The following is a 71,120-nucleotide window of genomic DNA, read 5'->3' as shown; positions in this document are numbered from 1 at the left end:
ATGATGACCCTGTTCTAAGTAGAGACCAGTGGAGACCTGGGGGATATACTAGGACCCAGGCAGCAGCTTTCTCAGGCTGTCCAGCTGGAGCACAAGCCTGCTAGGGCTGCTACCATGAAGCACCACACATACACTGTGGCTGAAGTGATGGGGTTTTATTTCTTTGAATTGCTGGGAGCTGAGATCAAGGTTACAGCCACGTTGGGTTCTTTGAGGCATCTTTATTTGCTCACGGCCATCTTCTTGAATGTCCGCCCCCTCATGCACGCGTGCCCCTAGTCTTTTCCTGGGCCTAGTTTCCTTATAAGCACCTCAGTGGATTGGATTAGCCCTCTTCAGGAGCCAAACTTTAACGTAAGCGTCTTGTTAAAAATCTGTGTCTCCAAATTCAGCCACATCCTGAATTATGGCTAGTGTGGACTTTACATATGAGTTTCAGGTTTACGGTCATTTGTGACTAGTTGCAGTTCACACGACTGCGTGTAGATGTGTGCCCACATGTAAGATCTGTTGGTAAGGATGGATTATATGTTTTTATTCTTAGAAAATGGGCTCCTAAGTAATAAGGATGAGTTGGATAAGAATCCAAGTAGTAAAGCAAGACTTAGAAAGCAAGGAAGGGCCGGAGAGATGGGCCGCTCCTCAGCTAAAGTGCTTGTCGCCAAGCCTGACAACTTGAGTTTGGTCCACAGGGTGGAAGGAGAGAACCGAGTCCTGAAATTTCTTTTCGGACCTCCACAGGTGCCCTATGACATGCACCTCCGTCCACATAAAAAGAAAAATTAAATCGAGAGCGTAGCCCCTCCCACCAGTATATCAGTTCAAGAGAACGATTTTTAGAGAACATCTCACACCTCTCTCAGCTGTGATTGGCGTCTTGCTCAATAGGCTTCTACCCATATCTAATTAACATGGGGAACGTCACAGGGTATTGACTGGGATGCGCTGTTGGCCAGACTATTAATATCAACTGTGTCTGAGGCACGCTCTGAGTAACTTGTCTCTTCTACAACGGTATCTGCCAGGCTCTCACTTTCTGAGGACATGTTTCTTTCACAATGAAGGGAAAAGCCACACAGATTGTTAGGGTCTGGAAAGGATCCTTCCCCTTCTCCCCTTCGTTTTGGACCTGATGAAGTCTGGTTGGGGAGACCCACACTTTGCTCCTGGGCAGGAAAGAGAGACTTAGAGTGCCGCAAACTGAAGGTGGGGTGGATGGGCATCCAGACAGGAAGCCAAGCCCATGACAGAAACCTCTATCAAAGGAACTAGTCCAGCTCTCAAGCTTGAGATGGAATGGGACTTCGTGTGGCCACAGACAAGTGCACAAGGTGTCATGCTTTGTCATGGCAGTCCTAGCCCAACCAGGGGGAGGGTTCCACTCTACTGTCAAATTGTACTGACTTCAACCCACCATGGTCAGCTTGGATCCCACTGTCAAGGCTGCCTGAAGTTTTCCAGTGAATCCACGGGAGACAGGTGGGTGAACAGAGAAGGATGTATTCTAATACAAGGAGTTAGCATGTGTGGCTATGGAAGCTGAGAAATTCTGTTATGTGTAGCTGACAAGATAGGGACTTAGAAGAGTCCGAGCTGGGGGTTGGGGATTTAGCTCAGTGGTAGAGCGCTTGCCTAGCTAGACCCTGGGTTGGTCCCCAGCTCTGAAAAAAAAAAAAAAAAAAAAAAAAAAAAAAAAAAAAAAGAAAAAAAGAAAAAAATAGAAGAGTCCGAGCTGGAGGCCAAGACCAAAGGCAGAAAACAGCGTGAGCGAGATCTCTCTTACGAAGTCCTTGTATCCTGCCTGGCTTTAACTGCATGGAAGGGAGGCCCAGGTTTATTTGACACACCCAAGCCCAGTCTAGTTGACACATAAAATTACCATCACAGTGGAGATTAGAAGGGTCAGAAGAGGAAAAAAAGTCCTGAATTCTTTCTTCTTTGTGTAAGAAATTCTTTCTTCTTTGCATCTCCTGATCGTTGGACCAGCTCTCAGAAATTCTTGGGGCGCCGTAGACAGTCCCCACGGTTTTTTCAAAGGGGAGACTGGCTTGGCTTTGACAGTAGAAAGAGCCTTGCCAGTTAGCTGCTCAGGAGGAAGCAGGGAGTCCTAGCTGGGGTTAGGCAGCCATTTTGGCTCAAACCCCAGCAGCCAGAAGATGAAAGGAAGGAGGCCAGCGGTGCCTGCTGGGAGGTGCTGGGCACAGGTGCCTCCCTGCTATTGACACCACAGTTGGATGCTGCTGGGAGGCTTCCTGGGGCCTGCACTCAGAATAGGGCTGAGGGAAGAGTGAACAGGCAAGTCCAGGCCTCAGAAACCGCCCCACCACCTGGCCTGAGGGAAGGACAGTCTGTCAGCAGCAGTTTCCAGACTTCCTCAGCCACTAGCTCAGAAACAGTTTCCAGACCTCCCCAGCAAGGTTACACCCTAGTAATAGAATGGCAGTAGAGATGGAAGGAACAGATTAGCATAGAGGTCACCTACCTCAGAATTCCCTAATGTGCTTTAAATCAGGCCTGCAAGCCTGATTGGTTGTCTCTCTGGTAATGGGAGACCCCAGCACGCTGCACTTCTGCAGAATAAAACACTCTTTGAGTTTACATACTGTTTGAGTCCAGGATATCATTCTTCAGTGAATCGTGAACCCTTACACTACCAACTAATCTACACCCTCAGCCCCAAAAGTTCTATCAGATTTATTATAAACACTCATTTACTCAGATGCCTGCAAGTAATGATAACTTTATTCTTATTTTGTGTTTAAGTGAAATGTCTGCATGTGTATATGTGCACCATTTGTGTGTAGTTTCCCCAGAAGCCATAAAAGGACGTCAGGACGTCTGGGACTGGAGTAACAGGCCATTGTGAGCCACCCTGTGGGTGCTGAGAACTGAGTCTGGGTCGTCTAGAAGAGCAGCCAGTGCTCTTGGTGCACTCCCCCACCTCATGGTGTAAACTCTTCCTCTAAGGTAGTCAGCATCATACATGCTGTGTGCAAGCATTTCTTGCATTTCTTGGTGAAAAAAAGAGGTAAGAAGGAGGATGTGTTTATTGTAGACTGGAGGGCGATCATAGAAAGGGGAAGAGATAGAGCCGTCTGAGAGAGTCTGAAGTGGACATGACCACCAGACAGAGCTGGGCCATGAGAGGGGAGGTCAGCGGGGAGAAGGGACAGCCAGGAGACCAAGACGACAAAAAGGTAGAAGGAATCACACAGCCGAAATGGCTGATTATATAGGTAAGAGCAGCTTGGGGAAGGGCAGCCCTGACCCTGGGCTGGAGAGTTCAGGGTAGGGACTGAGTGACACTGGGAAAATCTGGTGGCCATGTCTGGTTTGATGTGTTAGTAGGCATCTCAGCCTTTGTCCCAGCTTCGAGACCTAACACTTCTTTCTGTCCAGGTTGTGAAGGGCTGCCAGGGGTGTGCGGGTGTACAAACAAGTGGAGGTTGTGAGGAATTACAGCAAACAAAACAGGTGTGGGAAACATGGAGCTGGATAAACTTACCCAGATCCCTAAAAAGGAAAAGAAAAAAGATAAATTTTTTTTTTAGCATCTATCCTCTGAGAACATAATGCCAACTTACATGAAGAGTTTATGAGAGTTATTAATTTTTAAATACTTAAGAAAAGTCAGCCCTCAGGAGGTCTCATCGATTGCTTATTAAAAATGCGCCCCCGGGGATTTCTGTGCAAAACAACACATTTGGCTTGTGTTATAGCTCCTTCCTTCCTCAAAATTGATATCAAAATAGCGACTTTATAAAAAAGGAAGTGGATAAGTCCGTTTCTCTTACAGATGCAGATGTAAAAACGTTTAAAACGTCAGCAAATAAGAAACCAAGATGACTTTAAAACAATTCATGCATTTAAGTTAGACTTATCTTAGGTATTTGGAAAGTCTAATACTTGAAAACTGTAAATGCACTTACCAGAGTAGGGGTCTAAAATAGGAAAAAGCCCCATTATCTCAATAGCAATGAGCTGTATCTTTGATGGATTTGAACAACGTTACACTAACGTGTTTAATATTAAGGCACAAAGAAAATTACCTTGCCAATAAAACCAAACAAAAATCTGATAGGATACCCTCCCCCCCATACAGACAGCACCCCTCTTCAGACGGATGGTGGGCAGCTGCTCTAAGGTTGGTCCAAAGTGGTCTCAGGATCTCATGGTCATTGGCCACACGGTTTGTAGAAAGCTTATAAGGGTGGTGGGCTTTGTAACAGGAAGGAAAGGGTTAGCTGATAAAGGAGTGGCACCCAGAACTTGGTCCTGACCACAGCTCTAGTTTGACCTATTGTATTAGTGTTCTATTGCTGTGAAGAGACACCATGATCAAGGCGACTCCTATTTAAAAAGAAAAAAGTAAAGGATTTAACCGGGGGCTTACCTCGAGTTTCAGAGAGTCCGTTCGTTTTCTTCATAACGGGAACAGGGCAGCACACAGGCAAGCATGGGCCAGGAGAAGTAGCTGAGAGCTACATCCTGGTCTGCAGAAAGAGAGAGAGAGAGAGAGAGAGAGAGAGAGAGAGAGAGAGAGAGAGAGAGAGAGAGAGAGAGAGAGAGAAAGAGAGAGACAGGCCTAGCGAAACAATTCCTTCAGCAAGGCTGTGGCTCCTTTAGTTCACCAGCTGGAGACTTAGCATGAAAATGTACAACCCAGTGGGGGCCATTGTCATTCAAACCGCCATGTTTCCCATAGGTAGCCCAAGCTGAGCCACTCAAAGTCACACACCAGAAGGTGTTAGGGCTGGGATTCAATCTAGGTCTTCTGGTTGGGAGACATGAAGAGAGCTGCACCCCGCTGCTAGGAGTCTGACCCCACAGAGGGGAGAGGGAGAGAGAGCCCACCAGGCTCTCAGCTGGGGCACTGACTGGGGAGGAGGCAAGTGTTTGGAGCGTCCCTCAGTTTCCCCTTGGGATGCTTGTCACTCATTCATCACAGCAGGATGAAGTCCGATTGGATTCCCCCATCACCCAACCCCAGGTCTGCATCTCTGCTGCCGAGGGGGAGGAGAGGTCTCTCATTGTTTGATTCCCATGGTCTCTCTAGTAGGCTAAGATAATACATGCTCATCTGAGCCGTAGTTGCACCCCACATCCTGTTGAGAGTCATGTCTGCCTCACCTGGGGTCGGACAATGCAGAGGTAGGGGCTCTGCAATCCATGGGATACTCAGCTCTCTCAGTAGACCTGAGAGATCTACCAGGCACAGTGAGATAGGAGTAAACACCAAGGCTCATTGCAAGGGGTTCTGGGTAAAGAAGGGTGCTTTTCCTTAGTGTTTCATGGACCTTGTCAGTTCCAAGGCGGAGAGAGCTTGGGGTGCTGAAAACCCGATGTGCTGGGACCCCGAAGTGCTGGGATGTTTCTTGCCTTCTCTTTCATTCTTGACCTCATCCCTTCGGTCCTAAAGATGGCATTGTCTGTCCCTGTTATGAGCAGGTCTCTAGCAGCCTTCTTGACTCTTGCGGTCGGTCCCCAAAGTGATCAGGCAGGACGCAGCAATCGGTCAAACTTCCAAGAGCTTAAGTACGGCAAGCAGAGAAGCAAGGACACACCCTGTAGAAATAGAGTAGACCATACCAAGGCATGGGGTCTTGTACCACTCTTGTCCCCTCCCCTATGCCATCTCCAGAGTGGGCCATTAAAGGACCAGGCTTTCCTCAGAAGCCCATTGTACTTAAATTCTAATCTAAGTAGCTGCGTAAGATGCAAAAACAAAATATAAGGGTTTAAGTACCCCTAAAGCTGAATAGTATACTAGGAAAAATCGGGTGGTAACATTGTGGGCGTGCTCCCGTGCTGAGGAAGTCCTAAAGTTGGTTTGATCTGACCTAGCTAGAGTTGACTACACCATCTATGGTTCGGATGAGACAGGCTGACTCCATGACAGGCTTCAAATTGGCAGTTCAGGAGATTAAGCCTAAAAACCCAGCTTCAGGCAGCTGGTCAGAAACTGCCCCTTGACCTGGCCTGAAGCAAGGACAGTGAGCCAGCAATTTCCAGCTAACCCCAGCCCCAGTAATGGAATGTCCTTAGAGACAGAGTAAGACAAAGCCCATCTACCCCGGGATTCCTTAGCAACTGTTTCTAGCCACCACTCCTCCCTCCCTGGTAATGGTTCTGGACTGCCTATAGATAGACTAAGGCAAAGCCCATCCACCTCGGAATTCCCCTAATGTGCTTTAAATCAGGCCTGTGAGCTCTCTTGGTTGTCTTTTCTATTCTGGTAATGGGAGAGCCCAGCATGCTGGGCTTCTGCAGAATAAAACACTCTGCGTTTACATACTGTTTGAGTCCGGGTATCATTCTTCTGCGAATCATGGACCCTTACAGTTCTTTACATCCGATTTTCGGGGTCCTGAGCTGGCTCATGGAGAGTCAGCCACTAACTGGCTGACTTTATATACATTTCTTATCTTTATATACATTTTTTATTACTTACTACTATTCTTATCTGTGTGTGTGTAATGTGTATGTGTGTGGGGTTGCGTGAATCACAGCATCATGTGGAGGTCAGAGGGTGACTCACTTTTGGAGTTGGTTCTCTCCTTGCAGTACTACATGGGTTCCAGGGATTGAGTCCAGGTTACATCTTGCACAGCCTGAAGTGTCTTTACCCACTCAGCCACTTTGATGGCCCCTATCTTTATAGTCAAAGTCAACCACCATTGTTACCTTCATATCCTGCTTGAGGGCCCAGCTGAGGTAACCATTGCCATCTATTGCGTTTATGTCCTATTTTGAAGGGGCCTGTTGGTCAGTCCCCTGTGGAGCTGACCTCTTGTCTAACATCCTTACGGGGTGGCATCCCTCTCCTCTGCCCCCCAGGACTTGCCTTCATGCCTGCCCGCTGCCCTGCCCCCAGCATGCCCTGCACCTGCCTTTGTTCCCAGCTTTGCTTCTCTTCTAGAATCTTCTGTAATGTTACCCTGTTTGACCTCGAGCTTCACTAATGCCTTCTTAGCTGAGCCCTGCTGGGAAAAAGTCACCCTTTCTAGAGATTGCCCTGTAGAACAGCTTCAAGGGTCATCCAGTGCCACTTAGCAGCCACTTGGCTTGCTTCTCTGAGTCCTCTTCAGGGATAGCAAACCTTTACCACTGTCCTCAAACCCTTTACCTCTCTATCACCCTCTTATCAAGTCACATGGGGACAGTAGCTGCTCCTCTGGGACGCTCCAACACCCTGAAATCACAGATACTGAACTCTGTGTGCTGTGTGTTTTTCCCCTTTATATACCTATGAAGAAGTTTAATGTATAAATCAACTACAGTACAGTCTTAACGATTAATAATTAACTAAACGCCTATAATAATCTATTGTAATAAAAGGTCATAATTTGGGACCATTATTAAGTAAAATGGAAACTATTTGAACCTAAGTCCTGTGATACCATGCTGACCTTGTAGCCAAGATGGCTACTGAGTGTCTGTGGGTAGGAAGCACACACAGCCTGGATATGTTGGACAAAGGAATGGCTGTGTCTTGGGTGGGACAGAGTAGGCTGGGACAAGGTCTCATATGCTACTCAGGACAGTGCACAATTTAAAATTTATGAGTTGTATATATCTGGGCTTTTTCATTTAAGAGTTTCAGACACGAGTAACCACTGGTGACCGAAACCAGGGAAGGTGAACCCACTGATAGGAGTCCACCATCACCATCCACGTATTCCCTGACTCCTCTGTAGTTTACTTGAGTCAGACTCTGCATCCCTGGTGCCTGACCGAGCGCCCGCTCTCTTCCACCATTCAACGTTCTTGTGGAGGGATTCAGATCAGGTCATAGTGGATCAATAGGGCATATGGCCAACCAGGGGTGAGTGGCTGCTCAGAGAGATGCTGGAGCATGTGTTCTGGTGAACCAGTGGTATTCCAGCACAGCCCCCAGGACCCATGTGCTGCCTGGCTGCCACCAAAATAGAACCCAGCAGCCACCGTCCGCATTTCAAAACCCATTCCGAAAGATGAAAGGCAAAATCTGAGGCCATTTGGTCCTTTACAGTCAGGTTTCCATGGTGACCATGGCCAAGGCCTAGGCGAGGGCAGCCTGTCTCTCAGAGCCAGGTCTAATCTGCCCCAAACCTCACATGTGAGACACACTCTCCATGTTCCCTCCCATCATCAGGGGGACGGAGGGCTGCACATCCCTTCCCACCCCAGCCCCTTGTATCAGCGGAGCCAGGCTTTTCTGTAGAGGGGAGAGGTTGGACAAAGTGCAGAGGAGTCTCAGTGAGGCAGGCCTGTCCCATCGCACTGAGACCCCAACTACTTGTGAAGTCCCTCAAGCATCAAGGACAGGTGTTCCCAGCTCTTTCCTCTGGGAGAAGTCTCTGAGAGTTCGGTTGAAATGCTTTTGATGTTCCTCTGCGATAGAACACTGCTTTGTAGCCAGGAACAGGCTTCGCCCAGTGTCCTCATCTGAACTGGGGTTCACCCCATATGAGGCAATTGTTCTAAACAGAATACATGTTTGTATCTCCAACCCGCCTTCCCACAACATAGCCCATCCTTATGGCTCTTCTCTCCCTTCCCTCCTCTCTCCTCCCATTTTCTCCTCAGCACCCTCTCCAGCTCTCTCGCTTGTACCCACCTGGTGGTCGATTCCAGGCCAGACCCTGCCCTCTCACCTCCTCTGGTCTCTGGGCATCTCTCTCCTTTCTCTTGGGCCTTTGGATGAATAAAAGCCATTCTTATAAAGACCCAGCTAAGACAAAAGAGGCCCAGGCTAGTACATGGAGCAGGCTTTCGTTATGGAGCAGGCTGTCTGGGTGCCCGCTGAGCCCCACATCAGTTTTGCAGTGCAGGGCTTTTGCCCCAGGACTTTCTCATAACTTCCTGCCACAGGTGCCTGTCGTCTCCCAGCTGGGAGCCCTTAAGTCTAGAGGCATGCCCATGATGAACACCTTTCAACAGCTACCTCAGACACACACACACACACACACACACACACACACACACACACACACACACACACACACACACACACACACACACACACACACGCGAACTGGGAAGATCGGTCAAGCTGTTACAGCCGCTAGCTCAGGGATAATAGATTGAATCTCACACTCAAAAGGTCATGTATGCTGTTTGGTGCTCTCTGTTTGGGAAGTACTTGAGGGAAGGAAGGAGTCACTGCCCCATCAGGAAAGTTTGTAGGTAATTAGGAGGCTACCGTAGGAAGCCATCTTGCTTGCAAGCTCCTGGAGAGGTGAAAGGCCCTGGGGTCCTCTGGGCCAGGGGCAATGAGTGTTTAGCCTGTTCACCTTATTCTGCTGGCGCTTGCGCTCTGTGACCTGTGACAGATAACATCCCTGTACCACGGTTGTCCAGATGACTGAGGGAGCGCTTAGTACAGAGTGGGTCTGAGGACCAGCAGTTAAGTTTATTCTCCAGGAGAGAAGAGAGCAGAGCAGAGAGAGCTAGGGAGACTTCAGGCATTCAGTAGTTCGTCTGCTTTGTTCCCTCTGCTCAACTTGCTATTCCCAGGAGGCCCAGCTGCTGAAAACTTTCCTTCTCTGTACTATTACTTTACAGACAAAAACTGGAGACACGGGGACACTAAGTCACTTGGCCAACATCACACAGCTTGACCGGCAGGGCTGGGATTCAGGTAGACGAGGTCTGACTCTGGGATTGACATCGTCCGTTAGCACAGCAGGATTCACCTGCACAGGCTGAGCAATCCTGTTCCAAATGTGAAGATGTTGGGAGATTTCAGAGGTTTTTGGATTTGGGGATATTTGTACATATATAATGAGATGAATTAGGACTCAAGTGTAACCATAGAAGCAATGTCTGTCTCGTGTATACCTTACACACACACACACACACACACACACACACACACACACACACACGCATGGAATTTCCACCTGTGGTGTCATGATGTTGTTCAAAATGTTTTAGACTTTGAAGTATCTGGAAATTTTGGATTAGTGGTATTCACCCCTAAAAACAAACGGAAGGGCCAGGTTCAGAGTCTTTTTTTTTTTGGTTCTTTTTTTTCGGAGCTGGGGACCGAACCCAGGACCTTGTGCTTCCTAGGCAAGTGCTCTACCACTGAGCTAAATCCCCAACCCCCAGAGTCTTTTTTTCTCTGTGCCCTCCTCCTGTATCTCTCTCCTGGAGGTGCAGCCTGGGGCCTCAGCCTCAGCTCTCCTGCCCTGTGTATTTTCAGTAGCGGCCCCAGCTGTCCTCTTTCAGGAAGTTCTCCTGAAGCTTTGCAGCGTCCACACAGCAGCAGCTCAGTGTCTTCACTCCCACACCTGCCTCCCGCTTTCTTCACCCACCCCTCAAAGGCTTTCTGGAGCATTCTGGCCTGCTATCCCACCCCACATCCCTGGATGGATTTTCTGTTTGTGTTTCGTGGTTCAGCATTTTATCAGGAAGCCCTGATCCTTGGAGCCCACCCTGCTGTCGCCATGCTCAGGCTGAGGGCCTCACCCCCGCCTTACAGAGAGCTCTGCTTACTTTGGACTCTGTCCAGGTCGGTCTTGTTTGGGGTACGCTGTTTGTTTTGACTCTTGACCAAAGCGGTTTCTTTCTGCTTTTATGGCTTGCTTAATTTCCTCTTTTATATGCCGGCTGTCAAAACAATGAGTTAGTTTGTTCGTAGCCTCGGTGGATCCCAGGGAGCCGTTTTAGTCATCACTGACTCCCGAATTTAATACATTTGACCTGTTTATATCTCTCATTACCCTTAGGAAGCTCATGTTGTCACACCATCAGTTAGTGGGGGGCTCTTTGCCCCAGCTCCTGACGTCTTAGGATCTGACTGACCCTAGTCGTCTCTTGTTGCTTCCTCAGAGTCTGGTGCGACTCCATGTTTCCAGGGTCGTCTCTTCTCCTCCAGTGGGTGTGAGAGGGTCTGGCAGAAGTACTGAAGAGCTGCCCCCTGCCTGCATCTCTGGCAGGGAGGAGTGGGTAAATGGGAGGGAAATGTTGGCGTATTCCTCAAGCATGAACTCAGTTCCTTTGGATTAAGCTGTGTTGGGGGTAACTTTAATTTTTTAAGTCCTATTTTTAATGATGGTTCTTAACCTCCCTTTTAGCCCACCCCCCACCAGAGGTAGTGGAAAGAATGGATATGGGGGAAGTGGACCTGTTTAGATAGGTTCTTTGGAGCAACTCCCATCTGTGTTGTCTGGTGATCAGCAGTTCAGTTCACAGGTTAGCAGGCAATGGCAGCTCAATCCACTCGCAAACACCTCACAGATACACCAGCAGTCCAGTCTGGTATCGTCAGGTTAGCAACAGTGGTGACACAACCTAGGGGAGACAGTCAGGCCTCAATCTTGGCTCGAGTCAACAGGAGGGACCAACAGGAGCACCAGGAGAAGTTCTCAGCTGTGTCCCTCTCATCAGAGTGAAGATCAGCAAAGACTCGAGACCCGCAAGCATTGCACAGCTAGCTGTACCAGCAAGCCAAGCTGTGACTCTGTCACTCCATCAAGTCCTATTAATGACCTCCACTCTTGCTTTAGCAGAACACCCTCTCTCCTGTGGCTGCTTTAGTGAAACATTCCTTCATGAGTCTGCCTTAGTCTTTCACCCATGTCCACCTCAGGAAAACACTCCTTCACGTGTTTGCCCCAGCAAAACACCATCCAACACAACTGAGTCTCCAAAGAACCCTTATGTTTCCTTGGGCATAGCAGTGGAACACTATAGGGGTTTCTAAGAAAGCAAACCCTAATTTGTAAGTGTGTCTAAAAGCTAATATTTGGACTGGGCGTGGTGGCAGACAGCTTTAATACCAGTAGCCAGGAGGCAGAGGCAGGCAGAACTCTTGAGTTTGAAGCCAGTTTGGTATACATAGCAGGTTTCAGACCAGTTAAAGACACACAACAAAATGCTATCTCAACAGCAACAAAATCCTCAAGACCAAACAAAACTCAAGAAACCATTCCAAAAACAAAAACAAACAAACAAAATCCCCCAATGCTTACTGGTATTCTGTTGTCGGTAAGTCACAGGACCAACCTAAAAGAACAGGAAATAGGCATGAATACCAAAAGCTATGGTTCCATAAGCTGTCAGTTTAACCACATATGCAGCACTTCAGAACCCAGCGAGGGAGGAACAGGCCTTCCTGGCATAGCTCCCTAGTCTTTAAGCCCCAGAGGCAGGGCCAGTGGGTTAGGGGAAGGGGGAGCTGGCCAACAGTGAAACATCTGCTTTGTAGGGTAGTGAGTTTCCCATCATGCTGAGTCTTCAAAGACTACCTCTTCGCAGGCATGGTGGCAATCCCAGCACTCAGGGAGTTGAGGCAGGAGGATTGTGAGTTCAAGATCACCTTGGGCTGTTCCATAGCAAGACTCTGTTTCAAGGAATAAAATGAAATATGAAGAGACCATCTGACTCCTTGAAAGGACTCTCTTTTTACTTGTTTTAAGGACCACCTCTTGGGGGTGCAGAGGATTCTTGCTTGCAAAGGGAGCTGGGCTAAATAATGGATAAGCTTCCTTTCTAAATCTATTTAAAGACTCCCTGGCAGGCCAAACATCTTTGCCTCACAGAGAGCAAATTCACATGTTAGGCCACTTGCCAAGGGCTGGGCATAGGACTGTAGTCTTCCAGGTGGGAAATATTCAGAGAGGAGGATGTAGGACTTTAGTTAGCCTCCTTGGGTTGAGAGCCAGCTCTGTGCTTTTATTGATAGACAACTGCCTGAAGGTGAGAAGGTGGGACTTCCTGTCTTGTAGAAAAAGCAATCAGGAAGGCCTCTTTGGCCTTGAATAGAAATGTCCAAACTTGGGGGGGAAAAAAAAACAACCAACCAACAAACAAAAGACAAAACAGGTAGGCCTCACTGGGTCTCTCAATAGCCCATCCCTAGATAGGAGACAGAGGTAAGGCTAACCTCCCACCTCCTACCCAAGGGATCTGGTCCATTAGAGCTCCACTCTGTGTTCTTGAGATGACGTGAATTTTTGATAACATGAGCTTTGATGACATGAGTTTTGATGGCACGAGTTTTGATGACACAAGTTTTTGTGTATGCCATTGTTTTAAGAGAGGATTCTAGGGCTAAATGTCAATGACTTTGAACCTACCTAGAGATTCCACCTGGAAGAATACTGCCAGTCCCCATACCTACTGCTGCACACAAGGACCCCGGAGTGAGAGACTCAGCTCCATGTGCCTTTGGTATTTGGTGATGGCAGCTGAGGTAAGTAGGGGCAGGTAGAGCAGGTCCCTAGTCACCTCAGCACATGCACAGTCTGCACTTTGGTTTGGTGTTGTGTTGGGAAGTGTAGCGCTTCTGCCCAGGGTGGCACTGGTCTACCTGAGGTAGTAAGAGGCTGGGGCATGGCTGGGGTAGAAGTTAGTGTATGTGAAGCCCTGGGTTCCATCCAGGTAAAGGTGGCAAGAGGCCTGTAGACCAATGCTGGGCGGCCCTTCATTAGGAGTGAAGGTACCAGTCCTCTGGGAGATCTGACTGAAGAATCTGTAGCTTCACGCCACACCAGCAGACTGGTCCCTCTGCTCTAGAGCCCTACTGGTCCTTCGGTACTTGACAGTGGGATTCAGGAAGAACTCTGCCCCATCTCAGGTTCAAGCAATCATTCCTAGAAGACAACAGAACCAGACTTTTCCACCTGGAGATGAAACAGAAGAAAGGGCAGTGGTCAGGGCTGATGCCAGTCCATGGGAGTAGCATCTCCCAGTGAGAAACCACAAGCTAAGGTCCACACCTGTCTTCTGTAGCCCTACTATGTTCCACAATACCCCGCAACAGTTCTCATTAACATAGATTTAGCCTCGGGAAATGGCACAGATTGTCCTAAGGCTGGTTTTATAAGTCCAGTGCCTGATTGTGGCCATCTGGGACTCTCTTAGGTTCTTCCTGACTCAATCCAGCTCATATTCAGACAGTTGGACCACCAGGATTCTTGCCCTCACTGCTTTGACCAGAGGTTTTGCCCAGTGAAGTAACCAGCTCCTCCGAGAGTCCCTGCTTCACAAGGTCACAGCTTCTCTTTGAGGGTAGCTATCTGATTGACAGGCCAAGCCAGGACAAACTTCTTGAGATGGACTCAAATGAGTACATTTGGGACCTCAGCGATACCGCCTTTGCCACACTGTACAAGTTACAGACGCCTGACCAGCTCAGAGCAGGGTGACACAGGATGTGAATGTTAGGGTGTGGGAGTCCTGAGGCATCCAGGCATATATTTTCCCTATCTGTTATGAAGAATCCAGGCATGGATGCCCTAAGCCCTTCCCTCACTGGCTATCTGTGACCTTTTGTTCCCCTTCTGATCCATTGTCCCTATAGTGACCTAAGACACAGTTCTTCATCTTCCTTTTTTTTTTTTTCCCCCGGAGCTGAGGAACTGTCCCCAGGGCCTTGCACTTGCTAGGCAAGCGCTCTACCACTGAGCTAAATCCCCAACCCCCAGTTCTTCCTCTTACTTCACCATAGTTTCCTCCTAGCTGTGGGTCAAGGTTGCAGTAACTGGAGTAGGGATTGAATCGCCCAAAGGGGGCAGTGTGTTAGCACCATCAGGGCCTTATCCTGAGGAAGTGACAAAGACAGCCATCATTAGTTGATCAAATAATGGTGTGTTTGGGTGTTGGAAAGGCCACTCTAATCACTCTGTTTAGAACATCTAGATGCATCTAGACACATCCCACAGGAGAGCATCTCTTGTAGGGTCTTAGGATCATCACTCTACCTCCTGGCACCTCAGAGGGTGACTGGCCAGACAAATTACCTGCACATTATGATGCTATTTTGCAGATATTTGATACTAAGAGCATTGTTCTCCTCTTTAAACGGTTAGTAAAGGTGGTTATGGTAGTAGGCCCATTAGCTGAGCATTTTCTAGGGGCCAGTACAGTGTTTGGCTTCTATGAAGCTCTCCAGTTGGATACTAAATCTCTGAAAGTCTAAGCTTGGGCCCAAGATTATAACGCTGGTGGGTGGCAGAGGTGGGTCCTGCCTGGAATGCCAGCATCAAGCCTGGGTTTTGATCTGTCCTTCTGCAGACAGAATCCATTCTGTCCTCAGTGTTAGGTCTCATGTGCCCTCTGCAAGTTCAGGACATAGTCACGGTTGGGATTAGTCATGGCTAGGGTTCCCAAGAATGTCCCAATTGTCCTGAGAGGTGTTAAGGGTTCTGGGAACAGGGCAGAAAGGGCTGCCTGCCCCTTAGAATTCTGGCTCCCTTTGCTGTATAGCAGCACCCCCTCCCCCACCTTGCCAAGCCTCGGAGGTACTGACATACGTGCCGGGTGGTAAAGAGAGAAACAAATCAACCTACGCCAGGAACTAGATGCTGAGAGAGACCAGTCTGTGGTGCCTGCCAGAATAACAGAGCTTCGTGTCCCCATGTGTCATCACAGGAAGCAGGGGACCACGCAACCCGTGCCAGAGCAGCTGGGGCCAATGTGCTGCCTCGTGAGGCAGGAGAAGGCTGGGGCGCTGTGCCGGGCAGCTCAAAGCTGCTGGTCAGGGATGCTGGCTAGGGGCTGAGGGACCAGGCCTCCCAGAGGGCTGCAGGGACAGACCTGACTGTAGCTCACTAATGCACTGGTCTCTGCTGAGCCATCCTTGGTGCCTCGTGGGTGCCGCCCAGCACCTGTTGTCTCAGCTGTTTTTGTTGTTGTTGTTTTGTTTGTCTTATTCTTTGTGTCTCAGTCAGGGTCTCAGATATCCCAGGCAGGCCTTGAACGTTCTACGTCAGAGAAGATAGTCTTGAACTCCTGATCCTCTTCCCTCAACCTCCCAAGTGCTGGGGTTATGGGTATGTGCTACTGTGCTGGGTTTTTGTGGTACTGGGGTCAAATCCTAGGCTTTATGCGTGCTAAGCAACACCAAGTGAACTATGGCCTCAGCTCTTCCTTGCTTGTTTTGTAGGATATTGTTTGTGCCACTGTTGTCTGATTGTGCATGATTCGCTGTCTACTGGATTTAGAATCTTCCCCAGTGCCCATGTGCCAAAGGCTTGGTCCCTACCTTGGCACTATGGGGCAGTAGTGGCACCTTTAAGAGGAAGACGCTTGTAGGAGTTGTTAGGCTATCGGTGGTTATGTTGTCAAAGAGGACTGTGGGACTCTATCCTCTCTGTTCTCTTAAACCAATGTGCCCCACCACATCCTCCCACCATGAGGTGAAATCTAAGGGCCAATAGATCATGGACCGGACCCTCTGAAACCATGGGCCAAAATAATTCTGTTTACAAACGTAGTACCTCAGATGTTTAGTTACAGTGAAAGAAAACTGACCAATACACCGCTCTTGTTGTATGGAAAAGATGATCTCCAAGGTCAAAGGTAAGCACTTCCTATCTTTATTGTCACTTCCTACTGCCCATCCTGCCTCCATTTCCCCAGCTGTCCTCAGTTTGGAGAGTCAGTTCTGGGATTCCCACTTCTGAGAAGACATCAGTGAATTGTGGGGTGTCAGGGTGTGGTTAGCACTTGGACGATTGCTTGGGATGTACCAGCTTCTGCCAGCCATGGATTGTAGAGTTAGGACTATGGAAGCCAGGCTTAATCTTAACAATGCTCAGATGAGAGGGAGAGGTATGGTTGGCGTCTCTGTCTCTGTGAAGTGTCCTTGTTCCATCTGTACTTGGTGCTTTGGTGAGGTGGGGTGGGGGTGGGGAGCCTGACCTTCAGTTTCCAGGGTATACTCATCATCTGTGTTTCCTAGCAACCCCTTTCCACAATGCCCCCTCTGGTCAGGTCACCGAAGCCTGCAGCCCACTTCTGTTACTGTCAAAAATGGGCCCCACATCACAGGGGATTTCCAGACCAGTTCAGAGACTGACATCTTCCAGAAAGTCCTGCTCTATCTGTGCACACGTGGTAGGGAAGAGATCTTGGAAGTGCATAGAGAGAAATTGGTTATGCAAGATCTACAAGATGGACATCCTCACCAGTGATGGAGTTAGAATTCTGCAGGCTTCATGTCCATCTCAAAGACTGCTTCCTCGGAAGGTACTGGGATCTTGATCCTCAGACTTTAGGGCATAGGAGAAGGATGGCAGATGGTTACATGGTCAGGGCAGGGCTAGATGAACTGTTTTCTCCTGCTGCCAACCAAATTGACTTATTGTTCAGGTTTTTGGTGGTAATTACAGAGACCCTCAGACTTAATCACCACCAGGTCTAATCAAGAGACTTGGTCTTAAGGATGCTTGAGGATTGATTACAGCTTAATAGATTTATTAGGAGCTAAGTGGGCCACCGAGTAATTGGCTGAGTGAGGCTGGCTTGTTATAGAAAAGGAGCAGAAGCTAAAAGCTGGAGAGAAAATGGGTCAGGGTGTGGCAAGGAGAGACTCCAAGGAGAGTGGGAAAGAGGGCTGGGGCAGGCAGAGAGAAATGAGCCAGGGGAGCTGTGTGGGCCTAAGGAAAAAGCCTCAGGGTAATCCAGCAACTCTCAGGAGCTAAATAGGGTAAGCTGCTTCATGATCCTCTCACCATGCCTTCTCTCAGACATGATAGATAGCAGTTGTCTTTTCTTAAACTGTAAGTCAAAACATGACCTTTGTCCCAAAGTTGCTTTTTGTCAGGCATTTGATGACAGCAAACAGAAAAGAAAGCAATGTGCACTCAAACACAGCAGCTCCGGTCTGTCTGTTGATTCTGTCCAATTAGCATCTGGGAGCCGTCTCTCCCATTCTCTGTGCTTATAGGTCAGGAAGAGTCCTTCCCATCTAACCTCAGTCCTTGTGAGCATGTGACCTGATTCTCTCCAGCCGTCCTCCTAACTTGACTAAGAGGTCTGCCCAGCTGACATAGTCACACTGTTGGTTTTAAAGCCTGGGTCCTCCTTCTTCCATTAAGAGGAGGGCTACTCTGTATTTAAGTCTGCTAGATTGTTGCTTGAGTGTGCAACATAGTGGTGCAGAAGGATACTGTGTAACTTTCGGAGAAGTGAGGGTTGTACTTCTTTTGGTTCCGCAGTCTCTAGCCTCAGGACAACTCCTCTCAGCAAGTTCTCTCTTAGAAACTGGCAGCCATATTTTATTGTAAAAGGTCCAGGTCACGTGGACAATGGAGGTGGCAATAAGGACCACTCCTGGGCATCCAGCTTTCAAGCTCTCTCACTGAGGCCAGTGACCTGAGAATATTTTTAGAAGTGGGTCTTGTGGTCCCCACAGTTCCAGCCACCAGCCATTTGTGTTTTCCAGCTGTAGGTCTGCACACAACGGAAGGGAGAAAAGCTGCCTCTCTTATGTTCTCACCGTAGAGTATGATCATTCAAAAAAAAAAAAAAAAAAAAAAACCAAAAAACCCTGACCATGTCCAGCTGATCAATTGGAGGTTCACTTGTTATATCGTAGGGATAAATAGAACACTTCTGATGCCCTGTGCCCACTTAAAATGTCAGCGATTCCCAGACAGCAGAATAAAGTCCCAATTCCTCTGCCCTCCAGCACGAGCCAGCTTCCTGCCCACCTTAGCAGCTCCAGGCCCAGCTCTACTGTAGGTCTGGATTCTCCCTGCTATCATAGGCTTCTGTGTGTGGGCAACCACAATGGCTCTGCCTGGGTGTGACAAAGACAGCCAAAGGAAACTGGGGAAATAGAAATTGATTTCCTTCTCTGGGTTCATTTTCCTCAGAAACTAATAAAGATAGAGGGACCCCAAAAGAGGTCCAGAAATTCTGGAAAGGGGTGTTCATTGGATGGAGGTTTGTTTCTGGATCTTTATATGAAATGGCATTTATACACATTGGTTTTGGATTGGGATCACTGACTTCACATCATCGTGGATGACGTTGTGCTTTAGAGAAATGTGGAATGCTTTGTACAGTTAAGGGGAGCATCAAATGGGGTTAAGAGTTTGGGACGCTGACCAACAGAGGATGCTGTGAAAAATGTTTAAAATAAAACACGCCTACAAGTAGTTTCCTTTGATCATAAAATCTTGACCTGTGTCACTTTCTGGGAGAAGCCTTAGTGACTGATGGCTCCTCTACAGTTGGCTGTGTAGGAAGGTACGAGTCACAGCATGTCCGCCATATTTGTCACTGGCTCTGTGGTACTATCATTGTAATGACTACAATACTGTGGCTTACTTTGTAGACTTAAAATATTTATCTACTTAGAAGTGTGGTCTTGCTCAGGCTGGTCTTGAACTTGCTAGGAAGAGAGCCTCCTACCTCCACCTCTCGAGGGCTGGGACTGCAGCCGCGAAGCACCATGTTCAGCTAGAGGAGGTTACTTTCATTGGTTCACTTTTTCTTCAAGGAGTAGATGAAGGGTCTTTTTGCGAAGACCGAATTAGGCAGTTGGCTTGGACTCTTGCCAAGCCTAGTCCCTTATTCCCACTGGTGCATCGTCAACACCAGGGGGCGCTGTGGGCTCACCGCATCTTCACCAGGTATTTCTAACCGGCCCAGATGTCCCAGAGCACTGGTCAGGGCATGGTTCCCACTACACGCTCCCTCAAGCCGGAGCATTCCTTTCCGTTCTTCGTCTCTATGTGTGTGAACTTCTCCGTGAGACAGTGTGTGTGTGTGTGTGTGTGTGTGTGTGTGTGTGTGTGTGTGTGTGTGTGTGTGGGCGCGTGAAGGGAACATCTCTTGCAGACATGCATGGGTTTTTATAAAACTGTAAGCTACATTTCTCGCTTCCAGTTCTATCAGCATCTGTGACTCGAAACACGTTGCTTTTTCTCCGTGACTCGAAACGCTGAGTGTTTCTAGGTTTCAGGCTCCACGCGCGTCCCTAGCCCCCACCCCCTTGCATTAAATGCACACTCCAGAAGACTCAACCTTGAGGCTTTTCCAACTGGATCAGCCTCGTGCACGCCCAGCTCTTGAGGACCTTGGGTGAGGTTCTCAGTTCACCTGTGCAAGGAGGGTGAGGCGTGTCCATCCCTCTAGGTACCTCGACCACCAGCATCCTTGCGCTTTCTTCCCTCGCCGGGGGTCTCCATTGCTGGCTTTGCAGAGAGGTGTGGAGGGGGCGGGGAAGGGGCCCGGAGGGGAGGGGCGAGGGAGCGCTGTCACAAAGTGTCACGCTGCCCCTCCCGCCCTCCGCCCGGAGTGGGGGCGTGGAGCGCGGGAGGGCGGGCTTCTCCGCCAGCCTCACAGCACCCGGAGCGCACTGGCCTCCTGAGAAGGGCGCATTGCGCGCAGCCCGGAGCCCGCAGCCGGCCGTCGTCTGCCCTGGTGCCCTGGGCGGCTGCCGGGTTCCTGGAGAGCGCGTCCAGCCATGGAGCCTTTGCACAAAGACGCTGAGACGGCGGCGGCGGCGGCGGCAGTGGCAGCGGCAGATCCCCGGGGGGCATCGTCGTCCAGTGGGGTGGTCGTGCAGGTTCGCGAGAAGAAGGGACCCCTGCGTGCCGCCATCCCCTACATGCCCTTCCCGGTGGCTGTCATCTGTCTCTTCCTCAACACTTTCGTGCCGGGATTGGGTAAGAAGTGTGTGTGTGTGTTGGGGGTGTGTGAGGGGGACGACCCTTGTGACCCCTTTAACCTCTGCGGTCACTGTGACCTGGGCTGCCTGAAGAGCGGGCAGAGCAGAGGTAGGCGCTGGCTTTAGACCCGTGGATGTGCCCACCAGCTTCAGGCTGTGCTCCCACGGTTGTTCTCTAGCAGGTGGCTGAAGCCTGTGGAGTGGGCATCCTAGAGGAGAGGTACCACGCTGGAGGTCTCCGACCCACAAGCGAGGTGGCCAGGCACAGAAGAGCTATAAACTTAACAGAGAATCTTGGGGCCCCTAGCAGAGACCCGACGGCTCCAGGCTAGGCTACCGTCCAGGAGAGTGGAATCTTGGCCCTTCTTCCCCATCAAGCAGGTCTTTCTGTGATCCCATTACTTTGGGAGCAGAAGAGCCAGAGCAGGAAGAACTTACGGCCGTGATGGGTTGACCAGGCTCCAGGGAGTCTGAGAACTCAGTTGAGCTGGGGGAAGGGCAACACACAGTTCCAGGAGACACGCTGCACCAGGTCACGCTTTCGCACTGTGCAGGGCCTGTGGAGGTGACAGTTCTTTAGCCAGAGTCTCTTTTCTTGGTGCCTGCATTTCTCCCTGACACCCCGCAGTACACTAAGGGAAGAGGGTGATTTTATTACTCAGTTTGCACGCATGTGGATTTGGACTGTATGTGAGCCGGTAATAAAGTGAGCCTTGCACCTCAATAAGTCTGTATTAGGCTCTGGCTGCCCGGACACACCCCAGTGCCATTGCTGTCCCCAAATAGTGCCTAAGGGTGAGTAGAATTAGGGAATGAGAGCTTTCTTGATCGCCTCTCTCCAGCCCCCATCTCTGCCTGCACGCCCCTCCCCCACTTCCAACTTGATCTCAAGTGGACCCTGCACACCAAGGAGGTGTCCCCCTCGGCAGCGTGCAGGGCTGCAGAACCATGCGTCCCGTGTGTTCTTCAGAGAGCCTGCCGCTGCCAGCCAGCTAGTTGCCTGCGCATGGTTGCAATGTTCCCAAAAGCAGAGGTCAGCGAGAAGTGGCCTTTGGTTTCACTCTGGCCTTTCTCATGACCTTGCTCCTAGTGGGCTCAGCAGGGACCTCTTCTGTGGTGATTTTGAAGGCCACACCCACTCAAACCGGACCTGTTGGTTTTGCCTGGACTGCTAAGTCCTGGAGGGATGCTGTGGCTAGGAGTCCCATCTGAGTGAAAAGTCAGAGCCTTTAATTGGGCTTCTCCCCTGAGTGATGAATCTAGCAGACTGCCTCACAGTTCCAGTCATCAGGCCAACTCCATAAACTACTGCAGGGAGGCAAGCTGGTGTTAATGTCCATGCGTCAACAATGTCCACCTCCAGAGTAAAGCCAGACCACCTGTCTGTCTCCCTGAGGATACCAATGGTGCATGCTGTTAGAATTTTAAGCATTGAACTAACAACATCCTAACATAGACTTCGAGAAAACAAAGAATCAGGTGGGTAGGGGTGCACTAAGGTGCTGCTGGAGAGGGGAGTGCGCTTGTGGGAAACCAGCCCAAGGAAGTAATCAGGGCCACCTGCTCCTGATTGCACCAGTGCGTGTCCTCAGTGTGAAGCACTTTCTACCCTAAGCCTGCTGCCGCGATAGCCGATAGCCTCCACTCTACTTGCCTCTAAAACTTTACCTCACGGTTTAGCTTTCCCTCCTTCACAGTTCCATTCGTAGATCAGAATCCTGTAGGATTCTTTACCTTTAAAGCACATGGTGCGCGTGTGCTTTAAAGGTAAAGCACACACACACACACACACACACACACACACACACACACACACACACACACTTCTAAGCAACTTGGATAGAAAGAAATAAACTACCCAAGAAATAGAGAAATGTGAAATGTGGAAAAGTATGTTTTCAGCCCAGGCATTGGTGCAGGCCTTGGTACCTACCCACAAGGAGTGGGAGATCTCAGGCCCTTGGTAGGTTGGGCTTCTTGTCTGTAAGTTGCGATGCTTGGTTCTTTAGGAGACTGGGCTGATGGAATGTGAGCTGTCAAAGCACAAGGCTGGTCACAGAAAACATGCTACAAATGGATCCACGTGTCCTATTCTCTGTCTCTGTCTCTACCTCTCTCTGTCTTTCTGTCTCTGTCTCTCTGTCTCTGTCTCTCTGTCTCTGTCTCTGTCTCTCTGTCTTTCTGTCTGTCTGTGTGTGTGTGTGTGTGTGTGTGTGTGTGTGTGTGCGCGCGCGCGCGTGCGTGTTCCATACTTCTCTTTTCTTTTTCAGATAAAGGTCTTGTCATGCATTTCTGGCTGTCCTGGTACTTGCCCAGGCGGGCCACAAACTCAAAGCGGTCCTCCTGCCTCAGCCTTCCATGTGCTGGAATTGTAAGCCGCCACACTCTGCTTTGTCGGTTTGTCTCGTGTCTGGGGTGAGGTAGCTGGTGCCCTGGCAGCTCTGTTTCTGAGTGCTCCTCATTTCTCTGCTTCTCTCTGCACCACAGACCTTGGAAGCATTTTTTTTCCCTTGCTGCCTCTACCCTGGCTAGGGAGTGGTTTGGATGGCTTCAGCTCCTAAGTCCTCCTCTTGGCCCAGGTCTGCATCTGCTAATCCTTCTGGCTTGGTCAAAGCTCGAGAGCCATCTGACTATTCAGACCGATTCTTCTACTCTTTGATGAAATGCTGCTTCTTCTAATCCATCTACCCATTCACTGGGCCAAAGCCGGCATCACCATATGCCAGGCGCTGGGAATGTGGGGATGAATTAAGCAGCCAAGACCAGAGCCTGTGCAGGAGAATTAATATAGACTCTGAGTTTGCTCAGTGTTAGGAGGGAAGCAGGGACAGAGAGTTTTAGCAGTAGGTAATTCTTCTGGTGGGAGTTGTTAGAGGACACTTTCAAGAGAAGTAGTTGGAAAATTCATCCCGTGGCCTCATGCATTCCTCCCCCTCCCTACAGCAGCCACTCTTTAGAGACTGCTCAGAACACTGACACAAAGATTCTTTCTTTCTGCTGGAAATCCCCTTCCTTGCAAGTTCTTTCCTTTTTTCTTTTCTTTCTTTCTTTTTATTTTTTTCTTTTATTTCTTGCAACAAAATGGGAAGCCGGCACTGGCTGAATGAAAACTGTCCACTACCCTGTGTTGCTGGTGTCTCAGGACCATTATCAGTCTGGGAGACCTGCCTTGGAGACGCCACATCCTGTAAACCTTCCAGGCCTCTCTCCATCCATGTGGTGTGTCTTAGTCAGGGTTTCTATTCCTGCACAAAACATCAGGACCAAGAAGCAAGTTGGGGAGGAAAGGGTTTATCCAGCTTACACTTCCACATTGCTGTTCATCACCGAAGGAAGTCAGGACTGGAACTCACACAGGGCAGGAACCTGCATCAGCTGATGCAGAGGCCATGGAGGGATGCTACTTACTGGTTTGCTTCCCCTGACTTGCTCAGCTTGCTCTCTTATAGAACCTAAGACCACCAGCCCAGGGATGGCACCACCCACAATGGGTCCTCCCACCCTTGATCACTAATTGAGAAATGCCTTACAGCTGGATCTCATGGAGGCATTTCCTCAAGGGAGGCTTCTTGCTCTGTGATGACTCCAGCTTGTGTCAAGTTGACACACAAAACCAGCCAGTACACAGTGTTCCTTGGAGAATAAAATCTTGCCATAAGAAAGATGCTCCCTGCTTGGGGCGTGCACGGGAAGGAGACATGACTTATAATCACTTCCCATTGTCCCAGTGAAAACGTCAATTAATTTATTTATTGATGGCGAGGAGAGGCAGTGTCATCCTAGTTCAGGGACACTGCTGATAAAGATGATTGTTTCAAGGGTGTATATATGGAGGTCATATACATAAGCACACCCATATATTCCTAGATGAAATAAAAGTTAATTGTGTGTCCTGAAGTGGTCTGAAAACTTGTCTGCTGATGACATGTAAAGGCCATATTTAAAAATTATTACCCGCTGTGATTTGGTGAGATATGAATGTTGATGCCACAGAGGGACAGAGCAGGTGACAGGGAGGCCTTGTCCACTGGCCATTAACTACTCCTCGGGCCTAATGTTGGTCATTAATATACTGACCGTCACACAAACATCTATGCCTCCCTACCTCACTGCGCAGACGCAGACACTGCAGAGGTCTTCCTTCCAGCAGGAACACCTCAAGTGAGCTCAGGTTCCAGCTCTTTCCTTTAGCCCAAGGCTCCAATCGATGACCATTCAGCCTCGACTCTGTAGTGTCTTCCGTACTGATGACTTTCTGCTACTTGTTTGAGAATTCATATGTGTTCATCTAAAGAAATTGCAAACCCCTGGAGAACAGCAGCTATTTAACATTTTCTCGTTGAACTCAGATGCTGTGGATGAACAGGCCCTGACAACATTATGCTCCCAGAGCAGGCGTTAGGGAACATCTGGTCCAGCACCTTTATAGACTATACAAGTGAAAGGGGCCTGAGGTTTTGAGAACCAAGGGGATTTATTTCCTACTCAGACCTCTTAAGGGAGTTCCTTGAAGATGCTTCCTTAGCAGAGTCAGGAAGTACATGAAGGAAGACCTTATTGGTGCTCAGAAATAAGGGGCTTTACTGAGACAGAGGAGGGAGACCCAACTCTCCCTTGGCACTGGGCTAGTGTTAAGCACTGCTAAAAATTTAAGCTCTCAGTTGGCTTTAGTGATAAGGAAGCTGTCTGCTTGACAGCAGGAGAAGGAGCTGAAGGATTTCAGAGCTCCTGGCTAGGGCATCAGAAGAAGGTCGTCAAGGCTGGGAGAAGGCAAGGGAAGGCAGTGACTAAAGAAAATAAATGCTACACAAGGCAGAGAAGAGAAATTGCAGGTTGTAGAAGTCTCAGAGAGTTGTAATGTCTTTTTTCCTTTATTTTAGTGTTTTTAAGACATGATTTCTGTCTGTAGCCCTGGGTGTCCTGGAACTCACTCTGTAGACCAGGCTGGCCCTGAACTCAGAGATCCCCCTGCCTCTGCCTCCCTGTGCTAAGATTAAAGGTGTGTGTTGCCACCGCCTGTGTTTGAGAGCTGTAAAGTCTTTATTGACAAAGGTCTTAGGGGACCCCCAAGTCAAGAGCTCTGACAATGGCTTGTGTTAAGGGCTAAATAACGCCAATTTCCAGGTCTAAAACAACAAAACTGTAGGACTATCAAGGGCTGGCTTCTAAATGCCCAGGTCTCTGTGGAAGCTGCAACACGCGCAGGGCTAAGGATCCTGGCCCTGGAGACCTGGGTGAGACTTCCAATGGGAAGATGCTCTGCGGCTGCCTGCTGAGTGGAGAGGGCACAGGGACGGCGGCCATAAAAACTGCGAGCACAGTTAAAGAACTTCTCATTGCCTACTTACAGTCTCTACCTGGGGAGAGCAAAAGGAGCCCATCCATCGGGATGGTGGCAAACGCCAGTCAGCAAACGCAACCAAGAGATGAAGTTATTCAGCGGCCTGGAAGAGCCCCATTAAAGAGGGCTCTGAGGGGGGATATGAAACCACAACATTCCACACGGTAGAGATGATTACTGGGAAAGCACAAAAAATTAGGATTCTAATGGGAAAAATAATGCAAACGGGAGAAACACAGGGCAATTAGTTGGCTTATACCTGCGTAATAATTAGTGGTTTATACCTGCAAGCCCTCACTCGGGAGGCTGGTACAGGAGAACTCCAAGTTTAAGGCTGAGGGCTGAGCTACATTAGTAAACAAGACTCTGTATAAAAACAGAAAGAAAGGGGAGGGAGGGAGGGAGAGAGGGAGGGGGAGGGGAGAGAGAGAGAGGGGGAGAGAGAGAGAGAGAGAGAGAGAGGAGAGAGGAGAGAGAGAGAGAGAGAGAGAGAGAGAGAGGGAGAGAGGGGGAGAGAGGGAGAGAGAGAGGGAGAGAGAGAGAGAGAGAGAGAGAGAGAGAGAGAGAGAGAGAGAGAGAGAGAGAGAGGAGAGAGAGAGAGGAAGAGAGAGAGAGAGAGAGAGAGAGAGAGAGAGAGAGGAAGAGAGAGAGAGAGAGAGAGAGAGAGAGAGAGAGAGAGAGAGAGAGAGAGAGAGAGAGGGAGAGAGAGAGAGAGAGAGAGAGAGAGAGAGAGAGGAGAGAGAGAGGAGAGAGAGAGAGAGAGAGAAGAGAGAGAGGGAGAGAGAGAAGAGAGAGGAAGAGATGAAGAGAGGGAGAGAGAGAGGAAGAGAGAGAGAAAAGACGGTAACTGTAGTGATGCAGAAGCATTAAGATCCAAGTGTGGAGACACCTGCTCAGTTAGATCAGAAGTCCTCTGGCTACAGGAAGGAGGAAGATTTCAAACAATGGCTGGGAAAGACTCTGGGGGCTGCTGTCATGGGGGTGTGTCGTATAAGGCACACTCCTCCTATCCGTGAGAAAAAAAAGAAAGGCAGTCAGAAACTTGGTGGGAACAAACCATGCTCAGAGTCATGAGTGGCAGAGGCTAAAGCGTGGCCCACCCACGGGTAGTGTAAGCGATAGGCTGTGAGAAGGGATCTTCTGAGGCCGTGTGGTAACATCCCGGTGCAGGGCTGCAGGGTATGAGCTCTTTGGCTGTAGAGTGGGAGTGTTGGCTTGGTTATAATGATGTAAATTCTGCCTTGTGGGGCCCACTTTCTAAAACCAACAGCACCCTGCAGACCACGTGACCCTACCTGCAGAAACTTCCCACCTTTACAAGACAAGAAGAAAAACAGCCTAGAGAAGTCAGACAACACAAGAAAACAGGAAACACAAGAAACACAAGAAAGATGTGGGAGGCTGAGGGGTCGGGGGTAGGGCGTCTAAGACCATAGTTCCCAATTCTTCATCTTGAATGAAAGCTGCAGTCTCGCCCAGGGCCACGTGGCTTGTCGGCCTCTGGTACTCTGGAGACTACCTCCTTCTCTGCCCATTGACACAGGGCTTGGCTTGTGATCTGCCTTGTCCAACTGCATATAAGCGGAAGTGATGATCTGTTCCGAACAGATCCCGTAAGAGGCGCTGTGAGGTTGTGTCCTCAGTCGCAGAGCCCGAGTCCCAGCACATTAGAAGTAGGGCATGCCTTGTGAGACCTCAGTTGGAACTAGAATGTTGTTAGTTTTCATTATTACGGTCCTGGAACATGCGCGGAAGCTGACTGGCAGGTAGTGGATAGGTCAGGGGTATCAGTGATGCCATTCTATATGGCGGGGAGCAAAGCGATGCTTTTTATAGATGATAGGTTAGTAGCAGGTACGAGGGTGACCATTAGATAAACTGCACTTGTAGATGTTGGGGTGACAGAGCAATGGTGGGATGCTGGGATAAAGTCAGAACAAGAATAAAGGGAGACACACCAAGCCGATTGTCGTGTCTCATAGCAGAAAGCCAGGAAACAGTCTGTAAGCGAAGAGGCAGGAACAGTAGTACGCACGCTCCTTGGAGATTAGGAAGATGAAGAACGGGCGTTATTTCTTCCCGTCTTCTGGTTCATCCCAGCAGCGTGAATACATGCAGAAATTGTGTCTCATCCTTCAAAGACAGATCTTGATTATGCGTAGGCTGGGGCCGTTTTATAGTTCTGTACTCCCTTGTGTAGGAAATCTCCAAAAGTGTTGCTGTCCACGTTTGTGGTCTCCGGTATGTTCTCCCTCTTTCTAAGGTTTTTTTGCACCTGTCACCTACCTAGCTGTCTCTCACTATTCTCCTCCAGGTTGCTGAGTCCAGGGGCCACTCCTGTGCTCCTCCTTCCTGGACCGCTGATCAACCTTGGACTCTGCTTATTGCTCCTTGAAGTGTTTTCTTCATTTGGCTTCAGGTTCCCTTTCCCCATGGTTCCTTCGTTTCCTTTGCTCCGCTCTGCAACCTCTAGACGTGGGAGTTCCCTGGGGCCTCCATCTTGACTTTGATCTTCTCTCTTCTGCCCACACTTGCTGCCTTGGCTTTAAATCACAGCTCCATGATGATGACTTTCAAGCTCAGAGCCCTAGATCAGCCCCTGCCTCAAACCTGAGAGTCTCATATCCAACCCAGCCCCTCCCTCCCAAACCACAGGGCATCTCAGACTTGGCCTTTGCAGAAACCAATGCCCGCTCTTCCCCCAAACCTTTCTAGTCCCTTTCTTCATTCCAGTGAATGTCCCAGGCTGGAAGCAGGGCTCACCCTTGCCCCGTGCTCCCTCCCTCTCACCCATATCTGGAAGGTGCTCCTGTCTGCTTTCAAACTCTATACCTGACAACTTCTTACCGCTCTCTACCCTAAACCAAACTACTGTGATAGCTGCGTGTGTGTGTGAACAGTGCGTGTTTGTGTATACATATGTGTGGATTACGTGGCTGTCTTTGTGTATGTATAGTCTCTCTGTGTGTGCACACATGTGTGTATTATGTGGGGGTGCTTTGTGTGTGTGTGTTTGCACATATGTGTGTGTATTATGTGGGGGTGCTTTGTGTGTGTGTTTGCACATATGTGTGTGTATTATGTGGGGGTGCTTTGTGTGTGTGTGTTTGCACATATGTGTGTGCATTATGTGGGGGTGCTTTGTGTGTGTATAGTCTGTGTGTGCACAAATGTGCCTATCATGTGAAGATGCTATGTGTGTGTATAGTCTCTCTGTATGTACACGTATGTGTCTATTATGTGGGGATTCCGTGTGTGTGTGTGTGTGTGTGTGTGTGTGTGTGTGTGTACACAGTGTGCACAGCATGCATGTGGGCATTAGAGAACCACCCAGGCATCAGTCCTCACCTTCTACTTTATTTGAAACAAGGTCTCTATTTTTTTTTTTATGATGCACACACTAAGTAGACCTCGAGCTTTTGAAATTCTCCTTTCCCCACCTCTCATCTGCCCTTCGAGTCCTGGTTACAGAAGCTCCTGGGTGCTCCCACCATGCTCTCGGCTTTTACATGAACTCTAGGGATTTGAATTCAGGTTCTTGTTCTCACAGCAAGCGTTTTACCCATTAGACCATGTCTCTGGCCTGCTGGACTTTGCGAAAGGGTCTCGCCCTGAGGTCCAGGCAGGCCTCCTGAGCCACAGCACACATTTCTCTTTGACGGCTTCTTTAAAAAATATTTCCTTCATTCTATGTGTATGGGTGTCTTGCCTGTGTGTATGTCTGGGTACCCGACATGCAGTGTCTCTGGAAGCCAGAAGAGGGCGTCGGATCACCTGTGACTGGAGTTACAGACGGTTTTGAACCACTAAGTAGATGCTGGGTTCAAACCAACGCTCTTAACTACTGAGTCATCTGTCTAGCATTTGATGGCTTCTTAATGGTCTTCTTGCCTTCATGGTTTATCCCTTACTGGTGTCTTTTGCAGTTTGTTCTCAACAGATCAGCTAGATCAGTCTTTAGAAGTGTGACTAAGTTAGATGATTTCACTCTTGTTTTCGAACTCTCAAAACACACACACACACACACACACACACACACACACACACACATGATTTAACCAAACTAACCCTCCTCCCTCAAATAGCTCCCACAGCACTTAGTAAAATCTCAAATCTTGTTATAATTTGTACAGCCTTAGGTCAGATTTTTCAGATTTTATAAGTATTTTATAGGACTTCAACAGTTTCGGGTACCTAAAGTCCAGAAGGTTAAAAAAAAAAGATATATCTTAACAATATATTTCACGTCATATCACTAAGGTCCTATCACTTCAATATCTAGCCAACGCTAAGTTACCAGTGAGACTTTAGTGTTCCTTTTGCTGTGTGATAAGCTTTCAAAAGCTGACAAAATCCAGCCTGTGTTTTACACCTGCAGAATTTCAAGTGGTTGTGTAAGCGCCGCTCATGTTTCTCTCTGAGATATGACTTGGAAGCTAACTGTAGCCAAGAGCGGATGCTGCCAGGGGTGTTTCAGTGACGAGGAGGCAGCCTGCCAAGCAAAGAAGCTGATGTGTGACTGCCTTTCCACAGACCTGTGCTATGCACCTACTATGTGACAGCTTTGCTCTCTGGAGCTCGAATCCCAAGGCACAGTAGATGAATTCCAGCACTCAGCAGCCAATTGTCACCCCGAGAAGGAAGGCCAATAGATCAGAAGTGTGTGCTCTTTGGAGTGCGGACTGCACCCTAATTAGTCAGCTGCAGTGAGAGGATTCTTTTCCTGGGAAACTTGGAGACCTGGAGAATGAGCATCAGGGAGACTGGTGTTGCCTGTGCCTGCGATCCCAGTACTCGAGATTCAGAGACAGGAGGATCATGAGTATGAGGCTAGCCTGGGCTGCATGGTGAGAGCCCTCTCAAGTCAAAATAAGAATAGAACAAAACAAAGGAAGAAGGAAAGAAAAGGAAGGAAGGAAGGGGAGGAAGCAACACTCCCAGAACAACAGGGTGGGTACTGGACAAGATGCCTCGTTCTATCTTGTACTTGCTTCCAATTCTCTGTCAGATTCACCCTGCCACAGCGTGTCATGGACAGAGTGCGAACCAGAAGGCTTCAAACCCAAGTGTGGTCCCTTATGTGCTTCCCGGGTGGTAGGGACCTGTGAGCAGCTCACTTAGCCTCTTTGAGCTCTTCTGCCCACCTGGCCTCCTCACAGATGACCATGCTTTGTTAACAAGAAAGATAAGAAGGAAGGAAGGAAGAAAAGAAGGAAGGAGGGAGTGAGGGAGGGAGGGAAGGAAGGAAGGAAGGAGGAAAGAAAGATACTCAATGGTTAGAAATTCCAGGGGCTGGGGATTTAGCTCAGTGGTAGAGCACTTGCCTAGCAAGCACAAGGCCCTGGGTTCAGTCCCCAGCTCTGAAAAAAAGAAAAAAGAAAAAAAAAAAAAGAAAAAAAAAAAGAAATTCCATCATTCATTAATATGGCAACATCAACTTTGTTCTCAAGGTCATTGAAGGGATCTTTCTCACACTGACACTGGAATTGGACATATCATATTGCTATAAAATTATAAAAAAGCTGTCTTTTACCCCACACTAGACCCGGCATCGTAGTGCCCCAAGATATCTGATAGATGTCTTCATCTCAGCCAGCAAAGCCTCTCACCCGCTGTGCTCCATCCCATACCACACTGCCGATGGCTACTCTCTGAGCCTGGCGACAATCTCTCTACCCATCTAGTTCCCAAGGCAGGTTGCCACCATGCCAGACATACACATCCCAATTCCATGATGGCCTAGTATCTCTAGCCGCCACACACTCTCTTAAACTTAAATCTCCACATGAAAGAACACACAACACAATAACTTCTGATAAGATATAATTGCCCATCTAGGTATACAAAGCCCTGTACACATCCATCCCTTAAGAATATTCATAACAACCTATAAATGTGCAGAGAGGAATTTTAACATCAGCCTCCATGTTCTCGCCACTGCCTCTCCTGCCTCCTCCAGTCTCTTCCTCTCTCTAAAACTTTTCTCCTGCCCATCCTTCCTTCTCGTCCAATGACAGGCCTCGTTCTATCTTGTACTTGCCTTCACCTGGATCACATCCTACAATATTGTGCATCTGGCAATTATCCGTGCTCACCAGCCATCGTCTTCCCTTGAATCTTGGGGAGCCAACACCTGGGAATCCCTTCTGGACATTTGTGCCAGTCAGCTTCCTGCTATTTTAGCAGAGTACCTGAGATGATCAGATTACAAAGAGAAAGGGTCTATTTTGGCTCATGGTCTTGGAGTTGTCAGTGCATGCTTTGGGACTGTGCTAAGGCAGCAACATCACGGCAGGAACACGTGGTGGAGTCAAGTTCTCCCCTGGAGAGAAAAGCTGCTCAAAAGAGAGAGAAAAGGAAGCCTCACTGTCCCCTCCAAGGGCATGCCCCTGTGCTGTAAAATCCTCTGACTAGGCTAAAGGTTCATACTGACTAGGCTAATGGTTTCATGGTGAGGGCCACACTTTCGACATGTGGGCCTTCAGAGCAAGATGCAGACTACAGCAGTACCTGACCAGATAGGCTACATCCAATATGGCGGGGCAAGAGGAAGAGCCAAGAGTCTCCAAGATTTAGTTCAACACACCACGAAGAAGGCATCTATCTCTGTGATATTCCATATCCCGGGAATGGGTCCTGAGGCTAACTTTACAATCTGTCAAAAGGCCATGCAGACAGTCAAGTGGTGAATGAGGGGACACACATGTGTACACACACACACACACACACACACACACACACACACACACACACACTCATACACATACATGTATGCACACACACATGCACACACACAAACACACACATTCACTTACACAAATATATATACACACACACAACCACATGCACATATACGCACACATGCACATGCACACACACTACCTCTGAAGCTTTGCCTATGGTTATTTTGCTATAAATTGGAAGTTCCTGTATATGTTTAAAACTCCTTGCTTGTACATCCTTGAGGCATTCATGGTGGTGGCTTGGTGTTTTGAAGTTATCAGTTGGGTCATGGTGGTGGCTTGGTGGCTTGAAGCTATCAGTTGGGGTTAGATGCGCCTTTGGCATGGGACCGTCCATGAGAACCGAACTTTAGTGCCACTGGGTAAATGGAGGGTTTTTTCTCAAATGGGATAGGGACAATATTTTCTCCATTAGAGGCTGAATGTAGGACTAATTATACACTTGTTTTTAAGAAGACACAAGATCAGGGTGACCTTGAACATGAATGGGTGGTAAATCAGGATGGTTCTTGAACATGAATGAGTGGGGCCCACAGCCAGGGTTCTCTCTTGAGCTGAACACTTCATTAATTTGGTTGACTGAGAAGTTTAACCTTGAAGCAAAAAGGAATTTGGTTTTCATGGAGGACATTTGTCTGTGGAGAAATCGACACAGATCAAATGGTCCAACTTTTCTAAGACAATGGAACTGGAGGACCTTCTAACCTGTTCTATTTACAGATGAGAAAAGGAACTACCCTTTCTCCCCAATGCTCATCTCTACTCCACCATCCATCATCCCAGCCTCATGGTTTTTCTGGGTGGTTCCTGGAGGGTCGGTCACTAGATATGTGTTAATTAAGGAGATGCTTGAGTGTAAGCACTGTGGGCAATCACACAGCCATTGGACCAGCAGAGGATGGCTACGCCAGAGCTGCCAGTACCTTCTTATCTCATTTTCATACCTCAATTCACTACACTCAGTTGTCATTGCTAGACTTAGTGTGTCAGTATAAATGCATTAGTTCGCAATGCCACACAAGTCTCTGTTGAGAAGTCTCGAAGCTTCATGTGCCAAGAAGTTCCTCCTTCAAGTGCCCTTGCAGCAGAGCAATGCGTGGATCTTAGGTCTTGCTGCCCAGAACCAGGCATGGATGTGAGTGTCCCACCAGCTCAGACAGCAAAGCTACCTTAGTTAGTACCAGAGCTTAGAGGGTAAGGGCCATTTTCTGGAAGGATGCTGGCTTCTTTTTAAAAGAAGCACGTTCCCATGTGGGACCCTTTCTCGATAGGGGCAGGGGTGACACAGTACCCCTGACACATTGAACACAAGGTGTGAACGTGGCAAGTAACAACGAACTCTCTCTGACCCTGCCCTTGGCCCTGGTCAGATGGATGACATCTTGCAGAGTAAGTGACACCATGAGGTCAAGCTGGGGGCAGGAGAAGCAAGAGTAGTAGGATTTCTGTGTTGTGGGTTAAGAGCATGTCTGCCCATGTCTTAACTCAGGTCATTGTGTCTTCCATTCTCCATAACTCCTCATCATTCTGCAAACTAAGTTCATAATCCACACTAGACCTCAAAGGTCTAGATAGCCCCATCTGTTTTCTGCTTCTACCTCACTGTCTAGCCTTTGTATAATCCCCAAGTCCATCTCAAGCAGCCTCCTCCAGAAAGTGACTTCACCATTCCAGCGAGCTCAACTCCTCTTTCCTCGGATGGGTTGGTCAATCTACTTGAGTTATTCTCTGCCTCGAACACTGGTTCTTTTGTGATCATCTTAACCCTCTCCTGTGAAATCGTGTCACTGACATGTGCTTTACTAACCTTCTACCTCCTGTGACACTTTCTGTTCTTCCAGTGAGTGAACGTTTGCATTCTCACTCTATGGGGAGTAGAGTAGACCTACTATAGTTTAGAATAAGTGTCCCTCAGAGGTCCGAGGCTTCATCCCCAGCCTGTGATAGTTTTAGGAGGTGGCGGAACCTTTAAGAAGTGGGGCTTAGTGGGGGGAAGTTAAGTGATGGGGCCTTAAAGGGGCATTCCCTTGAAGGCAATGTTGCGACCCCAGCCACTTCCTCCCTCTTTGCTTCCTGGCTGCCAAGGGGTAAGCAACTTTATCCACCTCAGGCTCCCACCACTTCAGGTGCTGTCTCATCTGCCACAGGCCCAAGAGCAACAGACAGAGCCAAACAACCATGGGCAGGAGCCCCTGAAACCGTGAGACAACAAACCTTCCTTCCTTTAGGTAATTTTTCTCAGGTATTTGGTTATGGTAGTGAAGAGCTGACAAAAACGGGGTCCTTGCTCTTTGAACCTAGCATGCCCTTATTCAAGAGGCACACATTTCCACTGTGTCTCTGTCTTCCTGGACTAAAGGGAAGTAGTTTAGCATTCTCAAGACCCCAAGTAGGGGGAGGGTGATGGAGGGAGTAGTGTGAGACTGCAACACTATCAAAAGAGGAATGTGGAACTAAGGATCATGTGATCTGATCTGTGGGGGACACATTGGAGGCCACTACCCATCATCGACCATGTCCGTCCAAGTTGTGTTTCCAATAAGTGTTCAGGAAGTGGAGGGGTTGATCAACCTTTTAAAAAATTACTATTACTACTATTGTGTGCATGTGTATTTTGTCTGCATGCATATGTGTATACCATGTGAGTGTGTGGTGCCAGCAGAGGCCAGAAGAGGACTCTGGGGTCCCTGGAAAGAAAGTTAGAGAGTATCATGAGCTGTCATGTGGGTGCTGGGAATAATACCTGAGTCGTCCAGAAGAGCAATCAGTGTTCTTAACCATGAAGCAATCTTTCCAGTCCTGAGTGTGTCAGTCTTAATAAAGATGGGAAGCAAATGGTGGGAAGTGGTGTTGAGCTTGTGGGAAGTAGGGACCGGGTACTAATGTGTGTGAGACAACGGAACATCCCCAGGATCCTGAAAATGAGAGTGGCGATGCTTGCCCAACCCTGCAAGTACACCAAAGCTGCTAAACTCATGACAGATGAGTTTCATGGTGGAGGATAACTAACGCTTCTTAAAGGCTAATGTCACCAAGTAAGGTACAGGAGAACACCCCGTAGCTCCTGATGTGAACTCTGGTTTTGAGTAACCTGACTTTATTCATGAAAATACATTGGACAAACTCAAACTGAGTCATAAAAATCATCCTGAAAGCACTAAAGGAATTTAAAGACATGACAGCAAGCCAAGTGAGGTGGCACACACGTGTAATCCCAGCTCTAAGAAGGCAGAACAGGAAAATGGCTGCAAGTTTGAGGCTAGTCTAGTCAACACAGTGATAGACAAAAGTAGCCTTGGACTAGATCCTGTGGTGAGGCTAGCCTGGTCTACACAGTGATAGGCAAGTGTTACCTTGGACTAGATCCTGTGGTAAGGCTAGCCTGGTCTACACAGTGATAGGCAAGTGTTGCCTTGGACTAGATTCTGAGCTGGAGAAGAAAAGGATACCAGTATGGACCCTGAGGAAACTGACAAAACAGGACCACAGGCTGTACACTTGATAATCTATAATATTAAGCATCCTAAGTTCTATAATTGTGCTATAAATATTTAAAAGAGTGTCCCTGTTCTCTAGAAACATATACCAATGTATGCAGGCATGCAGGGCCATGAAGTCAGCAACCTATTCACAAATAGTTAAGGGGGGGGGCTGGAAATGTACCTTAGGTGACAGAACATTTGCAGAGCCAGCTCTAGTACCTGACTTTGATCCTTACCACCCCAAAACGTTGTGATGGGCATATGCCTGAAATGCAAGCACTCCGAAGGTGGAGGCCTCAGGATCAGGGGTTCGAGCTCATCCTCAGTTCTTCAGACTGTGCTCCCCCCCCATGCAAGCAATAAAGGAAGGAAGGAAGGAAGGAAGGAAGGAAAGGAAGGGAAAGGAGGGAGGGAAAAAGGAAAGAAGGGAGGGAGAGAGGGAGGATGAGGACAAAGAAGCAAGAAAGGCCAGGTAAATACAGAGAAATGTTAGATATTGATAATCTGACAGAGTAGACAGTCAGTTATTGGTAGTTTTCCAAATCTGGAAAAATCCTTGAATTTTTTTCCCTGCCAGTTTGAACGTATTTTAAAACAAAAAGTTAAAGAAGTTATATAGCTAACGTCTAGATATAGCCATGTTGTTCAGACAGAGAAATTGCACCTACATCCCAAATACAGTTCCTACTCAATCACACCTTCTTTCTTAGCATCCTTGCGGCATGACACAGGTGACATTTGTCCAGGTCCCCAAAGGAGATCCTCCTGGGGTGCCTACCATTAAAATTCTAAGGACACATGACATTCAGAGTTGCCACTATCTGGGAGTCTGAGGTGGCCCCCCACCCACCAGCCTGTCGCGCTGGCAAGTTTCCCATCCTGCAAAGGCAATGCACAAGGCCAGATTCCACTTGGTGGCCTGACAGGTCCTTTGGGACCAATCAAGACTCTGATGCTTCAGCCAGAACGGGACCAGATGTGAGTAGCGCACCACCACCGGGATGGCTTTCTTTTCTTGGTTAATCTTCATCTCATGTGAAGTCCAGGAATGATTCGTGGGTCTCAGGGAGACCAGTTCAAACCAGCAGTCAATGCCTGAGCCAGGCCAAGTCCTGGCATTGTGAGCCTTGGTCTTGGCTGCGTACAGGGGTAACTTGGGTTGAACACACAAAAGGAATGAGTCCAGGAATCACCCTCTGGCTGACTCAGAAGAGAAAGTAAACATGACCATCTTAGGGCCAAACTGCTAGGCTTCTGGATTCTTCTACAGAAAGGTTGGCGGCCTCATTCCCTGAGCTCAGAGATTTGGTCTGGCTGAGGCCTGTGTGGTCCTGGCTTTGCTGCCCATGGCTAGCCTGAGACTTATAGGTCCTAAGGGTCTTTAGAGCTTTGGGACTGACTTGGACCACAGGCTAAGGAGACAGAGCAGTGTTATGGGCTTGTCATGCATTGGTACTGACTTGCTTAGGCTATGGCTGGCTGGGCCACTGTTGTTTTAGAGCTCTGTGGTGGGTTCTGCTGAGGCCCAAAAGTCAGGTCTACCTTAGGTCAGGATGGAAGTCCTCTGGGGAGGTGTCAATCTCAGGGAGGGAGAGGTGGGTGGTCCTACTCTCATGGGTTGTTTCTGGTTCCTTGGTTCAGTTTGTATGGGTCCTCTGGGGACTGCCACCAACTGTGAAGGGAAAAGATCATAGGAGAGTGAAAAGCTAGTATGTATAGAAACCAGGAATTCACTCTTCCAAGTTACCCGGTCTGCTTGCTGTTTTGACTTGGGGCATTCTGATATAGCATGTGGGTTCATCCGGTCTTTTTGAAACTTCTGTGTGTCTCCTCCAGCACGTGACCCAGGGCAGAGCCCCAAATAGAATTCCAGCATTCCTGCTGACGTGATGACCTGGGCAATGTGCCTTTGGGCTGAGGCCTGGCTTCCTGACCTCCTGTTCCAACTCTGCAGTAAATGTACTCTTACCACGATGGTGCCCACTGTTCCCACCCAGCCCCACTTTTTATCCATTTGATGTAGGTCATTAGCCCTGCTTTCTTGTTTGTGACGAGATAGTTAAGGAGATAAAGTCAGGTGCAGAGGCATTGAGATTCGTGTCGTCCTGTGGGAGCCGAGGTCCCCACTTCCACCTTTCTTTTTTTTTTTTTTTTTTTTTTTTTCAGAGCTGGGGACCCAACCCAGGCCCTTGCGCTTGCTAGGCAAGTGCTCTACCACTGAGCTAAATCCCCAACCCACTTCCACCTTTCTTATGCTTTCGGTTCTGAGTGCATGAGAAGTTCTACCCTCACAGAGGTGGGGAGAGGACTAGGGAATGCGCTCCCCCTGCCTTCTCTGTCTCCTCGTCTATTTCTATCCTCCTATGACCTGCTCTGCACCTGAGCTTTTCCTCTGGGGCCTGTATCATACCACTCTTCGGCTCTGTGTCTTCCAAGGCAGGTTCTGGCAAGGGAGAGAAGAGGAGAGACGTTGGGGTTTGGGCTTTGTCTTAAGGTTTCTATTGCTCTAAAGAGACGCCATGACCAAAGCAATTCTAACAAAGGAGACATTTAATTAGGGCTCAGAGTTTCAGAGGTCTAGTCCATTATCGTGGTGGGAAGAAGCATGGCGGCATTCGGGCAGTCATGGTGCTGGAGGAGTTGCTGAGAGTTCTACATGTTGACCCAAAGGCAGCAGAAGGAGGCTGAGACACATTGGCCAGACTTGAGCTTCTAAGACCTCAAAGCCCACTTCCACAGTGACACGCTTCCTCCAACAAGACCACACTGTACCTCCTAATAGTGCCACTCCCCGTAGGCCAAGCATTTATACACGAGAGTCTATGGGGGCCATTCCTATTCAACCCACCATAGGCATTTTTTCTTTCCTCTGAATGGCTGGTTGGCTATGGCCATGGCTTGCCGTCTACAGCTCTGTTCTCCAACCCAGCCTTCCCTTATGGCCACCCCTTCGGGCCTAGGCACATAAGCTTTTCCTTTCTGCTCTAAGCTCCTCCAATTTAGGGTTTGCATCTCACATGCTGCAACTGGACCATGGAACCTTGGGCTGCCAGCCCTGGCTCACACTGCACCCCTCCTTCCACCCTCTGCTTTTCACGAAGTCGGTTTCCACTTTCTTCCTCCTGTAGGAACAGCCAGCTCTAGAGCCTGAGCCTCCCGTTGTCTGAAAAGCATGAGCTTCCAGACGGCTCTCAGTGCTCAGGAGATGCCATAGTCCCAGGTGAGCTGGGAAGAGGCTGACTCTGGGAAGGATGGTGGCCAGAGGGTGCAGAAAGGACTCTCCAGCCAAGCTCCTCCCCGGGCAGTCTGGATCTTGGTTGCTTAGCTCTGAGAGCTCTGCGACACCTGTTCCAGCCTTGAGCACCTACAACAACAGGATTCAGTCAGAGCCTGAATCCTCACGGGAGTGCCAATCCTTTCCTTTGCCTGGAGCCCCCATTTTGGAAGGTGCAACATCTGCTTGTGTCGGTGCTGCTGCTGCAAGGCTGCTGTGAGGTGGAGGGAGGCAAGTACTCGCTGCGTCCAGTGTCCTGCCCGCTCCCAGGACCCACCATTTTGCTTGCTTGCTTGCCCAGCTACTGGTTCCCTTCCTGGAGACCCAGTGTGGAACGAAACCATCAGTTGCAAGGTTTGCTTGTCCTCACTGCACTCGCAGGAAAAGCCTCCCGGTGTTTGCATTGTTCTAGCGCGCAGGGATCCCTTGTTGTGAGTCGAGTTATCACAACACGCCCATTGCGTTTTAAATCTTAGAAAAGACACCAAAAAAAAAAAAATTAGCGCATCTTTTATTTAAAAGCACCCCCCTTTGCTAGCCACATCAATCGCATACTTAAAAAGCAGAGAGGTTCTGACTGGGTTCTTATGAGCCTGCCCCACCCCCACCCCCACCCCTTCCCGGGTGATTTGTGGGCAGACTTCTGAGATGAACAGGTTTTATAAGAGAGATTCAGCCAGGCTAAATCACAGTGGTGGAGGCTTATGCAACTGCTAAAAACCTGTGAGTTAAAAATGGAATAGTCTTGCAGAGTGGGGAAGGTAATAATATCAGTGATATGAAAATAGAAAGGAAGCGATGAGTATCTCGCAATTTGAGTCTCTCAGCCACATCTCTTCTGCACCAGAAGACTTTGGTGCCATTTTCCAGAATAAATCCAAAGTCCAACCTCTTCCTAGAAAAGCCGAACTGTGCTCTATAGGGGTCGGCCCTCTGCTCCCAATTTATCCGGAGTCAAAAGCCCTTTTTTACTGACTTTCCACCATCGAACACGTTGTGTATTTTGTTTGAGTCCCATGTGTTCGTTAATGCCCATAAAGGAACAGATTTTAGATATTTTTTTTTTTTGTAAGTGGGTTTTGGTTAATTTGCTATTTTAAAAATACTTGTGAGACCTTTACAGTTGCCATGGTGATATAATTTCCATAAACATGATTTTTGTGGGGAGTTTTGCACGTTGAAGGATGAGGTTGATATGCAGTGTTGGGGGGAAAGTAGGTGGTAAATTTGGCAGCCATCCCATGACTGTTTCCCTCAAATGCTGCAATGCTGCAAATACATTCCAAGAATCCATGCCACAGTGGGGTCTCAGGTCTCCACAGACAGCACTCACAGCTCTGGATCCAGTCAGGTTAGAGGAATAGGATGCAAGTTCACAGGCTTTTTGCTGGCTACTTGACCTGTCCAGGTCACAGTTCCCTAGGCCTCTCCCCAAACTACAAGGTTTCAAATAGCCTTTGGGGACTAGAGAGTCTGAAACCACCCGGGGAGTGAGGGCTCCCTTTCACTCTGACCATACTTGCCTAGAGTTCCTCCACATAGATCCCACTGCTAAAGAGGGAAAGACTTGTAAAGGAAGACAGGGAAAACTGAGCTCCTAAACAAACCAAGAAGTACTAAGAAACAAGTTCCTTGCCAGAAGGGCAAGGGTTAAAGAAAAAAAGAAGTTTGTCTGAGGAAATGGGTTTCCCAGTGAAACAGGCTCTGAAGTTGCTTGTGCTAAAAAGCACGAAGCCCTCCCAAGGGCCCACAGAGTAGCTAAAAGAGAGGGGAAGCCTGATCCTGCTCTCTTCAGATTATTGTGTCTCCTTTTCTTTGGTTAGGACCCTGGTTTGGCCATCAGAGACATTGTAATCACTCCGTGAGTGCCTGGCTACCTAACTGGTCGTGTTGGTTTTCAGGGCTAAAGGCTCAGAGAGGTCATGTCTTAAACTCAGGAAGATTCCAGGAAGACCAAAGCCTCCTGGAAGAGGCCCCCACCTCATAACAGGGTGTTCTCTACAGGGGTGGGGCTGTATCCTAGGTCAGCAACGCTCCTGAGAACCAGCGTTTATGGATATCTTTAGACTTCCCCGGGAGAACTTGTGTGAGGATGACGGCAGGATCATATACCTTGACCAGGACTGTTTAATTATGCATCTTCCTGTCTCTTGCTCCAACTCTTCCTGTATTTAAACCCCAGGGATAGATTTTTGGATCACTGGACCCCTTTATCTGTCTCTTTTCTCAGTGTGGCCACATTGGGTAAAGCTCCTCTTTGTGATTGTATATATATTTCTTGTCTTTAATTGGCCTCCTGGGATGGGTGTCCAAGCCCAGCCTGCGGTGTCTGCCTGGACTGAGGTTTTTGCTCTAGGAACTCTAGCTGTACCAACGACACTAGGTGGTGACATCTTTTATCAATAGAACCAGGCATCAGTGCTGACTTACGGAGGAACCGTGTCCCAGGCGTGAACAATACAAAGAGGAGGGAGAGGGGCAAAGAAGAAAGGATCGGAAAGGCCACAGGAACTGAAAGTGCCTACGAGGTACAATTCCTGCAAGGGCTCTTGAGAGTGGGTTAGGATATGGCTCAGCGCTGCTTAAGTGCGCACCTGGGCACTGCCAAAGGGTCTGAATCATTCAGAACCATGACTCATAAGGAATTATGAATTACTAGAAAGCCGTCGTGTTGACTGTTATTATTATTTTTTGTAGTGCCAGGAACACAAGGAGGACCACCCAGAAGAGGAAGTGCAGGATATGGTGTCTGGCCAACCGTGAGGTGGTGTGTGGGTGCCAGATGTGTGCGGGTCTGGACATACATGCTGTTGTTCTGTCTGTGTTTAGGACAAGTGTGTATTGGGAAGTTCGAGCATATCAGAGAGATGCATCGTACCCGTCTTGGGACGCGTGGCCTTGCCCTTCACACCTGTGGGAAAGACCCACGACTGTCCCCTGTACAGATGGCCCAGACAGCTGGGAGCTGCTGGTGAGGTGCGATTTGCTGAGTTTTTGTTTTTGTAAACAACAACAACAAAAAAGATGAATGAGAGGCGTTAGGATTCTGTGCTTCCTAACAGTGCCTGGGGCCTGGACAGGGCTTATCTCTAGAGTGCTCTGGACCGCAGGTCACACTCTAGGCTCAGGGAGAAGTGGCTTCTTCTGCTTACCCACCTGTCCAACTGTCAACGCTGGCCCTGGCTTGCTGAGGGCCTGCCAGGGCTGCTTTGGGGACTTGCCAGGCATTTGGTATGTGCTCTAAAATAGCCCAGAGTAACTTGGCAAGGACAGCTGCAGGAGGGTGGCTCCACCACCCGCTCCAGGGTGGAAGGGGGAACCGGTGCATCGCCCGCCGAACGGCTCTGGCCTCTTCCTGCAAAACACATTAATTGAAAATGTTTGAAAGCATCTGTAGCCCGAAGCTTGGCTGGGACTGGTGGGTGGTCAGAAGAGAGGATCCTGCTGAGGGAGGGAAGATGCTTCACCCTGCACAGGGCCTGGCTGCCTGTTGTCCCCTCTGAGGACCACTGTTTGGGCTGCGCTGTGGGAGAGGATCCTGGGTGGACCATGGACAGTTTAAGGTGTGAAAGGCAGCTGGTTTCTTCTCTGAGAAGCAAGAAATAGAAACCAAACCACCCAATTGCTACACAGCGGAGTCTGCTAGGGAGAATCCTTAGCTGGCTCCCCAGTGAAGGGACACTGTCGGTCCTCCATCAGGAACACAGTTCGCTGAGGTGGGGTGTGTTGTGGGCAATTACATGTGTCCTTCCCCAAATCCTGACGATCTTTTTCTAGATATTTTCTTTTCAGTCGAAAGAACACACTCATTGGTTTGCATTCCACCACATGATAGCTGTGTGATCTTAGCCTAGTGACCTTGGTAGCTATGTGATCTTGGCCTAGTGACCTTGATAGCTGTGTGATCTTGGTCAAGTGACCTTAATAGCTGTGTGATCTTGGTCAAGTAACCTATCTCATTTGCACTTTTTCTTAAAGTTTTTTCTACTTTAGCAGTTTTTCCTGCCTCCAGGTCACAGAGTTTGTCTCATGTATGTTCTAGAAGTTTGAGAGTTGTAGGCTTTATACTATTTCTATATGTGCCTCAGTTTCTTGATCTGCAAAATGGGCACAATAGTACCTATTTCTCTGGACCCTCTTAAAGAGTGTTATTTGAGTTATTTATTACATGTGTGGTCCTAGAATAGTACTTTGCACATAGTGTAGATTAAGTGTGATTATTGTGTATGAAATTTCACTGTGTTAAAGTCACTTCAACTTCCCTGGTCTAGCTCCATGGGCCCAATGCTGTGTGAGTGAGTAGGACCACTAGATCATGAGCTGGTCTAGTGCAGGAGAGGTCCTCTTTTGGCCTGCATCTCTGAGCTTGGTGCCCTGCCTGGCTTGAAGCACATTAGTTAATTTGGAGCGATAAAGCTGATATGTAACCCTACGTTGCTGACTTCTGACCTCAGGCACGTCTGAGTAGTCTGGCAAATCTCTCATCTTCAAAGATGCTAATCAGGAATGGAGCAGGCTGTGGTCTGCACAGTCTGGAAAGGACCTCAGGGAGGCGTCATTGGTAGAAAGTGACCCTGAAACTTGGGCTTCGGAAAAGGAAGTCCCATGGTGATTGCTCCTGCCAGCAGCTTGCCTTTGTGGCTCCTGTTTATGTCTGTGTCCAGGACTGCTTGGGTGAGTGGCAACTCACATGGGAGCCCTTGTGACTGGTACAATCCACACAGAAGATCCAAGCCTTCTGGGACTAAGGGTGTGAGTGAATGTTTAAATCAAATTGTGCACGGAACTCCTTGGCAGGGAGTGGTAAGGTCTGCCATCTTAGAAACGCAAGAAGCCACTGGCCAGACAGAGCCATGGCTCACTGGTCCCTCAGAATCTGCCGCAGCAAGGCTTCACTAGAGCTCCAGGCTAGGCCAGCCCACCCGGCTCACTCCTCCTGAAGATCCTACTTCCCAAGTCCCTGCTTGATGTTTGCAGATGGCTGTGGTTGCTATGTTGCCTTCCTCAGTACCCCAAGCCATTGCTCTGTGCTCCGAGCTGGTGCCAGGGAGCAAGCAGAGCATTCGCTGGACTTTCCTTGAGGTTTAAAATGTGGCCTTTGGCGAGTAGCTGTTCACATAAACTAAACAGGGACCGAGAAAAGACTCCGCGGAGTTGAGTGAGGAGGAATGTGCTTTTCTAGAGCAGTGTTTAAAGATACAGCTGGGATTTGTTTCTTAGCAACAGGGCTCATCCAAAGCACACTGGCAGTGTCAGAACACCCGACAATGCTGGATGCCCTTGGGCGCCGTGCAAAATTAAAATAAATAAATAAATAAATAAAAGTGCTGAACCAGGGCCCGAGCACAACTGCTCCAACAGGTGGGAAACTCAGAACCACAGACAGATGCTGTGGAGTGAGCCTAGAGCATCAGGGTGAGCGCCGGGCCTGGCCACACTCTGCCCTCTTTCCATCCTTCCGTCCCTCTGTCCATCCGTCTGCCCATCTGTCCATCCCTCCCTCGCTCCCTTCCTCCTTTCTTCCCTCACACAGGAGCTTCCCTCCTTCCCACCCTCCCTGCCTCCCTCCCTCAGTAGATTCCTTCTCTCTGTGAACATCCATAAGCCTTCACCCTCCTCCAGCCTCGTCTTTCCCAGCCCCAGAGACCCAGTGTTCCTTCAAAGGGCCTTTGAGCCCGATGGCCTGAAGACGGAGAAGCAGTTAGGAAACCAAATCCGTTTCTTAGCCCCATTTTGTGCCATCAGATCCTTTTAAGTTCGACTCATTCTCAGAACAACAGCGTTGTTTGAAAATACGTTTTTTAAAATGTATCTAATAGGTTGGCTTCTCAACAAGCAATTTTCAGAGCAAGGGTTGTCCTTGACGACACTAAGCACGAAGCTCAGGCCCCTGGAGTAATGACAGCTGTAATTTGAGGTAGCGTCGTGAAGGGTGCTCTGAGACCGTGTTACTGCTAATGGAAGTGCTTAAACTCTGTTCAGGTAGAAAGTCCAGCTTGGTGTCTGCTCCCACCGTGAAAAGAGATGCTCGAACCAAGGTGGAGGTTAGTGGGAATTGAGGGTTTTGTTTCATTCTTTCTGTGTCACATTGTAGATCCTGGCTGTGTGCACAGGCTACCCCCTTATAGCCATTTCCTGTCTCCATCCTCTTCCGTGTTCTGGAAGCCTATACTTCTTGTATACCTGCACTGGTGTGTACAGACAGACAGATAGACAGACAGGAACCGTGAGACAGACACAATAGATCAAAACAGGTAATGACGGTTTCCGCTGCTGTAAGAACTTGTCAGCGTGCCATTCAGCAGCCCACGGTGTTACCTCTCTTCACAAAGAGAATTCTCAGCACAGGTTTTCTCAGGTCAAGGCCACCGAAAAGTCATTTGAACTCAAAAAGATGAATCCCTTTGAGATTCTTGGCACATTTTTCAGTCTGCCCCCCTCCATCGACTCATTAATTTAATAATTTTGATATGCGCCCATTAAGTGTCTAAGCTGTAGAAGGTTCTGGACTATATCTAGGGTCTACAAGGATATTCTTAGGAAGCTGAGAATCCGTGGACACCAGGGAACCTAAGATGGGACCTCGGTCACACACTCGTGCTCGTGTGAGAATACAGTCTAAGTCTCTCACTTCATAGACACAGACACTGAAACTCACAGGTAGGAATGACAAATTTCTCAGGGAACTGTTTGCATGAGCCCTTTATGGCCTGGAGTCCTTTAAAAATCTACTGAGGACCCGGGAAGTCTGAATGTCCTGAGGCTGCATCAGTATTGGTGATGTGACAGGGCTCCTGACACCCAGAGGGTGTAGATGTCAGCTCTCTCAGTGAGCAAGCAGACTGTGGGAGTAAGGCGCCGGGGGCAAGCAAACAGAGCAGGTGTAATAATCCCTCCCACCCAGCGACAGCTCTGAACAGTGCCAAGATAGTGTCCAGCATCAGGGTGGCCTTGCAGGCTGGGCCAAGGATCCAGGTTCCCCACCATGGATTGCCAGACTTCCCAGGGACAGGTGGGACAGCTCCACTGATCACTGGGTGGTGAAGAGCAGGATGGGGCGGCTGAGTCACCATGAAGAGCTTGGATAGAGAGGGTGAGAGGACTGGCAGTGAGCCAGCCCTTGTTTCTACATTGCCTGCCAGGGAGACATGAGAGAGCCTTTGGTGTTGGCCAAAGTACCAGATTCTCCATGCCATAGTATGTCCAAGAGTGGGGAAAAGGAGAAAGAAACAGCATTTAAAACAACAACAACAACAACAACAATAACGCAAAACACAAAGCCACCAGCCATTTCTACAGCGACTGTGTGCTCTGCTCAGCTCCTGTGTCCTTTTTAGCATCATTGGAACCCAGTGGCTCCCTCAGACTGAAAATGTTAAAGGAAATTGTGCTGGAGTCACGCTCCGCCCTCTCATCTGCTGCTTCTTGCCCTAATAGGAAACATCTCAGTAAGTTCTCCCCAGGGCCTGCTATGGCATCTGGCTGGGCTGACTCCTGTCTGGGGCTGCTGTCCCCACCCCTTCTCTGCTTGCTTAGATTGCTGGAAAGAGAAGCCGTTGGCTTGGCCTACGAGTCTCTATGTTGCCTCTTCCCAGCAAGCTCCGCTTTGGGGCAATGTCAGTAGCAGAGCCTCCCCTCAGGCTCAGGGGGCAGGAACATGGTTGGTCTTTCAAGTCTCAGAAGAACGAGAGATGGCAATCTCTGCTGGCTAGAAACCCCAGGAGCTGCCAGAGTCCCTTTGTTTGTGGGACACAGCTGGGTTGTATGTATCAGGGGCACAGCTAGGGCAGGAATTCTGGACTCGCAGCCTTGGAGAGGTGTAGTGCACTAAGAGCCCTGTCGGAGTTCATGTAAACACTTCTCAGGGGCCTCTGTAATCAGTTTACTACTCACACCAAGAAAGGTGCTGCCTGTGCCCTGGGCTACTCACAGCTTACCTGCCCTTGGGGGTTGGAGGTGAGGTGGTGCCTAATCAAAGACACAGACTCCAGGGGAATGTGAGAAACGCCACAGCAAGCTCACTGCAAGCTCCTTCAATACCCTCCACCAGCGCCCCATTGGTCCCAAGAAAGCGTCCTTTCTAAACAGTAGTTCTCCATTGGCTGGCATTGTCTGCACCAGCAATCCTTGGTCTCTTAGGCAGTCCTCAATTAGGTCCTCCTGCAGGAAATGCTTTTACGGTTGCCCTGGCCCCGTAAGAGGTGGCCCCGCTGTTCCAGCTACAGAATGGACTACTTTTGTGTGCTGAAAGTTGCACTTAATGACTCCCTACCCCAGGAGAAATTTCGTCTAATTGAGATTATGCATGTTACCTCTCCCTGAAGTAGCCAGGGAGCAGGAAGTGGATGGGCATCCAAAGACTGGGTCAGCCAGCTTCCTGCTGCTGTAAGAAACATCCTAGACAAGACTGGCTTGTATAGAAAGGTCATTTAGGGCTCACAAATCTAGCCCATGGTTCAGGGTTCAGTTGGCCCATGGCTTTGGGTATGGGGCACAACACTGTGGTAGAAGCCTACATCAGAACACAATTGGTTACCTCTTGGTTAGGAAGTTAAAAACCAAGAGAGGGAACAGCCCCCCAATTTCCTTCAAAGGCGTGTCTCTAATGACAGGGAGCTTATACCTCAAAGGTTCTACGGCTTCCCAGGAGCAACAATCTGGGGACTGAACCTTCAACACATGGGCCTTTGGAGGAAATTCTAAATCTAAACTAGCAGGGAGTTCTTTAAAGGCTGTGCTAAATTGGTAGATAGGAACATCAATTTTAACTATTTGAAAAAACCTTTGTGGTGTGTATGCATGTGTGTCTGTCTGTATGTGTGTGTGTATATGTATGCCTATGTATGTCTGTGTGTATGTGTGTCTATGTATGTCTGTGTGTATGTGTGTGTGTCTGTAAATGTGTGCCTATGTATGTCTGTATGTATGTGTGTCTATGTATGTCTGTGTTGTATGTGTATATGTGTGTCTGTGTGTATGTGTATGTATGTGTGTGTATGTGTCTGTGTTGTATGTGTGTGTATGTGTCTGTGTGTATGTGTGTGTATATCTGTGTATCTGTGTTGTATATATGTATGTGTGTGTGTCTGTGTTTATATGTGTGCGTCTGTGTTGTATTGTGTGTGTATGTGTGTCTGTATATCTATGTGTCTGTGTTGTATGTATGTGTATGTGTGTATGTATGTCTGTGTGTCTGTGTGTATGTCTATGTGTCTGTGTTGTATGTGTGTGTCTGTGTGTATGTGTCTGTGTGTATGTGTGTGTATATCTGTGTTATCTGTGGTGTGTATGTGTGTGTGTGTGTGTGTGTATGTACATCAGAAGATAACTTTGAAGTGTCAGTTTTCTTCTTCCACCTTTACATGTGTTCCAGAGACTGAACTCGGGTGCCCACTGCCCTCCATCGCCCCAGCTCTGGTCATACACTGCAAGCTCCCTTGGGTCATCTCCGGTTCTAACTTAACCATTTTTAAGTGTACAGCTTCTTTGCATGGAGCACATTTCCACTGTGTAACCGTCACTGCAGTCACTTCCAGAACACTTTCATCTCCCAGAACAGCAAGTCTGTAGCCCTTGAACTGTAGCTGTGAACCTCACCCCCACCCCCCCGCACCTTTGGCAGCTACCTGAGAACAGGGTGGCAGAAGCCAGCAGCTGCCTTCTGTGTGCCTTGCTGATGCTCTGGAGATGTTTTCCTCATGAGCTCCTGTGTGTTGCACTACTGTCTGGATTATAAACAGAGGCCTGGTGTGCTTGTCTCTCAGGTAGCCATAGCTTCCTGCTTTCCGGGTGCACCTGCTCTTGTAGGCACCCAGAGCCTCCTTCGTTGCCCATAATCACACGAAGGGGCACAGGGTCTTGCTCTCATTTTCAGGAAAAAAGGGCAAAATGGTTGAGTAACTTGTCTGAGGTCACACAGAGAGGTGATGTGACTTGTCCAAGGTTACACAGGTAGTGAGTGGCAAAGCCAGGTTCAAAACCAAGCAGGTCATTCTTGCAGCCCATGCAGGGGATGGAGTGCCACTTCCTGGGATCGATTTTTAGCCAGGGACTGTCCTCACTGTGGTCAGGTACACTGATCTCAGTAAATGGGAGAAAAGAAAGCAAATCAGGCATCAGAAACGGCTCCAGGCCACAGGGAAGCCCTCAGATGAAGGCCGGGTTGTCATGTGAGCAGGGCTCTCTCCACCGGCCCTCAGCTCCCCACTATCAATGTCAAAACACACAAAACAAGCATATACACAAAGGACACACACACAAGCACACATGTATACACGCACATGCACACAGAAACAGGCACACACTAAGAATTACTTATGGCTAGATGATCTTTTGTTTTTTGTTTTTGTTTTTGTTTCTTTGTTTGAAGCAGGGTCTCTGTAGCCTTACTGTCCTGGAACTCACTCTGTAGACCAGTCTGGCCTCCAGCTCCTAAGACATCTGGCTGCCTCTGCCCGCGGAGTGCAGGGATTAATGATATGCACCACTGTGCCTGGCTGGTTAGACAATCTTAATGAAAAGCCTTCCTTTGCTTCCAGGAGGGAAACTGAAGTTGCCTCAGGATCCCAGGGCAGTTTGTCACCAGTGGCGTAAGAACAGCCACAACTTCTCTGGTTATTGTTCTGAGTTGAAATTATGACAGTCAGCTGGCAAGGAGTGCTGTGGGACACAGATCCCAGGGAACAAAGGGACCAGAGATGGGGCCGAGGAGGACAGTGAGATCATGTTATCAGTTTGTCTCAGCATCATGGTCGCAAGTACTCCTTCAAATGTCTTTCTTCCTTTTGGTAGAACCCAGGGTTTTACGCATGCTCACTGAGTGCTTCCTTGCCAAGTTCCTTTCCCAATTATTTTCACAAACAATTGTCTTTTTAAAAAAAAATTATTTGTTTTATATATATAACTACACTGTCGCTGTCCTCAGACACACCAGAAGAGGGCATCAGATCCCATTACAGATGGTTGTGAGCCACCATGTGGTTGCTGGGATTTGAACTCCTAACCACTGAGGCATCTCTCCAGCCCCACAAACAATAGTCTTAAATGCTCCCCTAGCAACTTGGTCCCCTTTCAAAGAGGCAGCTCTTTCTAACAAGTGCTGGGAACCCACTTGCTCTGCCTGGAGTGGCACAGGAAGGGGTGGCTCAGGTGTGTGGGGCATAGACACAGGTGCTCAGGGACCGTGCCTTTGAAGTCAGGGCAGATTTTCCTCCTGTTTCTCCTGGTCGCAGGTGCTGACTAGACAGGGTAATGAAGCTAGTCTTTTCTCTGCCTGTCCAGAGCCCCACTGGGGAGGGGGAACTGAGGGTTGTGGGAAAGGCCTGCAGCCCCAACTGCTGCTAACGCCCTTCTGGGCAGATGTGCATATCCTTGAGGGGCACACGGCCTGACTCTTCGTGGTGGTTTGAATAGGTTTGGTCCAGGGAGTGGCACTATTAGTAGGTGTGGCCTTGTTGGAGGAAGTGTGTCACTGTGGAAGTGGGCTTTGAGATCCCCCTCCTAGCTGCCTGAAAGACAGTCTGCTCCTGGCTTCCTTTTGGTGAAGATCTAGAACTCAGTTCCTCCTGCACCATGCCTGCCTGGATGCTGCCATGTTCCCACCTTGATGATAATGGACTGAACCTCTGAACCTGTAAGCCAGCCCCAATTAAATGTTTGCCTTTATAAGAGTTGCCTAGGTCATGGTGTCTGTTGACAGCAATAGAAACTCTAACCGAGACAGTCTCCTTCAGCTGTCCCTCCGGCAGCAGGGTCTTCTCTTTCGAGTTCCCAAGGAATGAAATAAAGTGGGGACTTAACTGAAAATGGAGTTGCACTTTGAAAGCGAATCTTAGGTAACTGAAGGAATGCACGGTGACAAGAAGTAGGTACTGCAGCTCTGGGTCAGGTCCCCATCCCCTTATGGGTCCCCTACCAGCTGTGGATTGAACCTGGGGCCTGGTGCGCACCAGGTGAACCACCCAACCGAGCCACATCGGTAGCCAGTTGTTTGTTTTTTATTCTGAGACTGTATCTATCTCACTAAGTTATCCAGGCTGGCCTTGAACTCCCTTCGTAGCTCAGGCTGACCTTGAGTGTGTCATATCTTTACTTTAGCCTCTCAGATGACTAGGATTACAGTCCTGCACCACCAGGGTGGGCTTATAGCTGGATATTTAAAAATATCATCGTTAGCGTGTGTGTGTGTGTGTGTGTGTGTGTGTGTGTGTGTGTGTGTGTGTGTGTGTGAGATTTGGATGTGTGGGTGTGTGCATGTCATAGCACTTATGTGGAAGTCAGAGAATAATTTTGTGAAGCCAATTCTCTCTTCCACGGGTTCTGGGATGGGAACTTGTGTAAATTATTTAATCCCAATCAGATGCTTTGATCATTCAGTTCTTGGATAAAAGATACACAGCTTTTATTGTTAATAAGCCTTAATCAGCACCAGAGCTGGGCAGATACCTACTCTAAGCCATTAGAATCTATTTCCTGATTAACAAGCCTGAATTATAATTTGCCATGATCCGTCTGGGCTGTTCTTCATTCCAGTTGGCAGCCCTCATGGCCATGCATTCACGACTCACCTAACCCATGGCGCCTTCCTTCTCTTCTTCTCCTCCTCCTCACAGTTCTCCTCAGACCCCAAGCCCCATCTTTCTCAAGTCTGCCCAGTCATAGGCTGCAGGCATCTTTATTCACCAATCATGGATAACCTGCGGGGTGGGCACGGTCACATAGCAGCACTTGGGTGTACGTGCAGATTCTCTCAGCCTTGGGGGCAACCAGGCCTTGGAGGCCAGTATTTAGCATTGCAATACACAGCAAAAAGGCCAAACCTCGACAGGGACTCAGGTCCCCAGCCTTGCATGATAAGCACTGTCTTAGTCAGGGTTTCTATTCCTGCACAAACATCATGACCAAGAAGCAAGTTGGGGAGGAAAGGGTTTATTCAGCTTACACTTTCACGTTGCTGTTCATCACCAAAAAAAGTCAGGACTGGAACTCAAGCAGGTCAGGAAGCAGGAGGCCATGGAGGGATGTTACTTACTGGCTTGTTCAGCTTGCTCTCTTATAGAACCCAGGACCACCAGCCCAGGGATGGCACCACCTACAATGGGCTGGGTCCTCTCCCCTTGATCACTAATTGAGAAAGTGCCTTACAGCTGGGTCTCATGGAGGCATTTCCTCAAGGGAGGCTCCTTTCTCTGTGATGACTCCAGTTTGTGTCAAGTTGATACACAAAAAAGCCAGTACAAGCACTTTACCAGTTGAATCACCCTGTTGGCCCCAACCCTGGGTTTCCTATGCCAACGGACACACACCTGTGCTTTCCTCACACCCCGAGTAGTATCCGTTGGCTAGTGTGTTCTCCCTGGCCCATCACAATCCATTGCTTTAGGGTCTGGACCTGAAGCATATGCTATGCTCGCCAGTTCTTGGAAAGGAAAGTTCTGATCCTCACCTCATACAATCCTCTGTCAAGTGGCTTATGGAATGTCTTGGTAACAAGATAGTGACATAAGGAGATGGCTGGGGAGCGGGAGGCTGGACTAGCTGGTAATGACCCAACATGTCTAACATGAGCTGGAAGGCTCAGACATGGAAGGCTTGCTTGCTGATGGGGTTTTCCAGGGTTTGGGGACTTGATTTAATTGGTGGATTCATTATTTGGTGGCTCTTGAACTGCTTTTCCTATGGATATATCAACAAATACCTACTTACCTTAGATAATTCCGCCCAAGTCCGGTTTGTGAAGTGACGGGTTTATCGGGCTTCTCTACAGAAGCGTGGATGAGGTATCGTTTCTGAGAGTGCAGGGGGGCTTCAGAGCAGTTGTAACACTGGAAGGTTCCACTGGGAGGGCTGATGACCTCCTGTAAGCCGATTGGATGGAGTCTTTCCTTCAGGTAACTTCTGCCCTCTGTTTGCTTGCTCTAGTGCCTCCAAAGCCCCACTGCAGCTGGGCAAGGTGCAGGAGGGAGTGGCTGGAAGATCAGTGAGGGTCTGATACCCGCCCTGTTTCTATGGAGAGCGGTACCAAGCCCAATTTGGGGAAAGTCTTGGCGGGTAATCACAGCCACTCTGTTTTTAGGATTGTGGTGGCCATGCCATGCTAGGACAGTGTTCTGTGACAATGACATCACTGGAAGGTAATAGAAACCTGCGATGGGGAATGCTGATTGGAGGAGGTAGGTCACTGGGGGTGTTCCATGGAAGAAAACCTTGTCTCTGCCCACCCACCAGCTTCCAGGACACCATGAGAGGAACAGCTTATTGCCCTAGGCCTCCCCACTGTGACACTCTGCTTTCCCATGAGTCCACAGCAATGAGGCCAAGCAACTGTGCCCTCAAACCTCTGAAGGCAGGAACCAAAACGAACCTTTCTCTCTGTTTCCCTACTTTATAACACTCATGTGTCACAATCGGGCACCAACTCCAGACACGAGATTGCTGTTGTGTGCTAGGCCGGGTGCTAAGGACACTGTGGCATAAACAAAAATGTACATCCCCCTCTCAGGGAGGCAGCTTCCTGGTTCTTAGAGACTGTAGGCTGTTAGATAAGCTACGTGCAAGGGTGAAACTTAATGTGGAGTTCTGGGTAGGCAACAGGAACTGCACTACTGAGGGTCTGCTGAAGAAGCCACACTTGGCTGGGACAAAGCCAGTGGGAAGTAGGTCTGTGTCTGTCCTTTGGGCAGGGCTCTAGGGAAGTGGGAAGAAACATATCTGGGTCCAAACGCAGAGCACAGAAGGCCTCTAGGACTCCAGCCAGGTGCCACACAACTGCTGGACAGCCACAGGACCTGAGACACTCGCCCTTCTCTTCCTTCTTTTCTGCTAACATCTACCTAGAGATACCCAATAGAGTTACCGATTGCTCTCCTGCTAAACCACGCCTAAATCCCATGATGTAAACAACGTTTTCAAATTCCAGGTATCAGAAATTTGAGCAGGAGGGCACAGTGCAGGGTGACTTGGTGGCAGGGGTAGAATCATTCAGAAGTGTCCTTTCTTCCACATGTGCTAGTGGATACTGACTTGGGTTGTCACAAGACCTCTCAAATCTCGTGTGGGCTAGTGTGCATCTTTATAGCGCGGTGTCGGGGTTGTAAAAGGTACCAGCTTCCAGAGTCGGGAAAATAGCCTGTCTTTTCCATCCCTTTCTGTCAGTGGCAGTCGGAGGGTAGCTTCAACAGGAGTGCCCACGTTACTGGCCAAGACCAACTATAAGAACTGTCAATGAATCTGGCGCCATGTTTTTTTTTTTTTTTCTTTTTTCTTTTTTCTTTTTTTGTTTTTCGGAGCTGGGGACCGAACCCAGGGCCTTGCCCTTGCTAGGCAAGCGCTCTACCACTGAGCTAAATCCCCAACCCCGGCGCCATGTTTTAAGATATCAATACCTCCCTTGGGAAAAAAAAAGTTGAAGAAAACAAAACATGAATGATTTCTCTGCTGGCTTTTCTGACAGGCTTCCTCTTTGAGCTTTGTTGATACACAGCATCATTTAGCTGCTTCTCGATAACCCAAGATGCCTTAGGTTTTTCTCAGAGACCCCCACTTGCTTTGTGCAGCCAAGCATTGTGGGTAAAGCTGAGCCACGTCTAGCTTGGAGGGCAGCCTTCATTACTTAAAACAATAGTCACGTTCTTTCGAGCTAATGGTTGATTTAGCGTTTTTTGTGACTCACAGGCTCTGGTCTGGGTAGCTCTCAGGACTCCTGGTTGGAAGGTTAGGACAGAAATGCTCTTCCCTGGACATGTGGCATTTGGATGTGAAAACTGGAGCTTCGGCAATTGCTTCCCCACCACGAGGGATGCTGGCCCTGTGAAAAAGCACAGAATGTGGGACAGAGATGAAAAACACTGGGTTTATAATGAATTATTGGACCAAAGAATCGAACCAACCCTGAATGATTGTTAACAATAAGAACCCATTACTAAGCACTTAGCTTGCTCCCAGGCACTTTAAGTGTACAATCCCTACTAGTTCCTTGCTCTGTCTGCCTGGGTGTTATCCTACTCCACATCTTTCCAGGGAGGAGACTGGCCCTGTAAGATGTGGTGGAGTGAAGCCTGTAGAGACAGAGGCTTGCCTGGGCTCACACAGCCAGTGAATGCCGAAGTCAGCAGTAAAACTCCTAACCACCACCCTGTCCGTCTTTCTGGGCTCTCCCAGTAATTCACTGGAAAATTAAGCCATTTCAGTTGGTTATGTTCAAAATAAGGGTTCCAGTGGGGGAACCCTTCCCTATGGTATGGAATACTCCATACTATATACTGGAATACTCCATACTATATACTGGAATACTCCATACTATATACTGGAATACTCCATACTATATACTGGGATACTCCATACTATATACTGGAATACTCCAGTGTCGAGAGCAGCAATTCCAGTTCTTGAGTCTTTCCTGTGAGCCTTGGCAAGAAACCGCCCTTGGCACTGGGGTAGACATGGGCTACCCTCTAGGGCACAGTACCTGGAAGGAGCGAGACAGGCCTGAGGGGAGTCATCAATCAGAGGAAGAACACCTGAGCCTGAGCTGCACACGCACTGCTTCTGCTCTTTCTCTCTCTCCCTGGTCCTCAGGAGGCTGAAAAGCCAGCTCGGCTGAGTCACCTCCCCTCTATTGTTAAATGAATGGAATCCTCAGACACCCCCCCAGGGGTCTTTTATTAGCACTGGGTGTCCAACCCTGGTGACCTGGATGCCCCAGGGCGGGGGACTTTCCTTGGTGCTCTAGGTTCTTAACTGCTCTGGTCCATTTCCAGGGCACCTGTCATTTTCTGTCTGTGTGTCATCTGTCTCCTCACTTGTTTGACTGTTACATCACCTTCTCTGTAGCCAGGAAGATGTATGCCACCAGGGGACATCTTTATAAAGCATCTCAACAGGTTCTTGTGATGTTTTACTTTTTTAACTGAGAAGAGTAGCTGTTTTGGAAAAAAGAAAAAGAAAAGAAACAGCAGCAGATCTTCCACGGCAAAGACAACTTTCCCCTTTGTTTAATACATGCCTGTCCTTGGCCACACCCATAAATATTTTAAAATAATCTCCCTGCACAGTATGCATATTGTTTTTGTAATCTCACTTTAAAGTACTTTCCATTCTCCCTGTGTAGCCATGGTCAGACTTTTCCTACCTCCATAAAACTTCGACACATGGAGGAAACCAAGCCTCAGGCTTCACGAACCGGACCCAGGAACTTAGCAGTTAGAGTAATTTTTAAAAAAGGGTCCGGGAAGATAGCACCTGGGTAAGATACTTGTTGTGCAAGCATGAGGATCGGGTTTGTTTCCTCAACCTCGCACTCACAGAAAAGCCACGTGCAGCTGCACACCCCTCCGACTTCAGTGAGGGGCAAAAGACTGGTGGATTCTCAGGGCTACTGGCTCGCCTGTCTGGCTGAAATGGTGAACTCCAGATTCAGCAAGAGGCCATGCCTCAAAAAGTAAATCGTGAGTGATGGAGGGAGACACTCAGTCAACTTCCAGCCACACATATGCACAATCTGGTGAACACACCCCATGATACCCACGCGGGTATTCATTATGCAAAGCAAACACACACACACACACACACACACACACGCATGTATGTATGTATGTATGTATATATGTATGTATACATATGTATGTATGTATATATGCATATGCATGTGTATATACATATTAAGTAGAATGAAGAATGATGTCATTGGCTACTGTGAGACCAGGCTTCTCTGTTTCAATTTCATTTTCACATCCATAGTGAATGAGCTCACTTGCCAAGATTCTGCTGCAGTCCAGACTATGAGGGTGGACTGTCCCTCCACCAGTCCCTTTCAGGGCCCTCAGTCATCATTAGTCTGTGTTCTGAGCGTGTCACACACTCCCTTACCTCCCTGTCCATGCAGCAGGCTCTGGACATTCCCTTTCACAGGCGAGTAAACTTGGGGTCTCGAAGTTCATCTGTGGGTTTGGACCCCGACATTCCAGTGCCAGGGTCCTGCTGTGCCCCTGGTGGCATCCTGCCTCTGCCTCTCCAGAGACAGACCGACTCTGCAGCCTTGCATTCTGTGGCTCTCTCTCACTGCTACCCTGTGAGACTCTGGGTAGCCAGGGCGCTGGCCTTCTGAAGTGGCATCCACAGTTCTGCCATTTTCTCGGTCCCCAGGAGATGCTCTATAAATGATGTTAGCCGAATCTGTGTGGGGACTGTCGTGAACCGAGTACGGACTTTAGGAAAACGCAGTTCGAGTTTGGGCAGAGGTAAACCACCGACCTTTGTCTCTCAAGGCTTTACAGAGAGCAACGAGCTGGGAGTGGCTACGAGCTCAGGAGGATCCCTTCCTGTTTCTGTTCATAGAAGGGAGACCCAGAGGGCCCTGGGAGCTTGGGTGGGGCTCTCTGTTCCCTGTGAGGGCCTGGGTCCCTCATGGGCACCAATACGAGCACCTCAGCAAAACCCAGTCATCTCCTAAAGGCCTGTGTGCTGATAATCCCATCAGACTGGAGACCAAGGTCTCAGCGTAAACCTGGGGACAAGGGCACAAGCATTCATCACCGGGAACCAACTTCGCACCTGGAACTGCATCTTCCAGTCTGGCGTTGGAAGTCTGAGGTGTTGAGTTCTGCCATGACCTGTAATGTGTCAGCCATCGCCCAAAGCCCCCACTGTGATGAGAGGAAAGGCCTCAGGGAACACTCTACCGGAAGTCAGCTCCTTCTAGCTTTGTCTAGTGATCAGCCACACCTAACTGGAACTCCCCTCAGTGTCTGACAACCCTGGCTCTCAAATGCTCCCTCTCAGGTGGTGGGGACCCAGGGCCTCTGCTCCCTCCAGAGGTGATAAGCAAAGGGTGAATTGACTTTAATTCTTAATAGGCATCTCATTATGTTACCAATCGGGCAAGTGAATGGGTCTCGGCCACCAGCCCACCTATCTCAGTGTAGCCCTGTGGTCAACGGTGCCGTTAAGGAAAAGGCAAGCCTAGGTTCCATTTTCAGCATCTCGAGTGCCCACGGGAGAACTGGACTTCATCAGCATCCTTCATGTCCTTGGTCACAGAGAGGCTCCTGGCAGCAGCCAGCTTGGGTAGGGCCCCTCTCTGCTTTTAATCTCACTGCCTCTCCATCCGTGGAAATGTCATCTGGCCAGGTTATAAATTCGTAGGCAACGGAGGCTGCCTCCTCCTCGTCAGCAAATGTCACCACTGATGCTTCCCCCACTCTCTCACCTACCTGACTGTCCTCCGTGAGGGACATGCCCGGTGGGAATAAGCAAAGCTGGTGCTTCGGGGCCTTCGTGCTGCTTTGCTCCTCCCACCCATGGCCGTGCCTTCTTCCCACCTTATCCTGGGACACTGAAGCCAGGATCTGTGAGGAACAAGACCCAGAGCTAGACGACCAAGACACGCTGTGTGGTTAAACTTCTGCTCCCTCAGGGAGACCTCAGGTGTGTGGCTCTGCTCTGCAGCTCCTCAGCTCCCCACAGTCCCTCTAGGTCCAGAGACTGAGCAGGAAGGGAGGCTGTCAGCAGAGGTTTGCTAAGCCCTGGGCAGCTGACGCAATGCCCAATGCTATTAAAATTAATGACCGGTTCCAGCTGACTTGGCCGCCAACAGGACAATCACCCTTAAGTCAAGGTGGAGACATGGAGAAGGGTGAGGTGGGGGCTGGTCTCATTTCCACAGTCCTCGTCCTCAGAAGGAAGGTCAGTATGAGCTGCTGCTGGCTTCAGGAGAGCTCCAGTAGGTGTACTGAGATGAACGGTGTCAGGGGCTGCTGGCGTCCTCTCGAAGGTGTGATATCTTTATGAGAACATCAGTGCTTTTTTTTTTTTTTTTTTTCAAAACTGAAAGCTATCCATAGGCCCTTCCTGGTTGTACATATCAATCGCACTGGTGAATTTGTTCTGAAGAATTTTGAGGGTGTCAGGATAACGATGTAAGACTTACCCATGCTTCCCTCCTGACGCACGCACTGGCTTACTGTGACATCCGTGGTCTTGAAAGTTCCTTGCCAGCAGGATGCAAAGCTGTGGACCCAGGCGGGGTCTCTGAAATGCTCTCTGAGGGGATAAAACGACTCAGTGCAGTTCTCCGTAACAGACACAGCTGCTCTCTAGGCTGCTGCTGGACTCGGGACCCAGGGTCTTGATCGTGCTACGCTGGTATTCCACCATGAACGCACATGCCAATCCCAGTTGGGTCCTCTAGGTCTGCCTGTCTGCCTTATTGAGCACAGTTTTCTTCTCAGACTGTGCTCCAGGGTGACTGTCCTGGGAGAGTGAGGCTGTTTGCTTTCAAGGCTACCCTGAACATTGTCCCTAGTGTTTTTACTCAGAAATGCTTGTGACCTTGGGCTTCCCTCGATGACTGGCTAACACAATCTCTCTTTACCCAATTCTGCCCTGAACCAGACTATTGTGCTCAGCGGGGCTTGTTTCTTTGTGTGTGTGTGTGTGTGTGTGTGTGTGTGTGTGTGTGTGTGTGTGTGTGTGTGTGTTGAACTTCCAAATGACTATACAGTAGGGTCCGATCTCCCTTGCCATTTTTCCTGTCCCTCAGAGCTTATTTTCAGAGTCAGGCCCGGAAGATGGATGGCTGTGTTCAACCGAGTGATGGAGGTATTTAAGCTGTGTCTGCTGTGGAACTGCATTAGTCCTTCTTAACCCCAATACAGCTTTACGACTGCAGAACCAGCTGTGGGGTACATCTGGGGTCAGGCCTGATTTACAGCCTAGCACCTTGGAGTGTGTCCTCTCTGCCCTTAGAGAGGACAGCCCTGCCCTTCTCTAAGCTCCAAGAGTCAGCAGGCTCTCTCTCAACCCAAATGCAGCACCTTCTACAGCTCCCGTGAGAAGCGTGAGAAGCACGTGAGAAGCCGAACCCCAGGAGAGTGCAAGGGATGGACTTTCCCAACCCCCATACTCTATTCTCATAAGCAGAGCCACCCCCTCTTCTAGAGGGGTGACACAGCTCACTCCTGCCTCTTCTCATTCCTGACAGAAGTAGGGAGGGGACGGAAGGCAAGTTCTGGGAACTCTGCCCAGAGAGCCACCGCAGAGGACTTTGGGGAGAAGCCCTTTGGGGACTTCTGCCGGGTACGAGAGGGTAGTAGAGGATTGTTTCTCTTCCCTTTGCCTGGCTCAGATCTGTGTCCTGAGTTCCTTGGGGGAGGTGGGCACAGACACTGCATCAGGTGGGATGGTAGTCAGAGGGACCACGGTGGCAAACCATCATGACATATATTTGTTGTGACTGTGGGAAGACCTTCCTGGGGCTACTCCCACCTGCCCATCTCTGTCACAGTCACGGTAGGATATGTGGGACACACGCCCATGCCTACCCGCCAGGTGTTATGCAGCACAGACTTCAGTGCTCAATGGTAGTGTGTTAGCATTTTTCTGCACCAGTTGATGTGGTTGCCTCCAGAAGCAGCAGGGCCTGGGCCCTAGAGCAGCACTGCCCTGCATCGTGTTAAAAAGGCCACAACCATGGGCACCCGAGTTGCTGGTAAGGTTGAGTTCTCTCTCTGTGTGTCTCTCTTTCCGTCTCTCTGTCTGTCTCTGAGTCTCTCTATCTCTCTACCTTTTTCTTGTGCTTGTGCATATGGAGGCCAAAGGGAAAGGACAGGTTCCCCATATGTTCTTCATCTTATTATTTTGAAACTGGGTTTCTCACTAAACCCGAAGTTCAGTGTTCTAGGCTGGCTGGCCAGAGAGCGCCTGGGATCTGCTTGTCTTTATCCCCATCACCCCAAACCCCCACAGCTCTGGAATTGTGACTGCTAGGGCTCTAGGGATTCCAACTCGCTCTTGGGTCCTCTTGCTTGCACAGCAAATGCTCTCACCCTCTCAGCCATCTCCACAGACTGAATGGATAGTTTCTGATGTTGTGTCTGTGAGGCGAATCTGCACACCCCCCAGAGGGAGTGTTCTTCAGCCTAGCGGTCCATCCACGTCATCTGGGGGAATGTTTGTTTCTGTTTATTTTTGGTGCCGAGGATGGAACCCAGGTCTTCATGCACGATACGCAGCCACATCCCAGTCTCCGTCTCACGCTTTTAAGTAAACAGTTCCCAGAGTCATCCCTGTGCTTTCAGTGAGAGATTGAGGCCGAGATTTCAGTTTGGTAGCCTGGGCTAATCCTGTGGCGGGCGGGGGAGAATTCCTACTTTAGAGAAGTTTTCCTTGGCAGGGAGAAAGAAGCGAGGCCACGGTTACAGAGGCAGAGGAGGGTCAATGGAAACCCACAGCAACTGACAATGAAGTACCCGGGTGGAGTGAATCATGGATAGTGATCGTCATGACGTACAGGCTTTTGGCCGGACTAGCACATGTAATTCCGGCACTTGTGAGGCAGAGCCAGGGAGGGGTCAGGGTTTCAGGGTCGGCCGGGTTACATGAGACAACACTTCTCCATGTTGTGTGTGCTGGGGAGTTGTATACGTCCACATACGTGCTCGCACGTTTGCGTGCTCATGGAAGTGCCTGCCACGAAGGCTGCGGGCCTGAGCCTGATCTCTGGATTTCACTTGGAAGAAGGAGAGAACCGATTTCTCCCCCACTGTCCTTTAATCTCTATATACACTCAGAGGCGTGTGCTTCTCCCTCGAATAAATAAATAAGTATGAGAAAGAAAAAGCAGTGTAGGTAGAGAAGGGGTAGGGTGTGCTCAGCACACTGCAATGGCATCTGCGTTTCTCTCGCTTTAATATTCTCCCCACGTGCCCGCGTTCCTCTCCCACCATCTCTTTACATCTGCGGGGTTCTCTTGTGTAATGCTGTCAGCTTGCGCTCTTCTCCTGTTCCCTACACATGGTACTCCAACAAAAGCATGTGCCCTGTGTCCTCGTCACTTCTCAGGGGTTGCAGGGTCCCTGAAAGGCACACTCTCCTTCCGGTGGCACTCAACCCCAACAGCCCTGCTGAGAGACTCACTTCCTTCAGCTTCCTTTCTCATGCATCCCTTTCCTGCTCAAAGCTCCCTGGGGCTCTGCTTTCTGCAGCATTCAGAAGCCCTCACACTGGTCCAGCCAGTCCTCATCGTCCCTGCATCTGCTTAGCTGTGTCACCACTGCTGCCCCAGCGCTGTCTAAGCTCACACCCCTCTCCCCACTGAATAAAGTGGGTCTCCTGTCCCAGGTCATTCCCTCTCCCTTCTTGAACTCTGAGAAAGCCAAGCTGATAACCTTCCTGGGGGAGTGTGAGTCTCTATGGCACAGCAGGTACCAAGGGCAAGGATCAGTTAGTGCCTGAGGCAAATTACTGCAAGGGTTCACCTCGCCTCATGCACCCAGAAAGGATGCACCCCTCAGCCACTGTGTGCTTTTGCTAGACTGTCCTTTCTGTGAGGACATGAACTTGGTCTTGCAGCTCCCATAGTACTGAGATGTACCGTGCCAGTGTGGTCTAAGCAAGGCCAGCTTCCTGGTTGTCATCCTGGAGTGACCTTTGTTCCTTCCTTGGGGTGGAGTAGGGGAGTCTGTTTGGCAGCGTGGACTGCTGGGAACTTCAGGCATTCAAGGTTGTTGGGGAACCTGGCCACTGCATCTGTAACAAATGCTGGCAGGTGATGGTGTAAGGTTTGAAGATACTCAATGCAGAGTTGTTCCTGTAACTACCACAGGCCACCTGCTGTGTGAGGTTCTCAGCCCTTGGTGATCTGAGGAGAGGAGGTGATGGGATGGGGCCTTCACTGGGGGTGGCAGTTTAGATGAGGAGGAGGGCAGGGATAAGAAATCAACAACAGGACCCCCAGGGCAGGTCAGAGTAAAGCCTGTAGCCCAAGCCCAGTAGAAGCCATTGAGCTGGGAGGAGGGGCTGGAAACCAAGTTTAGCTGGAAGTGAATGGACACTCTCAGTGTTTGGGGCAGGAACAGAGAGAACTGGGGTCATGAGAATGGTCACCCATCCATGGTCCAACTTCCCAAAAGTCTCAATTTAGATCCTGGCCAGCCTTTGACAGGTCATTGGCCCCTGGGGCCCGTGTGGGCTTAGCTTGTGATTGTGACCCTGACCAACATACTTTCTCGGTCTCTGTAAGTAAGCTAGAGTGGAAGGCTGAGCGCTGGCCCCCAAACCTGTGAATCTGTGAACTTACCTGATGTAAGGGACCCTGAGACACTGTGGATCTTGAGAGATGAGATCATCCAAGTGTGTCCTCCTGGGCAGGACTTCAGGGATGGGAAAACAGTCCTGGTCAAGGATTGGGTGCTATGCATATGGCTCTTACCACGGAGTAAGGGGCTGTGAGCCAAGGCCACAGGCAGCTTCTAGAAGCTGGGGCATCAGGAAATGGTTTCCCTCCGCTAGCCTAATAGCCCCATTCAGACTGCCCTGACCTCCATAGCTGAGGAAGGATGTGCAGGCCATTAAGCTGTGGTACTTGTTGTGAGAGCCCTTAGGAAACAGTTAATGCCAACCTGGTGGAGTTCTCATGGGGCACAGAGCTCACAGCTATTGTCAGGCAAAACTCAGTAAGCATAGCAGTAGGGCTAAGGCTGTAGAAGCTATGTCCTGATTGTTCATCCCAGCCCCGTGCTCCCTGAAGTAAGACTCAGACTCAACATATATTTACAAATACCTTGGCCGTACAGCTAGACTCTTCTCTGACTAGATCATAACTTAAATCAATCCATTCGCTCTAATCTACATCCTGCCACGTGGTTGGTTACCTGTGCTCCAGCACCACGTGCATCTGTACTCGTCACATCTTCCCTGGAGAATCTCCTGTGCCTTGCTCTACTCCAGAAATCTTCCCACCTCCCAGATGTCCCGCCTTCTAGTCTTCCCTTTCCTTTTAGGCCATGGTTTTTTTTTAATTGACAGGCAATGCATCCTTCCAATACATAAGATATTCTTGCTACAGAAGACAAGGGCGGAAAGGGGAGAAGGGAAGGTGATTAGGGAAAGAGAAAAGAAGAGATCACCTCTCAGATGACTCCTCCTCCTACACCCCTCCCCGGAGTTGGAGTGGTTGTAGGAGCTGAGACTGTCCTGGTTGTAGTCCTGCACTCCACAGGCCCAATAGTCTTGTCCCCCAGCTCTCAGCACATGGGCTGAGATCACTTCCTGGCTATCCAGCTCTCCGGAATTCCACCTCTGAGATTGGCTTCTGGGTCACCCTATGACCCCTGTTCTCCAGAAGCACCGTGCAGGACCCTGGCAGCCCCACATCACACCTCCTCCATGTGGTACCCTAATCTCTTCCCTTTGGAGAGGAGCCGTGACTGGAACCTGAGTAGGAGCGCAGCCCAGGAGGTGCAGGACCTACCGGCTCCTCTCCCAGCACTGGGGGCTGAGCAGTGGGGGGTGGACTGGGTCTTGCAGCCTCTTCTGAAGCTATCCCTTCTGGCCTCTTCCAGGAACATTCGTCTCGGCCTTCACTGTGCTGTGTGGGGCACGCACCGACCTCCCGGACAGGCACGTGTGCTGCGTCTTCTGGCTGAATATCGCCGCGGCCCTCATTCAGGTGCTCACGGCCATCGTCATGGTGGGCTGGATCATGAGCATCTTCTGGGGCATGGATATGGTCATCCTTGCCAGTGAGTAAGGCTGCTGTGTTCTGAGGGCACAGCGGGCTGGGGCCTGACCAGGGAGCCAGAACTGTGGAGGATCCTGGGAAGAACAGGAGGCCAGCCGACACTTGGTCCAGGACCTCCCACCCTAAAAACACCTGTATTCTTGACCCAGTTTCTAAGGCCTCACCTGTTCTTCCGCCCTGGTGCCATGGTCACCAGTTCCAGAGCACTTTCTCTATCATGCCAGCCCTGCAGGGTGGGTCCCCGGGGGGTGGGGGTGGGGCTCCTCTCCAGTTAAGACATCACTCACTGCCTTTGCCAAGGAAGCAGCCATCACAGGGAAACAGGGTGAGCCTCCCGGCCTATGGTTGTGTGTCTCCGTCACAGCTTCATCCTGAGGAAGAGCAGGGCCATGAACTGCCTTCACCCACGGGCAGTTGTGTCACGCTGTCTTACACATGGACCTGCGTGAGTCCTAACCACACTGTTTGGTGGGTTGGAGCCAAAGCCTTATGAGTTCTCGCTGTCATTGGAGGTGTTGGAGATTCACCTGCTGTTAATGTAAAATCAGTTTATGCGCAGTCACTACATATGAAGGACACAGGGGGAGAGATTCGTGGATATATGATCACTGTGATGTATGAGTCTTTCGGCCACACGTGGCAGCACATGTCTGTAATTCCAGCACTTGTGAGGCAGAGACAGGGAGGGGTCAGGGATTCAAGGCAAGCCGGGTTACATGAGACGAACGATCATTTTAAAAATAATCTGGCAGAACCTTACATCAGACATCATCTGTCTTAACGGCTGCTTCCCTGTACCTCCTGTTCCTACCTCATTGACCGGAGGGTCTCAATAACCCAGGCCACATCTCCTCAGCCACTCTGTTCTTTGTACCCTGTCCCTGTCTGTTGCTCCTCACTGGGTTCACAGTTTAAATTGCCAGTGTAGAGGCAAGCAGCACCAGGGGAGGCAAGAAGCCAAGATCTGAAGGCCATAGAATGATCTAGAATAGTCTAGAATGACCTAGGACTTACTTAGCCTCGGTTAGAGTTCCTTGGAAAATGCAGAAGCATATGCACACACAGTGCTAGGACCAGGGTCAGAGATTAATCAAATTACCCACCCACTCAGTGTGGGTGGCGAGGGCGCCAGACCTCACAGTGTGTCTTCTGGGAACTTAGAGAGGAAGTCAGTGGGTCAGTGGGTTGTCAGGACCCATAGATAGCAGTGATGAACCCTGTCTGTTGAGAAGGGCTGTCAGATCACAGTGGACTTACAGCTCCCTCACCTGCATCTGGTGACCCCTCCACTGGGGCTCACTCGCCCTGTTGGAGAGGGTCAGAACATTGCTTCTAGGAGAGACATACCACCCTCTGTGCAACCAGCCACTGTGAGTCCCAAAGACAGTGCAGAGATTTCCCAGGGGCCACTAGGTCACTTCCTCAGGGACGTGTGGGATGTCTGCAGGCGCCAGATCCCATTCCCAGCTACATCCTAGGAGTTGCAGCTGCTCTAGACGGCCTGGGAAGGTTGTAGCATCCTCACGCTATTGGCTTGTCTGCTCTTCAGTCTGGCACTGGCGTCAGCCATGTTGGGACTTCAGTGAGAGGGCTAATCAGCTCTCTGTTAGTATAACACATGCCCGGGAGAAATGATAAATGAGTTACATTAGCCTGAGTTTGGAGGGTTCAGTCAAGGCTTGGGTGTTCTGAGTTGTGATCACACAGTACTTCACGGCAGGACAAAAGTCACCCACTTCATGCCTGGGATGGGAAAGAAAGGGAGTAAACAAGAGTCTTCATATCCCCTTCAGGGGATGCCCCATGTAAGCTGAAGACTTACCATTAGGGGCCCAAACCTTCATACTTGGGCCTTCAGGGGACATTCCAGGTCTGCCATGCCAGTGAGGAATGGGCCAGACTGGGTCTCAATAAACGTGTTGATGCCAAATCTGATTCCTGCAGCATCCAGGTATCCAGATGCTCTTTGACTTCTTGTAGATGACCGCCATTGAACCCATCATAGGCAGGGCTAGCACGTCACAAAAGGAGCTCAGCACTGCAAGTGACACATCTTAAACCCAAAATGTTCAGAGTTGAACCACCATAAGGCAGGAACCTTCTGCATCTGTCATACCCAAGAACAAGGGGTCTAGACCAGAACTATAAGGTCAAGAGGGCTCCTGTCACCCTAAGATAAGATAACATAGATGCCAAGACCCACTCCTGGGGTTGGGATTTAGCTCAGCGGTAGAGTGCTTGCCTAGCAAGCGCAAGGCCCTGGGTTCGGTCCCCAGCTCCGAAAAAAAGAAAAGAAAAGAAAAGAAAAGAAAAAAAAAAAGACCCACTCCTTCCCTGCCTGTCTCCCAGGCTGCTGACTTCTCTAGAACTCTGTGGACTGGGGTAGGAGCTACAGGGTGAACAGATGCCTAGCCCTCCCTTCTTGCCCTCTGGGCTTCCTTGTGGGTTGGTCAGCCTCTTAGGTGTCTGGGATATATCCAGGGATTCTGTCTCAGCACCAAATTTTTCACCCTGATTCTGGGAGGCCGCGGAAGAAAAATCAATCCCTGCCTCCTCTGCCAGACGGCCAGAGCCACCCACTGATCTCAACAGCCTTTTCACACTTTCTAAAAATTGCTCTCACCCTCAAAAGATGAATGCACCACTCCCATGGGACGGGCTGGGGTTGCCGTGAGCAGCCATGTTTGAGGAGGTGTGTTGGAATAGGTCCTTAGAAGGGGACAGCTGTAACTGACTCTGCCCCAGGAACAGCTGGGTAGAGGCTTGCTCCTACGGCATCGCTGAGCAAACCATACAGGTTGGGTTTCACAGGAAACACAGTGTCAAATAAAAACTTTGGAGAAGATTCGGAGCCTTAGCTGAACACAGAAGCCCCATCCATATGAATGATGAGCGGTAATGCTCATAGCAGCTTGTCCTGGTCACCGGTCAGCACTTGCCTGGCAGCTCTCCTGACTGCTCTCTCAATTACTACATCCATAGCAGACATTGGTAATCGTTTGTGACATTAGTCTCAGCACAAGGCTCTAGGCAGTCATTACCAATTGATCCAAGATGTCTGCAACGTGTTTTCCCTCCTCCGGTCTTCCCCAAAGCATCAGGCTTTGTAAGTATGGGTTCAGTCCATTCAAAGGACTGACCATAGAGTCCAGACAGAGCCAGACTGGGATGAGGCAGGTCACTGCAGGATCTTTAGTTTGTCAGTGACACCTGCCTTGGCTCTACCTGTCCCTCTTAAATCATTCAGATTGCACCCTGAGACCATGGGCTGGGAGTGGGGAGTAAAGGAAGAGGGATAAAGACAGGAGGTGAATGGAGTGTGGGCATGGCTGAGGAGGGCACTGGGCAGACAGTGGCAGGGAGGTGGGAAACAGGCGGAGCTGGCTCCTGGCCATGTGGCTGGTCACTGGGAAGACTAACTGCCCCTTGGCTGGAACCATGGCTTTGCAGTGTCTTTGGTAGAGCCCCTCCCCATCAGACACGCCTGGTGCTCTGACTTGTGTTCAGACTGTCTCTCTTCTCTCTCCTCTTCCTCCGGCTGCCTTGAATCTCTGCTGCTGCAGTCTCCCAAGGTGAGTCTGTTGGTAGACACACACCCTCTCTCCTGCACAGACATCCCACCCTCTTCATTGGTTAATTGTTGGTTGCATTTTTAGCTTTCCTGTGGAAAGGAGTACTTAGCACAACAGGTCCCTAACATCTGCACAATCTTTGGTCGCTCCTAAGCCCCTAACCAGCACTGAGTTATTAGCACTGAAGATTGACAGGTAGCCTACTACATAGAGAGAGACGCAGCTGGGGCTCCTGGCATTCCCCCTCAGACCAAAGACCCTGGACGGGAGAGTCACAGCTCAGTACACCCTTCCCTGTTATCTTAGCTCTGTAACCTCACCCAATCAGGTTAGCAACAGTCTGTGCTGACATCAGTGCTCCAACTTTCCCAGGAAGGAATGGGGGTGTGGCCAGAGGTGAAGCACTGGTGGATGTGTGTGAGGGCCTGGGTCTCATCTCTGAAACTGAAAAACAAAAATCTCGTGATTAGCAACGATGCTCTGAAGACACAAGTGTGCTCCCGACCCGTCCTGTCCCGGTTATCCAGCTGACTGGACGTATGTCAGACAGTTGTTCCCCTCCTGGGCTGCCAATCGTCTTGCCTGCAAATATCTTTGCTGCTCCCTGTATAAGGTCCTCATAGTAAACACAAGGTCTCATGAGTATATTCTGGTCTGGGGCCATGTTGCACAAATCCTAGGGGGAGTGTCTCCCTAAAACCTCTTCTCCCCTTCTTCCTCACAGGGTACAAGGATCAGGCTATCCCACAACAGCTGTGAGCTTACAGGACCTGCCGGGAAAGTCCAGGGTCCCGTGAGGGCTGCGCCAGGAGGCTCCGGGCACAAGGACCTTCACATATTCTCTTCTGCCATTTCTCAGATTGGAGTAGAGAGGGAGTACTTACAAAATATTATTTATTTTGGAAAACACACCTGCTTTTCTTAGCAGGCTCCGAGGCTGACTTCTCTCCCTGTCCCAGAGTGCACGGGAGGAACAGGCGGAGAGCATCGGGACTGGGTTAGAGGCGGGATAGCGACCCGGTGCAAGGGATGCTGGGTATGCTTATTTACCTGCATACTGAACAGGCACCCGGACCTGCCAGGCTGGGCTGCTGTAGGTCCCGTGCAGGTGACCAGTCACTCTCCCAGGCGTCGGGACTTCATGGAACACTTACTTCCTCTGTGTCCTCACGCCCTGCTCAACCATGTGGTTCCCTGTGTTTGCTCTGTGGTCTCCCAGGGAGTGTATCAGAGTCGGGGTTGCCAGTGTGGAAAGGCCAGGTGATAGCCCAGTGTGGAAAAGTCCTTGGGTGCCCCTCTCCCCCCATGAAATCTGTTGATACCCCAGCGTTTGAGTTGCTGGGTGTGTATGTGACTTTGTGACCTGCCTTGGGGGTGGCATCCACTCCACTTCTGGGGTGTCACTGCTAGTATTCGGATGTTTATGTGCAAAATGACCAGACTGAGTTATGAATGGCTGCAGACCAGCAGCCTTCTTGGAAACATTTATTACCGTGTCTGGTCCCTCGCCGTCTCTGGATCCCCTCTCCCTTTTTTTCTGATATCCACGTGTTTCTGAATCCAGATGGTTTGTTTTGAGGAAGAGGATGGCATCCATTCATTAGTGTTTCCTGACATCCCAGCGGAGTCTGGGCTCTCCCCACCCCCAACGCCACACATGTGGATATCACCAGAGAACCCTGTGAACGGTCAGATGTGTTGAGACTCAAGTCCTGAGGGACATTGGAGACTGGACTGCACTTGAACCGTGAGACCTGCAGAGTGACATCATGAAGTTGGGGACTTTGACCTGAAATTCAAACTTGCTGCAAGAAGACAGTTGTCGGCATGGCGGTACCCCCTTTAAGCAGCAAACCTGGGACTGATCAGTACAGAGCTTGATCCTTACTAGGCAGAGAAAGCAACAGAAAGTGTGAAGGCACCCATCTGAAATTAAGAGAAAGGCGGACCCAAACTGATGGCAGTGGGGTGGCTAATTATATCTCTCTCCATTCTCATTCTAACGTAGGAAGCGCTAACATGTGGGACAGGCCCAGGGCTCAGTTCCCGGTCACACTGGCCTTGAGCCACCAGTGAGTCCCTCTTGGAGAATCTCTTATCATCTGCCTGAGGCTCTGTCGAAGTGTGGAAAGGAGCCGTCCACTTTCTGCCTTGGCGGATGGAGGCTCTTGAAAAGCAGCTCCCGTTTCACTGGGGTTCCGGCCTCCTGCCAGTCTTCTTAATTGCAGTCCTTGGAAGCCGGCCCCCAACTGGACAGCTCCTGACATCAGGAAGAGATATTGTAGTCCCATGAAGTACTCACTCCTGGCCCTGACTCTGGGCTGGCTTGCCTCTCCTATCCTGTGTCTACCCATGAGTTTCTTCCATGGCTGTGTGGGATCCAGTTGTACCTTTGGAACGCCTGCCAGGGGCCCATTTCTTCCTGTGTTTCTTTCTGTTGCTTCTGTCGGTTTGCAGTCCCTGTCTTGGGGTATGGGACCAGGCTTGGTTCTCTCTAGAGCAGATCACTGCTCTCAAGGAGGCTACATCAGGTAGCAAAGCTGTACCAGAAAGGGGAAGGAGGGTCATGTGTCCTCCCATGCTGCCAGCCCACAGTCCTTTATCCCACAGAGCCAGTGATGACAGGCCTTAGCAAGGGCGGCCCCCACAGCGAGGGAGAAGTCTATTTCTCTGGCTAGGGCTGGGGGTGGCTACTGGGGGAGTTGAAAGGAGATAGCAATTTGTATTGCTTGTTTAGTGACATGAGGCAGACTCGAGTGGGACTTTCCTGAGTGACAAGTGTCACCACGAGTTCCAG

The 71,120-nt window shown here is 49.5% G+C and overlaps 1 protein-coding gene across 1 annotated transcript; it reads left to right on the top strand.

The window, feature by feature from the left end:
* Window positions 1–20,023: 20,023 nt before the first annotated feature.
* On the top strand, window positions 20,024–70,742 carry Stum (stum, mechanosensory transduction mediator homolog). The gene is made up of 4 exons (XM_032915166.1): window positions 20,024–20,393; window positions 64,573–64,752; window positions 68,315–68,323; window positions 69,048–70,742. The coding sequence occupies exons 1-4, from the start codon at window positions 20,192–20,194 to the stop codon at window positions 69,080–69,082; spliced, it is 426 nt and encodes a 141-aa protein (XP_032771057.1). The 5' UTR covers window positions 20,024–20,191; the 3' UTR covers window positions 69,083–70,742.
* Window positions 70,743–71,120: the final 378 nt, after the last annotated feature.

The sequence above is a fragment of the Rattus rattus genome, chromosome 10, assembly GCF_011064425.1.
Source record: "Rattus rattus isolate New Zealand chromosome 10, Rrattus_CSIRO_v1, whole genome shotgun sequence".
In the NCBI taxonomy this organism is placed as follows: domain Eukaryota; kingdom Metazoa; phylum Chordata; class Mammalia; order Rodentia; family Muridae; genus Rattus; species Rattus rattus.
The sequence above is the reverse complement of the archived record's forward strand: the minus strand, read 5'-3'. Positions and strand labels throughout refer to the sequence as shown.

Excerpts from the sequence above, each read along its gene's own strand:
- Stum (XM_032915166.1), top strand. The coding sequence starts at position 20,192 with ATGGAGCCTTTGCACAAAGACGCTGAGACGGCGGCGGCGGCGGCGGCA. Across the intron at positions 20,394-64,572 it reads CACTTTCGTGCCGGGATTGG|GAACATTCGTCTCGGCCTTC; the intron begins GTAAGAAGTGTG and ends GGCCTCTTCCAG.